The 55,041-nt window shown below is 36.3% G+C and overlaps 6 protein-coding genes across 10 annotated transcripts; 4 read left to right on the forward strand and 2 right to left on the reverse strand.

Annotated features, from left to right (window-relative positions):
- The first annotated feature begins 900 nt into the window (after window positions 1-900).
- LOC103848547 (60S ribosomal protein L3-1) lies at window positions 901-5,742 on the forward strand. Of its 3 annotated transcripts, none has more exons than XM_009125429.3 (5): window positions 3,563-3,804; window positions 3,884-3,981; window positions 4,376-4,486; window positions 4,564-5,278; window positions 5,353-5,742. In XM_009125429.3, the coding sequence occupies exons 2-5, from the start codon at window positions 3,897-3,899 to the stop codon at window positions 5,615-5,617; spliced, it is 1,176 nt and encodes a 391-aa protein (XP_009123677.2). In that variant the 5' UTR covers window positions 3,563-3,804; window positions 3,884-3,896; the 3' UTR covers window positions 5,618-5,742. The 3 variants fall into 3 exon arrangements, 2 of the variants coding, with proteins under 2 accessions (XP_009123677.2, XP_033141271.1); XM_033285380.1 differs by having other exon boundaries at window positions 3,604-3,804; window positions 3,890-3,981; XR_004455432.1 differs by lacking the exons at window positions 4,564-5,278; window positions 5,353-5,742 and having other exon boundaries at window positions 901-3,804; window positions 4,376-4,492.
- A 1,281-nt stretch (window positions 5,743-7,023) lies between these two features.
- Window positions 7,024-8,747, forward strand: LOC103848548 (probable polygalacturonase). The gene is given in 4 exon segments (XM_009125430.3): window positions 7,024-7,677; window positions 7,755-8,086; window positions 8,146-8,624; window positions 8,626-8,747. Coding segments are annotated over 4 exon segments (1,506 nt in total). The 5' UTR covers window positions 7,024-7,069; the 3' UTR covers window positions 8,713-8,747.
- Window positions 8,748-9,854: 1,107 nt separating this feature from the next.
- On the forward strand, window positions 9,855-19,504 carry LOC103848549 (pentatricopeptide repeat-containing protein At5g42450, mitochondrial). The gene has a single exon (XM_033285381.1). The coding sequence runs from the start codon at window positions 12,518-12,520 to the stop codon at window positions 14,057-14,059; it is 1,542 nt and encodes a 513-aa protein (XP_033141272.1). The 5' UTR covers window positions 9,855-12,517; the 3' UTR covers window positions 14,060-19,504.
- Window positions 15,888-19,223, reverse strand: LOC103848582 (DNA polymerase delta small subunit). Its single transcript, XM_009125462.1, has 8 exons — window positions 19,128-19,223; window positions 18,849-18,967; window positions 16,869-16,926; window positions 16,662-16,753; window positions 16,444-16,571; window positions 16,219-16,313; window positions 16,096-16,104; window positions 15,888-15,944 (listed from the first exon to the last, which is right to left on the reverse strand). Exons 1-8 carry the CDS (start codon window positions 19,221-19,223, stop codon window positions 15,888-15,890), a joined length of 654 nt encoding a protein of 217 aa, XP_009123710.1.
- Window positions 19,505-19,561: 57 nt separating the features above from the next.
- Window positions 19,562-32,419, reverse strand: LOC103848550 (kinesin-like protein KIN-7J). 3 transcript variants are annotated; one of them, XM_009125433.3, is made up of 13 exons: window positions 28,527-32,419; window positions 23,822-28,110; window positions 23,654-23,743; window positions 23,474-23,574; window positions 23,166-23,279; window positions 23,017-23,098; window positions 22,868-22,935; window positions 22,725-22,787; window positions 22,508-22,632; window positions 22,077-22,419; window positions 20,601-22,004; window positions 20,241-20,506; window positions 19,562-20,160 (listed from the first exon to the last, which is right to left on the reverse strand). In XM_009125433.3, the coding sequence occupies exons 2-13, from the start codon at window positions 23,997-23,999 to the stop codon at window positions 19,812-19,814; spliced, it is 3,183 nt and encodes a 1,060-aa protein (XP_009123681.1). In that variant the 5' UTR covers window positions 24,000-28,110; window positions 28,527-32,419; the 3' UTR covers window positions 19,562-19,811. The 3 variants fall into 3 exon arrangements, with proteins under 3 accessions (XP_009123681.1, XP_033141270.1, XP_009123682.1); XM_033285379.1 differs by having other exon boundaries at window positions 23,654-28,110; XM_009125434.3 differs by lacking the exons at window positions 19,562-20,160; window positions 20,241-20,506; window positions 20,601-22,004; ... (6 more) ...; window positions 23,474-23,574; window positions 23,654-23,743 and having other exon boundaries at window positions 27,564-28,110; window positions 28,527-28,905.
- A 16,375-nt stretch (window positions 32,420-48,794) lies between these two features.
- On the forward strand, window positions 48,795-50,089 carry LOC108870433. Its single transcript, XM_018655906.1, has 2 exons — window positions 48,795-49,628; window positions 49,829-50,089. Exons 1-2 carry the CDS (start codon window positions 48,795-48,797, stop codon window positions 50,087-50,089), a joined length of 1,095 nt encoding a protein of 364 aa, XP_018511422.1.
- Window positions 50,090-55,041: the final 4,952 nt, after the last annotated feature.

Here is a 55,041-nt window from a genome sequence, read left to right on the forward strand (position 1 = left end):
TTTTATTTTTAAACATGATTTTGTGGTTTAACTTCATGCCCCCATCATTTTTGTTTACGTAGGTAAGCTCATTACCCTTCTTTAGTAAATCAAATATAAATACCACATTGGTTGATCAAAAAAAAATACCACATTTTGTTATGTTTTGATTGGGGCCTCGAGATATTTTGGAACGGTTGTAACTGATACGGTCGAGATTAATAGCAAAAGAAAGAATGATCAAGTGGGTCCCGTTTATTATGGAGGTGGTTACAAAATATATAGAATATAAATGTAGTTTTTATATGTAATTAGATATTTTTAAGTTGGACACAACTATTATCAATAGGACATGTTCCTGTTTTAATAGTATTGATGTATGATATATGGACAATATGTAGACTAGCTTAATGATAACAAATTCCGTTTCAATTACACTAAGCCGAAGAAAATTTTTCAAGTTAAAATTCATAGCAAATTTTTTTTCAAAGTTAAAATTCATAGCAATCATATTGATTGGAAAAATGGCTAAAAGGTAAATGAGTTGGAAAGAATAATTATTTTGAGGAATAATGTATCGCTTTTGGAGGAAGAGTTGAAGAGGCAGTTAGCGCAGAGATCAAGAACATTTTGGGGATTAACAACGAGGGAGGAACAAGCAAATATCTAGGTCTACCTGAATGTTTCTCAGGCTCTAAAGTGGAGATGCTCTCATACATTAAAGATAAATCTCAAGCAAGACTTAACAGCTGGTACCTGCAACATCTATCTCAAGGAGGGAAGGAGGTCCTACTCAAGTCTTCTGTGGGAGGAATACCTGTGTTCGCTATGTGTGTGTTCCGATTCCCAAAGACACTAATAACAAGTTTATCAAGTGTGATGGCAGATTTTTGGTGGGGCGCGGACAGCATAAGAAAAAGGTACATTGGGTCGCTTGGGAGAAGTTATGTTTGCCAAAGAATCTAGGGGGTATGGGGTTCAGAGACCTTGAGTGTTTCAACCAAGCTCTATTAGCCAAACAAGTTTGGAAAATCTTAACCCATCCACAATCCTTGCTGGCAAGATTTTTAAAGAGCAGGTACTTTAAGGGAGGAGAGTTTATTGCGGCTTCATTGGGTGAGAAACCCTCCTTTGCGTGGAGGAGTCTTATGTTTGGTAAGGAGCTACTTCTTAAAGGACTGAGGCAAAGGGTGGGAGATGGCAAAACCACAAGAGTCTGGATAGATAAATGGATAGATGATCCGGAGGAAGGATTAAGAGCGCCGTGGATTAAGAATGTAGTCTTCAATGTTAACTTGATGGCAAGCTCACTGATTGATATAGAGACAAAGATGTGGAATGAACGCAAACTAGCAGAGGTCTTTGTGCAAGGAGATGTTGAGATGATTATGAAGAATCAACCAGTGGTCAAGAGACAGGATTTTTTCACATGGAAGTTCAACAAAAGTGGGGAAATGACGGTGAAGTCAGCCTACTGGATTGCATCATCGTTAAAAATTAAGGATCAGATCCCAGAAGCCCTGTCGCTCCCCTCCACGAATGAGCTTAAGGAGAAAGTGTGGAAAGTCAAAACTCTACCAAAGATAAGAGTATTCCTCTGGAAAGCTCTGAGCTCAGCGCTTCCGACGGCTGATCTAATCTGCGCAAGAGGAATGAAGATAGATCAGAGATGTCAAACCTGTGGAAGAGAACCAGAATCGATCAATCATACTCTGTTTGAATACACCTTCGCTAGACTAGTATGGGCCGTCTCAACAGTTCCTAATGGCAGCTTGGATGAGGGTTCAGTGTTCACAAACATGAACTTTCTTCTAAAGCTAGATGATCTCAAAGGTTTGCCAGAGAAAGATAGAAGAGCTTGGCCCTGGATTTTGTGGAATATCTGGAAAAAAAGAAATGAGATGTTCTTTGAAGGAAGATGTCTTAATGCGTTGGAATTGGTACAGAAAGCAATCCAGGAGGCTAACGAGTGGTACGCAGCACAACAGGCCGAGGTAGAGTGGGCTAAAGCTGAATCAATGTCCTCTACATCTTCACAGCGAAAATGGATTCCACCAGAACCTGATTGGGTGATGTGTAATGTCGGAATGGAGTATTCAAAAAGTAAAGAATGCGCAGGAGGAGCGTGGGTCCTAAGAAATGATAGAGGAGTGGTACTTTGTCATAGTCGAAGAGCATTCTCTGGAATTAAAAGTCGAGATGAGGCTAAGCTAGTGGTTGTTTTATGGGCGTTTGAGAGTATGAGAAGCCAAAGACAATCCAATGTCATCTTTGCGGGTGAATTTGGGGATTTATTTGGTGCACTTCAACGACCACAAGCCGGGCCCTCCTTCCATTATCAAAGATCCCTAATGGAAAAGGAACTGGAGGGAATATTCAATTGGAAATTGAAGGTGGTGACCAGAGAAGCAAATAGGGGAGGCTTTTTCATTGCTCAAAGTGTCATCAAGTATGGACTGGTAAATTCTTATGTGGCTAGAGGCCATCCATCTTGGTTGTTTGAGTTCTTTGTTAATGAAAGCCGATCTCTCTGAATGTTGTCTCGGTGGAAAAAGAAATCGGAAGGGATAACCTCGTTGTGGAGTGTAGTAGTGAGTTGAGAATAGTAGGGTGTGACCCCTATTTTATATTGCTCTGTTTTGTAATATTCTCTCCTCTGGTTTGTCGCATAACAAGGTAACTGAAGTTTTTTGTGCGAGTTGTTATGTGGGTTATGGTGTCAGTGCCATTTATTATATTAATGAAACACCTTGACAAAAAAAAAGTATTTTCATATACTTTTTTGAATATTTATATTTTTATTTAATATTGAATTCTTTTATATATTCCAGTTTTTTTTAATACTCAGCCAGCCAATTTTGAAGTCATATATCTTAAAATAGATTTCCAATGGGCAAGTTAGAGCATCTCCAATGTATGTCTCTATATTTTCCTCTAAAATAGAGATCTCTATTATAGAGGTGGTTTTGCTCTAATGTATACCTCTATAATAGAGTTCCTCTATTTTAGAGGAAAATATAGAGGAATCCTACTTTTTACCTCTATATTTAAAGATGAAAATAACAAATCTCTATATTTTCCCCTATAAATAGAGGAACTCTAATTTATAGAGGCATACATTGGAGCAAATCCACCTCTATAATAGAGTTTCTCTATTTTAGAGGAAAATATAGAGATAAAAATAGAGGTGGGTTGGAGATGGTCTTATTGATCTTAGTTATAAGAAAGAGATAATACTAACTTTAAGAAGATAAACTATTCAGTACAACGTTGTTGTATATCGACATCAATAAAAGTTAAGATATATACATAGATGGTGAAAGTTTACAGCACCAACGCAGGGTTCTCCGCATCTAATTGTTGAAAATATGTTTGTTCACTCGGTTAATCATAATCCAATTTAATCTGAACCTAGAAAAAACGATTTAACCAAATAATAAAAAAAACAAAAAAAAGTAATAATGAAAGAGTCAGAAATCTCGTGTGGAAAAAAACGACGCTCATCACATCTATAAGATGCTTGCTTTCGTTATAGTTTGGATTTCATCATTCTCCTAAAAAAAAATTGTTTCAAAAAAACCCAAGAAAACTGAGTTATATAACTATGAAGCAATAGATTAGAACAGAATCGATGCGAGGAGAAGAAGACTGCGTTGATATATAGAAGATAAACGATTCGCCCTAGTTGTGGTGATATTGGGCTTTTAGGGCCCATTTAGGGAAACTAGGTTACACATTAGCGCTTAGGGGTTATATATAAAAAGGGTTTTTATTATTTTGCTTACTTCACTTTGTCAGCAGCCGCAGGACACATCGAAGCTTAAGGTTTTTCCATCTTCCCTTATCTCTCCGTTGATTCGTTTTGTTCGTCGTTAACATTTACAAATCTACGATTTGTATATAGGAGTAGGGGAAGAATGTCTCACAGGAAGTTTGAGCACCCAAGACACGGATCACTTGGTTTCCTACCAAGGAAGAGAGCTAACCGTCACAGAGGAAAAGGTCCGAGTCTTCCTTCTTGTTCAAATGCTTATATAGAGATTCGTTTGAAATGCGTTTTAATACATATTTAGTGGTTCTTAGACACTTTGGGTTACTTTGTGTATGTTAAAAATGGCCACGCACTGTCATTTTTGAAATTAAATTTCAGTGTCCTTAAATTTAGCATCAGTGTTACCGAAATGCTTACTTGATAACTGCTTCTGTTTTATTGTTGCGATTGAGAGTTCTTCAGATTTAGATATCTATCTTAAGATATTATTTGTATTTCTATTTGATATACTTTTCTGCTTCTCTTGTGAATGAAAGCTTTACTCTTATTTTTGTACTTACGATTGAATTTTCTCTTGCTTTTTTTTTTTTGTTAATTAACACAAATGTTGTATTTGAACAACAGTGAAGGCCTTCCCTAAGGATGACCAAACCAAGCCTTGCAAGTTCACAGCCTTCATGGGATACAAGGCTGGTATGACCCACATCGTTAGAGATGTCGAGAAGCCCGGATCCAGTAAGTGCTTTTACTTTTATTTATTTTCGTATTCACAGATTGATGAATCTAATGATTATCGATCTTTGCTTGTGTAGAGCTTCACAAGAAGGAGACATGTGAGGCTGTTACCATCATTGAGACACCGGCTATGGTTGTTGTTGGAGTTGTTGCCTACGTCAAGACTCCCCGTGGCCTGAGGTCTTTGAACACTGTCTGGGCACAGCACTTGAGTGAAGAGGTGAGGAGAAGGTTCTACAAGAACTGGGCCAAGTCCAAGAAGAAGGCTTTCACCGGGTACGCCAAGCAGTATGAAACTGAGGAAGGCAAGAAGAGCATCCAGTCCCAGCTCGAGAAGATGAAGAAGTACGGAACAGTCATCCGTGTCTTGGCCCACACTCAGATCAGGAAGATGAAGGGGTTGAAGCAGAAGAAGGCTCACATGATGGAGATCCAGATCAACGGTGGCACCATCGCACAGAAGGTCGACTTCGCCTACAGCTTCTTCGAGAAGCAGATTCCCATCGACGCTGTATTCCAGAAGGATGAGATGATTGATGTGATTGGTGTGACCAAGGGTAAGGGGTACGAAGGTGTTGTTACCCGTTGGGGTGTGACTAGGCTTCCACGTAAGACTCACAGGGGTCTGCGTAAGGTTGCTTGTATCGGTGCGTGGCATCCTGCTAGAGTCTCTTACACCGTAGCCAGAGCTGGTCAGAACGGTTACCATCACCGTACCGAGCTGAACAAGAAGATTTACAGGTTGGGCAAGGTTGGTCAAGAGACGCACACAGCCATGACTGAATACGATAGGTGAGTAGATTTGTCTCTTTTACTCCTGTTCAAGTTATTATGTAACTGATGATGGGAATGTTTACTAATAATAGGACTGAGAAAGATGTGACCCCGATGGGAGGATTTGCACACTATGGTGTGGTGAAGGATGACTACTTGATGATTAAGGGATGCTGCATGGGTCCAAAGAAGAGGGTTGTGACTCTGAGACAGTCACTGCTTACTCAGACTTCCCGTCTTGCCATGGAGCAGATCAATCTCAAGTTCATCGACACTTCCTCAAAGATGGGTCATGGTAAATTCCAGACTACCCAGGAGAAGAACAAGTTTTACGGCCGTGCCGCTACCAAGGCTTAAATAAGTTTGTTTCTCTCGTATTAGCTCTTTCCCCAAAAAGTGTTGAAAAATACTCTTTTGAACGATTCTCTGCAATTTTGGATTTTAGTTATTTGGAGATTAAGACCATTATTATTCTTCGCCTCTTCTAATCGTCTCATTTTATTATTCTGATAGAAAATTTTAGGCAAATTGGTCTTTTTTTAAATTTGGAAAATCGGTATTAACCATACTAAATCATAGAACTAAGTGATGCTCTGATATATGCAAACTGAATTAGTAAATATGTTGTCCAAAAGAAGATCCGTGTTGAGACAAATGAACACCAAACAAAAGGAGTATACTAAACCCCCAACTTTTAAATTTTGTGCAAATTAAATTCTAGATGTCATTTTCTTCAAATCCCAGCGTTTTGAATCTGCAACTCGAAACAAACAGTTGAAATTAAAAAAAAAAAAAAAAAACAGTTGAATCTTGAAATCTGAAATATTATAGCCACAATTATTTTTTTTATAAATCTTGTTAATGTTCTTTTCAGACGATTTAGGAGATGAAGAGAAATAATTGAAATGAATGTTTTATCCTCGATCTATGAACAAGATACAATTTTTTATAGTAGATGTGCTTATGGTTCAATTTCTTTATATTGTTACTAGATTTTGATAGATGCTTTCTTATTTTTTAAATTATATTATAATACAATTTAAATTAGAATAGCATCTTCTTTTTAACGATTTCGATTTTTGGAATAACATTTTCAACTTCTTTATATACAGCATCTTCAATCCACTTGAATAAATGTCTCTAATTCATGATCAAATTAGATGTTTTATTGTCTAAATAACATAAAGAACATCTCATAAGCTGTTTAAATAATGCAAACATCTAAGAAGTTTTCATCTTTTTTGGTTATGCAACAGTAGAAAGGTCTTTCCGAATTCTCTTGTGTCTTTGATAAGTAAAGTTTTACATGTAAACCACACTCACATTTCACTGAGAATCCACGAATTTCTTCCCCATGTTTTTTTTTATCTCTGAAGATGAACTGATCATCAAATCGAGACAAAAATGTAAAAAAAAGCCGTTTATGAGATTAGAGATTTAGGGATTTTGATTTGGGAATATATTGATTGGGGGTTTTCTAATTTTAAAACGACGTCGTTTGGTGTTTAACAGAGATAGTACCCATTTAATCCCTTTGTTAATCGAACTAATGACAAATTAAAATTGGCATCGTCAAACTTAGTTGTAAACTTAAATTGTTAGTCATGTTAAATTGATGATTTAAATGATCCAAAGTAAAGTTCATGATTTTTTTTGATCAAAATAGAAAGTTCATGATATAAATAAATGACCATTATCCCTTTTTATTTTATTTTATTTCGGTGAGATCATATTATTATTTTTTTTTTCAAATACTGTGAATTGTGATAAAGTCCATTAGGATAAGATCGCAAGACCCAAAATTTCGCAATGGACTTCCCACTACTGTTGCGAAGCATATTATTGCCCCTGTGCCTATTATTCTCCGTAATCCAATCACGTCCGTACACGTCATCACAAAAGATCCAACTTCCCGGCGATTCCTTGGCCCTCTCCGTCGCCGATTTCGGCGCCACCGGCGATGGTATCCACTACGATACCTCCGCGATACAGTCCGCCATCAACGCCTGCAATCATCACTACACCTCATCTTCCTCCATCTGCCGCGTCAAGTTTCCTCTCGGCACCTACCTGACCGCCAAGCTCCATCTCCGATCCGGCGTCCTGCTCGATGTGACGGAGAACGCGGTGCTTCTCGGGGGACCGAGGATTGAAGATTATCCGGCGGAGACTTCGTCGGAATGGTACGTGGTGGTGGCGAACAACGCGACGGATGTTGGAATCACCGGCGGAGGAGCAATCGACGGACAGGGATCTAAATTCGTGGTGAGATTCGATGAGAGGAAGAACGTGATGGTGAGCTGGAATCAGACTGGGGCTTGCTTGGGTGATGAGTGTAGACCTAGGCTTGTTGGATTCGTTGACTCCACCAATGTTCACATCTGGAACATCACGCTTCGTGATCCTGCGTATTGGTGGTCAGTACTATCTCTCACTTGTTCCGTGTTCAGCCAAGATCAAGAACTAATGTAGATCTCTGGTTTTGGATTTGCAGTTTGCATATCGTGAGGTGCGAGAACACTTCTGTCCACGACGTATCAATCTTAGGCGATTTCAACACGCCAAATAACGATGGCATCGACATAGAAGATTCAAACAATACTTTCATAACTCGGTGTCACATCGATACAGGAGATGACGCGATCTGCCCCAAGACTTATGTTGCTCCGCTTTACAACTTAACCGTTACAGACTGCTGGATCCGCACCAAATCCTCCGCCATTAAACTTGGTAGTGCGAGCTGGTTTGAATTCAAAAGTCTCGTCTTTGATAACATCACCATTTCTGAATCACACAGAGGCCTTGGCATGCAAATACGCGATGGAGGTAAACAGTTTCCTTCTTTCGCTGCATAAACTACTCATGTAAGTGGCCTTTTTTTGCAGGAAATGTGAATGGCATTACGTTTTCAAACATGAACATCAGTACAAGATACTATGATCCGTCCTGGTGGGGAAGAGCAGAACCAATCTATATAACAACTTGCCCGCGCGATTCATCTTCAAAGGAAGGCTCAATCTCGAATCTCCTTTTCGTTAACATAACAATCGTTTCTGAAAACGGAGTCTTTTTATCTGGCTCTCCAAACGGATTACTCACAGACATAAAGTTCAAGAACATGAACATTACTTTGAGAAGATGGAGTAATTACACTTCAGGGCTCGTCGATTATAGACCTGGATGTCAAGGTCTAATGAACCATAGCGCCACAGCTGGGATCATTATGGAACACGTGAATGGGTTCAGCGTTGAGAATGTTGACTTGAAATGGTCAGATGATAATCTGAATGCTTGGAATGTTCCTCTAGAATTTAGACCTTCAACTGTGAATAATGTTTCCTTTGTTGGTTTCAGTTCTGGTCTTTTACACGAAATTGTTTGAGTTTGATTGTGTTATTGTTGGTGAACACAAGATTCTTGAGTCATTTATGTTTGGTTTAATGGAGACTTGATTCTGATTTATTTGACGTTCTAGATTTAAACCAAACTGATCCTTTATATATTAACTAGGTATTTGGCCCGCAGATGCGGGCATAAATATTTTATAGCTACTGATTAATACATTCATTACTAAATAAAAACTATAATACATATTATAATTTATATTTTCATCTAAATATTATTTTGTCTTATAATATTTTGTAATTTTCTTTGTATATTACAGTATATTTAGGAAATATCTTCTTTTTCTAAACACTTCATCTTTTCAATAAAAAAATTAAGAATTTACTTGATGAATATTTAATTATGTGTTTTCTGTTTATTTAATTTTTAGCTTTTATTAAAATGTTTTTTCAGATAACAACACAATATATATATGAGTTATCTTTTTATTTTAAAATATATTTTTGATTTTGGATAATTCTTATCATTATTAATTTTAATCAATTATCTAAAATAATTAAAATTCTTTTTTTATTTTGTGGTTATTTTATATATTAAAATTATTTAGGTATTTTGCCCGCGAGCGGGGTTAAACATTTTCATAAATTTTGAAAAGTTTTTTGTACACTATATTTATTATACTAAAATAAATATTAAATAACTTAATATTATATTTTTAATTATATAATTAAAAAATATTATTTGATTAATATTTAATTATATAATTTATATTTTAACTATTTACTAAAATACATTTTCAGATAACAATACAATATATATATATATATATAGAAATTATCTTTTTTAATTATATTTTTAGATTTTGGATAATTCAATATTCTATTTTTAATTATATAATTAATAATTTTATTTGATTAGTATTTAGTATATAATTTATGTTTTTAACTTTTTGCTAAAAGACTTTTTCAGATAACAATACAATATATACATAAATTATCTCTTTTTAAAATTATATTTTCAGATTTTGGATAATTCTTTCTATTATTAATTTTAATCAATTATCTAATTAAATAAATTAAATTGAATTTATTTTTATTTTTTTTTAATTTAGCTATACATTTTATTCATTAATGATATAGACAATATTAACCACTCTAACTTTTAACGTGAAAGCTCGATTCCAAAAGTTTACTTTGCAAATAATAGTATAGATTGAGAAGCATTACAATATTTTTTTGTACCCACGTGTCATCACTAGAATAATTCCTAGAATCCTTAGAAAAATAAGTTGGTCCATCTAAATATATAATAAATTTTTTATTAAACTAACCATAAATACATTATTAATGTGCTTCATTATTTCCTTAAATAAAATTACGGAATTGTCAACTCGATTGTCACACATGCTTTTAGAGAAAATTGATGCATGCTTGCAATGCTCATTATCAACTCGATTGTCACACATGCAGGATTTGCCCTTCTGGCTGCTATGGAGATTATGGAAGAGTAGAAACACTTTAATATTCCAGCAAAAGGAAATTGACTGGAGAAGTTTATTGAGATATGCACGGGAGGATGCAACAGAATGGAAACAACGGGATAGTAAGGTTGAAGAGATTCATACAAGACGAAGATCATGCATGATTTCTGTGACAAACATCATGCGTGAGTAGATCCACCTGCTAGGTTTAGGAATTTCTAGGTTTTGAATGAATTTCTGAATTATATGATTGTTAGGATATCTAAAGATCTATACATCAGGATAGCTTGTAATACTACGATCTAGAGTAGTTGGAAAACCACGAGAGTGTGACTAATTGCTTGAACCTAGAATCATAGGACAATTGAGAGGCACGAGAGTGCAATCAATTAACAGAATCCGAATCCTGCTGGATTAGATACGTAGGCGCATACGAGAGTTGGTCTAGGAATCTAGTTGAACATAATCGATATGTTCGATAATGCTTGCCTAAGGCAGTGTCGGTCGACGCTTATACCATTGCATCGATCAACACTCAATCCGTAGCATCAATCGACGTCCATATCGTAGCATCGATCGACGCTCATATCATAGCATCGGTCGATGCTCGATTTGTGTTGACATGCGAGAACTGAAATACTGAACTTATTCAATAGATTAGACTCACAGCGAGAGCTGGTTGTCTTTTGCATTAGATATTGAGTTCTAGAATCAATAGCATCTATAGTTTAGAGTTCTAATAACCTGAATGAAACCCTAAGTATAGTAACCATCCTTCCATCAAACAACTCTTTGGCAACCTGAACAATTGTCTTGTTCAACTTGTTTACTGTTTACTGCTTTGCATATCTCTATTTAATGCTTTAAACATACTAGCCTAGCTTAATCAAACTGATTAGATTTAATTGGTTCCCTAGCTCCCTGTGAATTCGATCGCTAAGTACTACAACTCGACCTATTATTTGAGAGCGTATAAATCACTCATTCGGATAATTTGAGTGATATCACAAGAATATTGAAAAAATAGAGCTGTCATGATGTTTAGTCCTGGCGCCTTCTCTGGGTGCATCATAAATAAAGCCTATCTAACCTCATTCTCAGTTGCTATTCTTAACAATCGTTGATTCCTCTGAGGAGTGATACCCGGTGTTACCTCTGTGAGGAAGCTATCAAATTCTGATGGTGAAGTGGTACTAAACAAGTCTTCAAAATAGTCTACTGCGACATTTTCCACCCCAGTATCCTCTGTAATCCAATTTCTTGCAGCATCATGTAACCCGACTATCCTATGACGAACCCTTCTTTGCTTGGTTAAAGCGTGATAGAATTTCGTGTTAAGATCCAGATGAATACCACATATTCTTACTTTTCTAATGCCAGTAATCCTCTTCATCCTTATATGCATCTTGTTGCTTCCTAAATACCTTCAGAATATCCTCCTCAGATCTAGTGTTATATGTTTGTACCTCTTCGAGAGCTTTCTGTAACTCATTTATTTTTTTCCTTTCCATAAGGTGGATTATTTTTCCGCCATTTAGCAACTTCGTGACGACAATTCTTAATTTTTTCCACTATACCATCTTCCATTCCTCCACTATAATCTAACCAATCCATTATAATTGATTCTATAAGACTCTTTTGTCCAATCCATTTCTTATCAAAACAGAATTGTCCTTTCCTTCTGACAACTTTATCCTCCAAGTAGGCCACTATTGGGCGATTGTCAGATGCCATCATCTCTAAATATTCTGTGTAATTGAATTCACTAGTAAAACTAATTGAATTCTGTAAAATTTTGTTATTTATTTATTATATATATATAAGAGTATAAAAGTCTTTTATTTTTTACTGAAAAAAATATTTTTGAAAATATTCATTTACTAGTGGTAAATATGAATAATTATATCACCAAAGTGGTAAAATTGAAAATTCCCCAATATTTAATCTAAAAATCTGAATGATGTGATGTTTTATCCATATTATTGAAAAAAAAAGAACCAATTTGAAACTAAACTGGATTAATTTTTTCAAATATTAACAGTTTTCAATTTCGATATATGAATCGAACAAAAAAATCAAAAGTATTGAAGCAAAACTAATTGAATTCTGTAAAAACCGGAAAGTTTCTAAATCTATAGAATCAAAAACAGAAAAATCTAAACCGAAACTTTAAACTCTAAATTTTAAACTCTAAACTCTAAACCAGACATAGTGGGTCTAGGTAAATACAAGAAAAAGCAACAGAGGATCAGATGCCTGCGACAGAAATGACATCTAACTCTTGAAGTGATTACATTAACAAAGATTGTTTGAACTCGTGAGTTTTTTTTTTTTTTTTTGGTAAAATAACTCGTGAGTTGTGTGGTTCTTCAACTTCGTTTACTTGTTTCTTTCCGTGGGGAAGACAGGAGGATAGTTGATAGGCTGTATCTATGGTTTCATCTCAAAGACTATATCTCTCGCGAATCGTTACAAGGAAATCTCACTCTTTGGCAAGTGCCCTTGTTACCAAATCACAAGAGTCGGTCCCCAAGTCAGTTGGATTCTCGGATTCGGGTTCGACCTGTGAGGCACACCAACTGTTCGACGAAATTCGAGACTTGAATGTCATTTCTGGTACAGCCGTGATTGGCCGCTTTGTGAAACAAAACAGGCATGTAGAGGCAATCCATGCTTTCAAAAGGTTGCTGTATCTGGGAATCAGACCAAACGAGTTCACCTTCGGCACCGTCATTGGGTCCTCTTCATCTTCGAGAGATGTCAAATTAGGCAAGCAGCTACATGGTTTTGCGTTAAAAATTGGACTTGCGTCGAATGTGTTTGTGGGCAGTGCGGTTTTGAACTGTTACGTGAAGCTGAGCACGTTGATGGATGCTCGTAGAAGCTTTGATGATACTAGAGATCCAAACGTTATTTCTTTTACCAATTTGATAAGTGGGTACCTAAAGAAACATGAATTTGAGGAAGCCCTTTCCTTGTTTAGAACAATGCCAGAGAGAAGTGTTGTTACTTGGAACGCAGTGATTGGTGGGTTTAGTCAGACGGGACGGAATGAAGAAGCTGTGCGTACTTTTGTGGATATGTTAAGGGAAGGTGTGGTGATGCCTAATGAATCAACCTTCCCTTGTACGATAACAGCCATATCCAATATAGCTTCTCATGGTGGTGGTAAAAGTATCCACGCCTGTGCTATCAAGTTCTTGGGTCAGCAATATAATGTCTTTGTTTGGAATTCTCTCATTAGTTTTTACTCCAAGTGTGGAAACATGGAGGATAGTGTTTTGGCTTTCAACAAGCTCCATGAACAAGAAAGGAACATCGTCTCTTGGAACTCTATGATATGGGGTTATGCGCACAACGGAAGAGGAGAAGAAGCTATAGCCATGTTTGAAAAGATGATCAAAGACACAAACCTGAAACCAAACAGTGTGACACTTCTTGGAGTGTTATTTGCGTGTAACCACAGGGGCCTAATCCATGAAGGGTACTCATATTTCAACAAAGCAGTGAATGATTATGATAATCCAAACCTGCTACAACCTGAGCACTATGCATGTATGGTGGATATGCTCTCTAGGTCAGGTCATTTCGAAGAAGCAGAGAAGCTTATTAAAAGTCTGCCTCTTGATCCGGGAATCGGGTTTTGGAAAGCATTGCTTGGGGGATGCAAGATTCACTCAAACAAGCGTTTGGCTGAATTAGCGGCGTCGAAGATCTTAGAGATGGAACCCAGAGATGTTTCGTCATACGTTATGCTTTCAAATGCTTACTCTGCTGTGGAGAAGTGGCAGAATGTGTCGGAGATACGGAGGAAGATTAAGGAAACGGGTTTCAAGCGTATCTCGGGATGTAGTTGGATTGAAGTTAGAGGCCAAGGTTGTGTCTTTGTCAATGCTGACAAAAGCAACAAACAGAAGGATGAAGTCTATAGGGTGTTGTCACTTATTACGCAACATCTTATAGAAGACTTGTGAAGACTTCAAAAAGTCAACTGTCTAATGTTTAATGTAACATAGAATAACAATCCCTTTAGGACTCCTACCCCAATCTCGCATTGTTGTGTTAGAATTGCAGCAATTAAACAATATCAAACGACACCGCCACTAGGAGATTCTCGTATCTGAATTGCGTCGTAGTACAACAGGTTAACTACTCACATTCACCAATGTAAGTTAAATAAAATTTTCCGACAAAGCATTTTATATTTTGAGAAGTTGCAAATTCTAAACTTCTGTTCGTGTGCATTGGAGTCAAAATAAGTTATACTGAGATCAACTGTCAAAATTGTTAGTATATTATCAAACAGTTCTTAAAAGTTTACAAGCCATAAATGTCGAGATACTAATAAGGGCATCTCCAACCTTACTCCATTTTCTGTTCCAAACATCATTTTGGAGTAAAATCTTCTCCAACCCCACTTCATTTTCAACTCCAAAATGGAGTAATGGCTAGAGTTACTCCATTTAGTGTTGAACTTTTTTTATTTGTGAATTGGTCCTTTAAATCTTTAATGTTTTTATTTCTTACTTAAATAATATTTTAAAATGATACAATAACATAAACAAACAAGATATTCCATTATTTAATAATTTTACATAAAAATATATACTATAATAAAAAAATAATAATATAAAATAAAGATAACATAAAAGGATCTATAGTTGCGTTTCGCTATTGTGAAAGGGCATGTTCAGTTTTGGAAAAAAATGTGTTACATGACATCAAGACTACATATATAATTCTACATAACATGATAATTAAGGATGAGCGTGAATTTGATGCACCAACTGAACTTGGAAGAGAAGCTATACCTCCATATATCAAAATTACATAAGATGAAAATGTCTGATTTTAAAATTTTCTTGTTCGATTTAGGAATATCAAAGATAAAGAAGCTTATGTTTCATTACGAAATGTATTAGTTGATCATTGTGAGAAAAATATTCTAATGCCACTATTAAACCAACTTATATATTGTCTTTTATTTTATTTTTATGATTTCTTGTACTTTTTAATAATAACTGTTTAATTTAAATAATTTTTTTAAGGAATTTTTGTAAACATAAAATAGTTGGGGTTGATTAGTAATTTTTTTATAAATATAAAGTAATATTAACAATTATTAATAAAATATATTATTTTTGGAGTAGAAAATGGAGTAATACATTGGAGTAAAACTTTACTCCATTTTGGTGTTGCACCATTTTGGAGTAAAATATGGAGTAATACATTGGAGATGCTCTAAATCCACATATGCCGCATCCAAACTAGAAAATTACACGAAACATTATGACGAAATTATCCGAAACACGATCCTTTTCAAGAAAAACCTAAGAGTTTATTCGTGAATAAAAGTCATCCAACAAAACATACTTACAACAAAGAATATAGCAAAGCCGTTTCAATTGATGTTTAAATGAAGAAACTTTTGTATAGTAAAAATAAGTGACCTAATATAACAACCTTCGTAAAACAATACGAAATCAGCGTTTACGAAATAATCTTTGGACGGTTGTCTAGAATCATACAAAACGATTTTCGGAGAAGTACATATATAGAACACCTCGCCTTCATCTCTCCTCCTTCCCCTATCTCTCTCCTCAGTCCTCTCCTCGCCCATGTCTCTCTCTATCTCCTCTCCTCGCCCCATCCTCTCTTTTCTCCTCACGCTTCTCTCTCTAGTCCTAGCTCACACATCTCTTGCTGGGCCCAATAATAAACATCAAAAGCCCGAGCATTGGCATTAATTTCCCAATACTAAAAGATGATATGGCGCAAGGAAAAAAGAGAAAAACAACTTTATTAGTATAGATAGATGTCAAAGCTACGAGTGTAACACTCCAGATTCCTTAGGTTCATCTGCCAAAGAAAAACAACAACAACAGATTTTTGAGATATGAAAGAAAAATTGAATTCCAGTGAGGATGATCTATGATCAAAGTTCAATTCACTACAACAGCAATACCGGTCTCACAAAATTTAGGAATGAAGATCAACCTTCCCGGCTGACCTTCTGACCCTGCAAAATTAATATATTACCCAACACACTTAGAGCACTGTTTGACCCAAGAAACAAAAAATACCTACTATGTACTTATATAATAATATTTATGCAAGGATATTGTTCCTTTACCGAACGGTTGTCATATTTATCTTGACTCCCAATGAAGAAGACATGAGGGCAAGTTGCAATCATGAAAAGGTCACAATCGGTGAAAGGATAACAACCTGCAAAGAAGTGAATCAAACCAATAGACTCCAAATTCTTCTTTTTTGATTAAAAAAAACCAATAGACTCCAAAATGGAACTTTGTTCGAAATATATATTTTGCAAGGCAGGGGGGAGGTGAATTCTCACTGAGTGTATTAGGTGCAGTGGGAGCAAGATGACTCCACTTCAGTGTTCTTTCGAAAAAATCAAGATTGCTTTTAGCTTCTGAGTACTTGTCAAGGTCATTGATGTTCTTACCATAAGTTCCAAGAAATCTTCAAAAGTGTTAAAACTTCCTAAGAGGTTTTAGCTAAAATAATGAACTATAGTTAAGAGATTGTGTCCTTTATGTACAATAATCATACCTGATATTGTCCACATCAAAGGAGTGAGGATTTCTACATGATCTGAAGGTGTTATAAAGGGTTGATCGAGGGAAAAGGCAAGTGATCGGTGGCTGTACAAAAGAAAACAGCCTTAAGATAATTTGTCCATAGTAATATTGTTTTTTTTCCAGTAGTGTTTGTTATGTATTTGCAAAGTGCAAACCTGCTGAGGTAATACAAAGTTACCGGATCATTTACGCTTGAAATTATAGCTTCTGAAACTCCTGCATGTATCTTAAACAGTCTACAAACAAAACAAAAATTCAAACTTTCCTCAATAGAATTTGATAAGACACAGGTGGATCTGGTTTTAACTCACTTGGTTTAACATGATATCAAGCTCTTTGATGGGCTCATACAGAATTGACTAATCTTTGGAGGACATGTTGTGCAGAAATCAACCAATAACGATCATAAAAACCGGATAACTGAAGATGTATACCCACAGGAAAAGTTATCAGTTATGAGTTTATGGGGAAATTCAACAAAGTTGCAGCAATTACCACCCATTGGTAAAGCTCGTCATTGAGAAAGTTGATCTTCTCTGATTGTATAGGGGTGAGGAGATCCATCGTAGTCTTGGAGAAAATATATAGTCGGAACTTTTATCGGTTACCTTCGACTATGATGATGAGGATTTAATGCATAAGAAATTGATAGGAGTGGGGTGAACCACATAAATGGTTGCTTTAATACGACAGAAGACATAAAACTGTAGCCGTTATAGTGTCAACGATATTGGTAGCGATGAGGATTCAAATCGCCACGTCATCTTTAGTACGAAGATGGTCCGGTGAGTCGGATAAATCCCTAAAAAGTAATGACTCTAGAAAAATTCAGAAGGGTCTTATGGGTTAACCAAAAACTAAAATAATGGGCCAAAAAACAAAACAAAATCAAAACACAATTTAGAAAAGTTTTTATGTGGATGAGTACATGTGTCATGATTAGGAATGGGTATAGGCAGCCAAAAAATTTTAGGTGGGTCAATTTCATAACAAACATATATTACATGGATCAGTTGTCTATTTTTTGTTATATTTTCTGATTTGTATTAAATACAAGTAAAAATACAGATTTCACTTGGGTCAGTTGACCCATATCCCAAACCCTGGCTCCACCACTGAATCAGACATGTAGACTTGTTCATTGATGTTTTTATAAATAAATAAAATGATACATGTCATAAGGTGGAATTATGATTTTTACTATTTTTGTAAATTATGCTATTTTATAATTTATAGTAGTTTAAAATAGGAATACATGGAATGAGTCATTACGTTTGATTCCAAAATAAAACTACCAGTTACATGGAATTACAAAATGATCACATTCCAATAATTCATGTGGAATAAATGGAAACAAATAAAATGCAGTGATAAATCATTTAGAAGAAAAAAGTTACGTGAATGTAGTGGAATGAAATAAAATTAGATATTTTTAATTATGTTTAGATAATAATTATTTATTTGTAGTCATATGGCAGATTTGTTAAGATTTTAAATTTGAAAATTCTGGTTAAGTCTATGATTTGTTACAACCTTAAACTAAAATATAGCAACATATTTTCTTATTTAAACACTCTGTAGTGATATCAAACTTACAAATCATCCGAAGAATGTTTAGTATCAAACTAAAGTTAAATAAATATGTTTACTTCTTTTTATCATTGTTTATTAATTTTAATGAAAATTATTTTACTGTTAAATACAATTAAGTAGTACAATTAAATAGTATAATTAAGTAGGTTATTTTTCCAGGTTTGTTTGCATGTTCACATACTTTGTTACTGATGGGTACTTTTTGTTTTACTTTTCTTATTTTTCTCCCCAAAAAGCCCTTGTGTTTGACAAGATTCTTTTGCCTTACTTTTCATATTTCTCTCGACCAGACTAGGTGTGGTCATGAAACCAATTTCAAATTATGGACGATTCATAACCACCTCTTTCACCACCACTGCTGTATCCCTCTTTGCACTGCCATAACTACCTCATTCACCATCACTACTTTCATAACCATCCACCGATGGTGTGGTTGTGGACATGGTTATCCGCCTCCGACCACAATAATATGCATCCAACCAACACCACAAGACCCTCCATGCGTCAATGACCCCCGACCACTTATTTCATCACCACAATTTTCATATCCACCTGCACAAGCTACATTTCCGCCATTAGCTCCTCCACCGTCACCTCGTACTTACCTTCCGCCTTCTGATCCACCACCACGGCTCCACCTCCAGCTCTTCCTCTTTCATCACCACCATAAGACCATACCTCTCCCTGTCTCAAAAGTCTATAAGCTTGAGAAAGCGTTCTTTCATGACTTAAGATTTAAATCATGGTCATCGTCATAATCTTTGTGTACGAAGCTGCCGGAATCAAAAGGATTTAATTCGTTAAGTGTTGACACCAATCGTCAGTGAGATTAATGCAGGATCACCTCTATGAGCTCCACCTCCACATGCGGCTCCTCTTCCTTCACCGTTTCGGTAAGCACCACCACCATAAGATCCTCCACTTGCTGATCCTCAACCATCTCACCAGGTCCACTTTTTAATCACTAGTATGTGCCACCACCATAAGTCAATCCTCCACCGCCTCTGTTATTGCTTCCGCTTCTGTCTCCGTCTCCGAACCATATGTGACAGGATGAAGATTTTAGGTTAGAGAAAGTGTGAGGTTTAAATTAGAAGGGGTTTTTGGTCAATTTACTCAACAAAAGTACTTGGCAAGTAGAAAGTATGTGTAAATGTTAATGGACCATGGAAAAGTATGTCCCATGTTATTTTTTTTTATAAAAATGTTTTCTTGCGATTACTCATTTTTATTCCATAAGTGGTATCATTCCAACTTTGACATTCCATTTTTTTTAATTCCTTTCGTTCATAGCATTCATTAAATCTATTTCCAGTTACAGCCTATGTTGTAATTGTGGGACTCACCAATCGAGCAATTAAATTTGATTAAGAAATTTAAGAGGATAAAAAAATTCTAAGTTAGAATCACAAAAAAAAAAAAAAAAATTCAAAGATTAATTTTCTTGCGGTTTGACGTCTAGAAATTTAGTTATTTTACATACAATCCTTCCACAATTTTATGAGCAGGAACTGTGTATGTGCCCTTTTTATGATCCGGTCAAGCGCATACTGGAGAAAGATTTGGTAAATCTCCAGCCAGATGATTTTACGTTCTCGGTTCCCGGTAACAAGCTGAGGCCAAACATTTCCTTCGGCATTCGACTAGCCTCAACAAATCCAAGCAGCTTTGCCACAAGAGAAGCACTCTCTTTTATGTGTTCCGTGTCTTGTGTGTTGGTCCACACTTTGCACGCCACCTGCAGACTTCTCTGCTTTGAGTTCACCTCCACGCCCCATTTTCGGTAGAGTTCTATTCTCTGGTTCCATGGGAATTTCTTTGGTATTTGTTTTGAAAGCCATTCCTTCTCGCGTGTGAGTGCCTTCACCGTTTGTGTCCTGATTAGATAACATATATAGGAAGTGGTTAGCATAATACTTAATTGGTGGGTCACTGAAGCAGGTTGTTCAAAAAAGACCTTGATGTTTCCGTGTCATTATTTATCGTCTGCTTCAGAAAAGATAGCCTTCTGAGTTCAACTTCCATATAAACATAGTCAGATGGATCACCTTTGAAGAGCAAGAAGAAGTAGGTTCTGTGAACCAGTGGTACATTGCATACCGCCCAAAGCTCAATTATTTGCCGTTGCTGTCTCTCAAAGTCTGATAAGTTGCTTGTATATTGTCCTTTATCTGGGAAAGTCTCTGTGGAGGAATCTGTTTCCTTAGGTACTGCGTCTTCTACCTGCAATTGGTGATCATCTAAACTTTTAAGAAAGGATGCAATCTTTTATCTTCCCAACAAAAAGAGTTCAAAGGAAAGAAAAGATTTCACTCACCAAATCATCACCCTGCTCTCTCTCTAATTGATCATTTGGCAATGCATTTGCAGGGCTTTCCGGCTTGATCTCAATTCCATAATCTAGCCCAGGTGTCGAGTCAAGTGAGTGCTGCCTTGCCATTTCTTGGAGACCTGCTACAAATTCTTGGAAGCTATTGTCCGTTTGCGGATCACAGTCTTTCAGGCTTTGCGCATCAATGGGTGTAGAACTCATAGAGCTCCCTGAATCAAAGGAAATGCTGGTAGTCTTGTTCATGGGTCGTCCAGGAGATGCATTTAACTCCCTAGCCCTCCAGGAAGGTGAGGCATTGTTACTAGCTTCCAAGTTATCAAACCATAGAGGAGATCTAACACACAAGAGATTCTCTCTGCAACTTCGGCTTCTTTTTGTAGTGAAAAGTTCCGGACTCTTGTAGTCTCTTCTGAAGCAGGGTGACTGTTGTTGTTCTGCTGTGTGCATACTCATAAGGTATTCAATTTTCTTCTGCATCTCCTTTACCTTTTCTTTCAAAGCCTCGTATGTACTGTTGTCAACATCATCTGACATGTAGACAGATGATTCGCTATAATATTTATCATCCTCATCTAGCTTAGCACCATCAGGTACTAATTCCACTTCGACTGTCTCTTCACATTGCTTCTTTGTAGGGAGTGAATTTTGCTGCTCTGGCTGAGCAACTTCTTCTTCTTCTTTATTTGAGCATTCTTCAGCTTGCTTTGTTGATGAACTTGTCATCCTTTCTTCTTTCTTTTCCTCTTCGTCTTCCTTCACAAATTTCTGTGTTTCTTGTACTTCAACTGATGATCTCATCTCCAAATCCGAGGTCTCAGGCTTAGCATTTGGAGACGATAAGTCAACGTTTTCCTTTTCGGCAGGAGTGCTAATCTCCACCTCTTCTTGCTCATTATTACCCATTAACGAGCTATCGCTTGGTTGGTATTCCGGAGATGATACAGTTTCTTCTTTTCTGGGTGAGAGAACCTCAGACACAGCTTTCTTATCAACAATGTCGTCATGGCTTTCCACTGGTTCTGCTTGGACACAACTCTGCTCACCTTCCACTTTTTGGTTGTTGGTTGTTTGAACAATCTCCTCCCAGCCATTGTACAGATTGTACCTCGAAAACTGAGGAATATTGTCTTCCACCAAGAAATCATCTTCTTCAGGGTTTTCGAAAAGCTCAAAGTTCCTCTCGGTGAAGTTATTAACGGTACTAGGCTCACCAATATCTATTGAATCATAGCTTCTTCTTCGAAGATCTGCATCAAAATCCATGGAGCTTAACATTGAATGTTCATCCATCCGAGAAGACCGCTCTTCTGCTGTTGCTTTAAGCAAAGTCTCCACCCGAGATTGCGCTACATCACGCTGCCATTTTAGTTCTTTCATTTGTTCCTCCATCTGCAGTTTTAATAGTTAGAAAAATAAGAAGAATGTACTAAGAAGAGAGAGAGAGAGAGAGAGATGAATCACTTGTGAAATGACTTCCTCTTTCTGTTTCAGCAATGAATAGAACTCAGAGCCTGCAGAAGAAGAAGATCCTATGTTCTTCAACTCATTCTCCATTCGAGCAAGTTCCTGTTGCAGTTGCTTCACCAAAGCCTTCTCTGACACAACTAGATTGACCTGAGCGTTTGTCGTCACCTCTTTAGCACATGTTGCAAAGAGAAGTGTGTTTCTTGACTGTTCAACATGACTACGTGCAGGGCTCATTGTACATATGATAGCTGTTCTCGCATTTCCTCCCAAAGAGTTCTGAAGGATTCGAGTTAGCTTCGAGTCTCGATATGGTATATGCCCGCCGTTTCTACCTTTACTGTGTTTCAAAATGAATGAGACTGCCTGTTTATAATACACACATGTCTTTGGTAGAAGAGGATCTTAATAAGTAACGAAAACCGAACCTTAGTTTGCGGATGACGGTTCCAAGAGTAAGTAAACTCCGGTTTATATGACAACCTTCTTTCAATCTTGCACCAGCAGATAAAGTTTGAGAAGCACGTTCACTTCCCGCCAGATCAACGAAGCACTTGATAATCCAAAGACATTTTGACATCAGAGAAAAGAAAGATGACAAAAAAAAAAAACTCATTAAATCACAAACATTGCTCATCATCATACCACGGATGCAGCAAGAGTTCTGGAGCTCTCTAGAGAAAATTCTCGACCAGAGCTTTCAATAGTCTGCACGAAATGAAAAGAATTAGCATAGCACTATAGCTTTCGAGAGAATCGAAGAAACAATATAGTTAAGTTGAGATTACCAGCCGGAGAATCTGATGTGATCTGGAGCTAGTTTCATTCAATGAGGTTTCTCCAATCTTCCTCTGAGCTGCAATGACAACATAGGTTCATAAGTTAACAACATTCATCATTAAAAAAATAATAATACAAGTCAGGGAGTGTTACTTACTCTCGCAAATTGAAAGAAGCTCCTCTAGATGGGTTCTGTCTCGGAGGGTCTCCTCAATAAGTTTCTCAACGACGGTTCCTCTCTGGTGAAGCAAACACAATATGAGAGAATGTATGGCATAATATCTGAAAGAAAGTGATATAACTAACCTCTGGATCATCTAGAAGCCTCAACTGGTTATTATCTCCACTAAGGAGATCCCTCACAGCTTCATTGTAGATCTCGATTGCAGAGAACTTGAGAGTGAATTCCCGTTCTTTATGCTGAAGGAAAACAAATAATAAGAAGAGGGTTGGTTTTGTGCTCATCAAGGAAGAAAGGAGTAAAAGGTCTTGAAATTTTTATATTATTTCTTGTTACTACATATATAAAACTTAAAAATATTAATGAATATTTACAACCTTAGTCCATAACTATTGTATCATATTCATATACAAATAGGGAGAGCATGTCAAACCTTTTGAATGTAACAAAAAATATCATTCATTGCGAATTCAGTGATGCCACTCATCGTGTACGTCTTCCCACTGCTTGTCTGTCCATACGCAAAAATGCTTGCTGCAAAAAAATGTGTCAAACCAAACTCATTGAGACAAGAACAAATCAAATCATTGGTAAGGTTAATATTCGTTGTTACAATTGATTCCCTCGAGGACACAAAGAGCAACCTCCTTGGCTCCATCTTCATAGACTTGTTTTGTGGGGCTATCAAATCCAAACACTTTGTCTGTAACAAAAAATTCAAAACTTGTTTTCTTAGCATCCTTAACTCTAAAATGGTTAAGTTTAGCTTTTAACATGTTACCAAATGTATAGGTAGATGGGAAGAGAGATCTCTCAGGCAAATTATTGTTGCAGATTATGGTTGTGTTGTTTACACATTCCCAATCGCAGATATCGTTCCTCGTCTTTTCCTTGTCGTTCCGCGGCCTTACTCTTACCGAAACCAATATCTTCTCTCCCTTTCCACCACCAGTCGTCATCTTTTTATTATTTTTAAACACAAACACACTTTTTCTTATTGATTATACAAATACATTTCCTGCATGAATCTTTTTTTTTTCTTTTTTGGTAAAAATCTTCTTATTCTTAACGCTCTTTTTCTTCAAAACATTATCATCGAAAAATAGAGAAATGTTTAGATTGTAAAGAAAAAAAAGATTAAAGAAAAGAAATGGAAGGAAGAGGACCGGATTAGAGATGGCAGCAACAAAAGAATTTATCTCTAGCTAGGAATCAGGTAAAATGCCAAAAATGGGTGAGAGGCTTTATTGGAGGGTTTATTCTTCCTCTAGCAAACATCTATATATGCTTTAAAACCTAAAATAAGAATGCTTTAAAAAAAAAAAAAAACAACTAAAATAAGAATGTTAACAGTTGTACTTTTTTACTCATCGGCTGACGGTACAAATCTATGACCTGTCTCAAGTTCTAACAAACAATGGTCAAGTAGATCAATATACACCAATTCGTTGTTTTTAGTCTGGTGGCAGTGTCGCGGTTCCTTAGAAAATGTCCCTGTTCTAAAACGCGGGCAAATCGGACATTTACTCTGCGCTTAAACGTTACTCAGCTGTGCACCTTGGCAGATTGGACCAATTTCTCCTAAAATTCAGATTTTTTCAAAAAAATAAAAATAAATAAATATTTAAAAACATTTTCAGATTATAATCATAGTTATGGTTGAAATCCCATTACAATTGAACAAAATCATAAGAAAAGAGGTTGAAATCGTGGTGAATCGTGAAAAAATGATGAGATTCGAAATTTAGGATTTGGAGGTCGAAATTGGGAAAGATGAAGAAGGATATTTTTGTAATTACGTACTCATTAAAAACAAAAATGGAAAAAATAAAGCAAAACAATCATTTTGACCCCGGTTAAATATTACGTTGGGTCTGTCACTGGTTAATGCTGTTGCTAAATACCTAGTTAAGGTGTGATTGTATCCCCATGTATCCAAAAGAGTTCTCCTTCAGATCTGAATGTATGAACAATATCTGACTTTGGTAAACTAGGTAATGATCTATCTATGGAAACGTGAAATAATCATCAACAAATCACTTATATATTAAAAGAGAACCATTCTTAATAAATGCATTCACACACAAATTAACGCGTCTGTCTCACAATAATTTCAATTTTAGAATGCTTACGTTTCAGCATTACAATCATTTAGAAATTAATGTGTGCACACACTAATTTTCTTAACTCAATCGCAAACAATTTAATGTGTTCACACCCTAATTTCTTTTAATCAGCTCATTTTTAGTTTTCATATTTTAACATTTGTATTAGTAAATTAAAGTTCTCTCCGAACAAGTACTGAATAGTATCATTGCTGAAATAAATAAATTACAAAATCATTGAGATTCACATCAACTAAAATGTCGGAATGAAAATGTTTTTAGAAATTGATAGTTTCGTATTGAAGTGATCCTGGATAGATTGATCACGTCCCTGAATGTTCTCCAACGATTGTGATGATGAAAATAAGCAGTAGAATGAGATGATACTTCTAAGAGTTGCGGAATTGGCTCTCAGACTATCGGATTTTGCTTGCAATGTAAGGATGAATCCGAAATACACTAGACAAGCTTTGATCAAACAAGATTCAGAGATAATTTTATTAGAAAAGAGTTTGATGATTTTATTGAAGAATTTCGTCCATAATATATAGAGAAGAAGACTGTACATGCACAACTTTTTGGAAACACAACGTAATTAATGAAAATAAGGACTAAAGTTCAAATTTAAAAGATAGACTTATGGATAATTCTTCATGGACGAAAAATGGGATAAGAAATGGGCATGGTTTCATCAAGAGGATCATGTGTAGTGTTGTGTCCAAGCCTCATTAAAAACCTTGTTTGGAAAATCTAGTGGGACAAAACCAAACCAAGGAAAAGAGTGCAAGTCACAACACCTCTCTCGATGAATGAGCTAGGTGGCTTGAATCACAACCAGTGTGGTTGGATCAGCACACTCTAGACTGCCCTGGATAGTGTATAGGAGTTGGTGAAGAGCTTCCTGCAACCTTGCTTGCTTAGACCGAGTCATCGGACCAAGTGGTATGTGTAAATCTTCAGAATGGCATCCACGGGGTTGCATCCACTCAGTTGTATCTACAGAATCGTATCCACTGGATTGCATCCCTTTTGCAGCATCCACCGAGTCGCATTCTTTGACTTCCCTTAGTTCTGGTACAAGCTGTTGTATCTCCTTAGTTGCATCAGTTCTTTTGCTTGCCAAGATCACATCACGTATCTTGCTGAACTTGGCCATGGTTAAAGTTTATGCATACGAAAGCAACAAATAATTGTGATTGGTTATGAATTAAGGAAATTAAAGTGAAAAACACAACACAAAATTGGATTTTTAGTTTAGCCAAATATTGTTTTTCTTTACAGAGTTTTCATATCAAACTAAAAGTTAGAAACATAATAAAATTGTTAAGAAAATCAGAAATCATAAAAGCTTTAAAAGAAAATAAAATTTGGGAAATCAATTTAAAAATAGAATTTATGTACCGAGTGAAGATATCACATTATTTTTGACGCAACTCTAACCTATTTCACTCCATTGTATAGTGTTTTATCATATTTACCAAGAATTTTTATAAGAAAGAACACGTTATTGGTTATAGACTATGTCAATTTTTTAACAAGTCCAATAATATTGACACAATGCTCAAGCATTTTTATTGGTATTTTTAAAGTGTGGTCCAATCATTATGTATGTAAAATAAGCCTAACATATTAATTTTACATTTATTATTTTTCTTTATATTTGTTCAAGAAAGTAAATCTAGGTAAAATATTTGGATCTGAAGAATCGAGCCGAACTTGATTTAATATTAATACTAAACACAAACTAAAATTGATAAAGTACTCAAATGGATCTAAAAAAAATTAATATCTGGATAACCAAATCTAAATCTGATCTTAACTGAAATATTTTGGATACCGAAAATATCTAAAACATAATTATATATTTAAATATATCAGTTATTTTAAATTTTATATCTATTAGATATTCATTAATATAAAATATATAAAATAACAAAATATGTTCAAAATACTTAAACTATATATTTTTCTCCATCTAAATATTTAAACTGGACTATTTTTATGTAAAGTTAAGTATTTAGTCTGAAATTATTTAATTTTTATATTTTATATTAATTTTGTTTTTGGATTTCGAAGATAAAGTATATTTGAATTTTTATTAAAAAAATACATAATTAAAATAGGTATCCGAACTTGAATCTAAACCAAATCTGCAATAATTCAACCCAAATCCAATCCAATTTCAAACCAAAATTTATAAATATCTGAATCATATATAAATTTCTAACTCTAAAAATCAAAATTACTAAATCTGAACGAAAATCTAAATGTCTATCACTTGAAAAAGCTATACAACAAATCTCTCGCTACAACAGCGTAAAATACATAATCTAATCAATTATATTCACTTTGTGTTGATTAATTTAGAACCTATGTGTTTACTTATGTCATTTGATTTTCTCAATTAGGATTCATAAATATACCGAATTCATGTCTACTATATATATCAAAACACACATTAAACTATTTTCAAAGATGAGAAGATGATATCATAATGCATGAACGCAAAAATCAGAAATCCAGATATCCTAAAGTTTCTTTGGGCTCTACAAAAGAAAATATTACATATTATACCATTGTATTTCTCTGTTTCACATACTCTTCTTTCCCTCTGGGCTATGGCCGATAGACTCCAACTGGTTCCTGAGATTCTGATTATCCTCAAGCAGCCTATCATACTCCATCAGAAACCCATCAGCTGATTTTCTCAGAGCCTCTGTTTCAGCTTGTGCACTTTTCAGTTCTTTGCCTTTGCTTTCACTTTCAGATTCTAATTTCTTGATCTTCGCCTTCAACACTGCGATTTCTTCTCCAAGCGCTTTAACTTCTTCCCCATTCGTGTTTTTGCCATCCTCGAAACTTCTGTTCTGTTTCTTTGCGGTCTCCATTGTCTTCCTCAGCAACCGCAACTCTCTTATGTAATGGTGTAGTCGATCAATCATTAGCGAAAGAAACAGCACAAACCCTGAAATATAAAATGTTCAGTAACAATAAAAGAAAAAAGAGAGTAGCCAGCCCCCAAGCAAATGAGATCTCATCCTCTTGAAAGCTCATGTCAACTCATATTGATCATGATATTCCACTAACTACACTCCTCAACACCCAAACAAATCCTCTGAGCACATATACTGATTGATAAAACGCTTAATAACCAAAATAAAAATAGATTGGTATGTGAATGTTAATGATTACAATACACCCATTAAAGCAGATCAATATAATTATATCAAGAAACCAATTTCAAATTGTTGAATCAGCGCCACAGAGATAGATTGTTACGTGTTCTAATCGATAAGTCAAATCAGTTCCTCTCTAATGGAGTCAACAATCGAATCTAAGAAACTAACTGTTACTGATTTTAAGAGATCGAAGTTAATTTACCCATAAGAGAAGCTTCGAGAAGATGCTTGGAGGCGAGGACCTGATCAGTAGGATTGAGAACGGCACCATCCTCGGATCGGCGCTGGATACTAAGCAAGCTGTAGACGCTGGAGATAAGAACGACGAAGACGGTGGCGCCGATGGTTTTGACGACGACGGGGCCGCGGCCGCGTTTGATGCGATCGAAGGTGAGGATGATGAGCTTTCGGAGAGGCGTCTTGAAGAGGAGAAGGAGGATCAACGCCATCTCGGCGAAGATCACCGAGTAAAGGAGCTGGATCATCGTTGTCGGTGTGAGCAAACCCTAGATCGGAGAGAAGTCAGGAGAACGTGTTGTTGTTGTTGATGAATGAAATGAGCAACAAAGACCTTTTTATGTTGGGGCTATAAATGCCACGTCCTTTCTTATTAATCTTTCTCGCTAATATTCGAGGCTTACCGGGTTGCTGATTCTAGATGTCTCGGTTTACTTTTTCTTGAACCGGTGTTTTTGCCATGTGCTGTCCACGTGGTCTTGCTTCAGTCGGTCTGACCGACTCGGTCATAATTATCTTCTTTTTGATGAACTGGTCAGCTTGAATAGCAAAATACAACGGGTCAAATCATAGTTTTTATACGGTTCTCTCCATGTTTTATGAAAGGTTGTCAAGTATCTCTTTCCATGATCAAATCCAACGTAATTCTTTTATACAGAATTATGTATTGCAAAACGAGTCTGTTACAGAGAGTAATAAATATAACTACAATGTTTTATTTATTTCATAAAGTACTACAGCAAGATATAATAAAAATTTATCTTTACATAGATAAAATGTTTTACTATCTCTCTTTTAAATTGATTAACATGTCACACTCAGACATATACACTAGTCTAACATGTTCCCAGATCAAACTAACCCAAACACCCTTCTAACTTCACCCCTAGCCTTTATGTTGTGTCTACTCTAATTCAACACCAAAACCTTTATGCTTACGGTCTTGTCTTGAGGTGGAACCTATCCCAAGACACGTCTCTATCTACTTATATTTGTAGATTTCGTGGTTTGCCCTAGCCAACTTTCCAAGGAAGAGATATTACCATATCTTCCTTTATGGAATATTTCCAAATCTTCTTCAAAGTGTTTTGGAAATCTTTCTTTGATGATTTACCTTTTTTCCAAAGTAAATCATAGCTTGCTTAGCCTCCAAGTATCTTGTATTTTAGCTCTACGTCGACTCCAAGTTCAGTCTTCATGTCAGGTACACAGCTTTACTTCAGCTTCACTTCATGTAGCACTTCATGTACGACTTCATTTAATACTTCACGACTAGTACATGGTCACTTTTAAAAGTTGTTTTTCTTCAGCTTCTAGAACTCAGTTGTCACTGCACTAACAATCTCCCCCCTGATGATTGAGTTTTAGAATACATCACTCATATACTGCTTCAGCGCCCATACACTCCTTCAGCGCTCAGACACTGCTTATGCTCAACCACCATGCTTCCTGCTGTACTCTGTCTTCAGTATTCCCTCTTGCCTTCAGGATCTTCACCAGTGACTTAAGTGACCCGCTCTGATACCACTTGAAAGTGTAAGACGAATCTGTTACAAAGAGTAATACATACAAGTACAATGCTTTTATTTATTTCACAAAGTACTACAGCAGGATATAATGAATGTTTATCTTTACATAGATAAAGTGTCTTACTAGCTCTCTTCCGAATTGACTAACATGTCACACTCAGACAGAGACACTAGCCTAACACGTTCCTAGATCAAACTAACCCAAGAACCCCTCTGATCTCCTCATGACCCCTAGCCCTTATGCTTTGTGTCTACTCTAATTCAACACCAAAGCCTTTATACTTACGGCCTTGTCTTGAGGTGGTACCTATCCCAAGGCACGTCTCTGTCTACTTATACTTGTAGATTTCGTGGCTTGCCCTAGCCAACTTCCCAAGAAAGAGATATTACAATATCTTCCTTTATGGAATATTTCCAAATCTTCTTCAAAGTCTTTTGGAAATCTTTCCTTAATGATTTACCTTTTTTCCAAGGTAAATCATAACTTGCTTAGCCTCCAAGTATCTTGTATTTTAGCTCTACGTCGGCTCCAAGTCCAGTCTTCATGTCAGATACACAGCTTCACTTCAGCTTCACTTCATGTAGCACTTCATGTACGACTTCATGTAGTACTTCACGACTGGTACATGAAAACCTTGAGAAATTGTTTTTCTTCAGCTTCTAAAACTCAGTCGTCACTGCACTAACAAATTCGTCTACTAATCAGATACATGCAATAAAACAACAAAGCACAGCAGAAAATCAGTTAAGTTAGGTTCGCTAGACTAAGACCACCTAAAACTAATTTCCTAAAAATAATCGGATGCACTTATGTAGAGAATGTGGAATCTAAGAAATCGTGAATAGAAAGACTAATTGTTCTGTCTAAACCAGTGGCGGGATAGCACAAAATTCAATGGGGTCAAAATCATATATATATATATATAAATTTATTAGAGATTTCATAAAAAACAAGGGGTTCAAACCCACAATTTATAAGCTTATATTAAACAAAATTTAAAAATTTATAGGGGTCAATTGACCCTCCTACTCCTTCATTTCCTCTGCCACTGGTCTAAACCTTTGTTTACATACTACTATCTAGGTTGGCCGTCTCCTTGTAGATTTGAACTTATCAACTTTCCATTCTTGGATTCTTTCTTTTCTCTAAGATTCACGTTTATCTTGTTCAAAAGTTTTCATTTTCTCGTTTTTATTCATTCTTCCTCTCCGAGAAAATATACCATCAATAATTTGAGTTTCGTTACAATTTTGATTATCACGGACTGTTTTTTTAAGGTCATTGCTGGCCATTTTATGATTTAGGCCATTTTATGTTTTATGTCATTTAAAAATTTTTTTTGCTGTTTTCGTTCATTCGTTCAGAACTGCGGTTTTTATGATGTTAGTTTATGTAATGACAAAAATGATTTCTTTTCGTTGAAAATATCTTTTAGTGTTAACAATTTAACTTTTTTGACTCAACGTTTGACCATTTTTTTACGGAAACAATGGGTTTCGAATACTTTTCGAAAAATGCTTTACGGCTAGTTGTTTACAAGAAAGATGAGCACATTTGTGGGAGCATGTCAAGGAGGATAAAAAGGCAAGGAGGAGAGGGTTATAATCAAGAGCAAAGAAGTAAGTGCGAGTAGATAGGGAGAGGAGATAGTCACAATGAAGGATCATCAAAGGGGCGAGGATGAGGTCTTGTAGAGATGTGGGCGCAGAGAGATAAGCAAGGGGCAAGGAAGAGGATACAAAGGGATGAGCAAGGAAATAGATGGGGAGGAAGGAGAGAAATGGAGAGGAAGGAGAGTGTAACACCCGTATTTTCCAAAATAACTTAAATAAATAAAAAATCTGAAATCTCCATTTATTACTTCTCAAAAGTCAACTCCAAAGTCATGAATCCAATAAATAGCCATAAATCCAGATAACATAATAAATTCCGAAAATACTGATAAAACCATAAAATCTGCAAGTCTGAAAAAGAAAAAAATAAAATTCCCAAAGTACCAATCCGATAGCAATCACTCCTGCTCGTCAGTCTCACCTGAAAGGGAAAGGAATAGGAGGGGTGAGTAACAGGAGAGTTACTCCGTGAGGTATGGAATGCTAAACACGCAAACCACTGACTTGAATAATAGAACTCCCACTATAGAAGTTTAGCTCTAACATGAACAAACAAGACGCCTAAAGCATCACACAAATACAACACAAACAATGCGATAATGGCATATAGCTAGTCCATACACCCCGCATCTCCTCATACGTATATATATATATATATATACATACGCTGCGTCGTTAGTACAGTCTGTCTCTCTACCTCCGCCCTCCAAATCTGCGTCGAATGCAAACGTCCCTGTACCCACGCCCCAAACAATCAGCGTCGCTAGCCCAGATGTCTCTGAGCCCCCGCCCACCAAAGCTGCGTCGCTAGTCCAGACATCTCTGGACCCCCGCCCTCTCACATAGTCCCTACTCATAACTATGTATACATACATATATATATAGCATCTCTTAACATCACACAATCAAATCAACGGTTGAATCCTCTAGATCCCTAATTCCAGTTTACAATGAATGAACTAACTAACATTCACGACTCAATTCAAACAGACGGATCATGATTCGAAATCTAGACTAACATAGGGAGAATTTTACACTGGTACGGGATTTACGGAATAGACTCTCAACTTAGCAATGTGGAAAAGTGATAGCTATGAACTCCAGCTGCTCAAACAAACTACAAATCTGAAATTTGGGGAAAAAATCAAGTTAGAACGCCCTTCGAACGGTCCAAAACAGATAACCGGCGATCTGGTCAAAAGGTCAACCCGTTGGTCAAATGTCAACCCGGTCTACTCTGACCCAAGCCGATCAACCCTTGACCAAATTGAAATTGAATTGAACCATCGGTTTTTCATAACCGGATTCGATTTCAATTGGACCAGATTAAAATTAATTTCAACTCGGTTTAATCCAAACCAAACCAATTCCCAATAACCGATCGGTTTAATCAATAATAAAATCAATTGACTAACCGAACCGGCTTGACTAGTCAACGGCTTGACTCGCTGAGTCAACTTGGCCGAGTCACCGAGTTACCGGCGTGTCGACCGACGAGTCGCCGTAGACCGGTCGCCGGCGGCGGCCAACGACGGTGGTGGCTTAACGGAAAATCACCGGCGGCAGCGGAGAAGCGGCGGCGATGCAGCGGCGGCTTCCTGGCGGCGAACGGACGGTGGCCGGCTACGGTGGCTCCGGCGAACGTCCGGCGGAGATGGTGGCGCGTGAGATTCACACACGGATCTTCCTCCTGCGCGTGTGGGCGCGTCGCGTCGGATCTCCGGCTGAAACTTCTGCCCCGGACTCGTCTCGACGTCCCGAACACACTAGTGGCCTTGAAATCGCGAGAAACCCAATGGTTAGAGAGATATCGACGATTTACTAAACGGTCAACACCTAACCAATCGGAAAAGCGGTTCACGGATTACCTAGGGCGTGAGACGGCGGCAGCGTGACAGATCTGATCTCAGTCGACGGTGGCTGAGACAGTTCCCCAATATCTCTCTCTGACGGCTCAGACTTTGCAGTGGTTCGACGCCTTAGACTTTTCTGAATAAAATAATGTGTGGGGCTAGAATTTATAAGGAAGTTCTCTGCAAATTAATTGGGCCTTGCTGGGCCTGCGGATTTGGGTCATTACAGAGAGAGATGGTGAGGAAGAAGAGAGAGGGTGAGTAAGGAAAGAGAAAGGGTGAGCGAAGTCTTCTTATTGTCTCTTTTTGTCATTCTTCATTTTCCGTTGATTATTTCGTGTAGTTCTCTTCATTTCTCCAAAGTTTATTTCTTAAAACATCAACATTTTTATGATTTTACAAAAAGTTGTCTTTGGAAAATATAGTTTTGTTTTAGGAAAGTGATTATCTAAAGCTGTCCAGCTTTGCTTTACGAAATATGGTCTGAAAACTTTATCAAAGTTATTTTGGCAGAAGTTTGTTTCGTAGACACTATTAACTTTTATGGTACAAAACAAGTTCTTTAAACATTATCAAAGTTAGTTTTTGAAAATTTTAGTTTCGGAAAATTGTTTAGTTTCTTTTCACGAACAGATGTTTAGTAAAACTTTGTCGAAGTTAGTTTTATAGAAGTTTAGTTAGTAAAAATATTGTGTTTTGTTTTATGAAAAATGTTCTATTAAACTGTGTTTGTTGGGGTCAAAATCGGTCACGATTTTATACGAAATCAAGCCCAATCGTTATAACGGTTTATCTTTGGTTACATAGGAGAAGATAAATTTCAAGTTCGGAGGATAAATGTGAAGTTTCCGAAGATAAAAACAAAGATCAAAGAAAAATGGAATATTTCCGCAAAGTGATAAACTCGACCGAGGACAGAAATGGAAAGAGAAAACCGCCTCTAAAGGAGTATATAAGGATGTCGAGGTCGAAGATGCAGAGGGACACAATTTTTCTACTCAGAGCAAAACTTAGCACTTAGAACAATTTAGGCAATTTTCCGTTTTTGATATCAAGCTGCGACTCAACTAGGTTTTACAGGTCTTAGGTGGTTAGAACTAGGATCTCGCCGAAAGCTCTTACGGCCGAGGCCTTACATGTTGTAAATGCTTATACGCAAATTCGGAATAAGATCTTCTTTGCTCTCTTTTCGTTTCGTCAATTTCATTCTTAGTCTGTTCCACGTGTTCTTATTGCTTGGTGTGTGGTTTAGCAGATATCTGTGACCTCTGGGAAACTTAGGGTTTCCTATCTTTCCTAAATCAACAGAAATCGACAATCCGAATTTCGGTTCCCACAGTGTTGATAGTTAATGATGTTTTCATTAAATCCTTACTAGAGAATGTTTTCGTAACGACCCAGTTCTCTAAACCAATTGGTTTGGTTTAATTGTTTTGAATTATTAATAATTTTATTTAATATTCCTCCAACCTAAATGTGTATGCACATCTATATATCTATCTATAATAATAAAGTAAACTTTGCTCTCTCCTTAGAGTGCCATATAACAAGGAAGGAAGGGAAAATGAGGACACGTGCATATTCACCAATTAAGCGTCTTTTTATTTCATTTATGGGCCGTGTTCATGAAAGGGCCCAATTAAAAAAAAATGATCCCCTTATCTTCGTGTCCTTGCTTACCCTAGCAACCATCGGATGAACTATCATTGTAAGGTGATCAATTCCTCTTTCTAATTAAGATTAACATTCTCCATTTACGACCCAAACCTAACCTCCCACTACTTAACATTAATTACTCCAACTCCTGCTCTTTCACTTTTCTCTATTTTGTTCATATAAATAGGAATCTAGGCATCGAGAAAATATCATCCCCCAGACCACATCTTAAGAAGAAGTGGGTATCACTGAAGTCGAGGTACATGAACAAAAAACTGATGACATCTTTTTTATTGATCCGAATAACCGTCAAATATGAAGATATTCCAAATGATATTACTGATGAAGCAGGTGAAGACGAGTTTGATGCAAGTGGTGATTATCATTCTATTGATATTGATGAAAACTCGAATGATTCAGAATGATATAATGTATATTTGAAATATTTTTATAATATATAAATCAGTTAAAGACTTAATGCATGTGTATGTTGTTTGATTATAATACATATTCCTTTGAGTTTAGGTTTAAGGGAAAATATGATATAGGAGATGATAGGGTAAAAGAGATATGATGTTATAAATAAGTGACTTTGTGGTTTAGGGATTTGATTTTCAGGCATTTATATATAGTCCTAGTAAATTCGTCGTAAAAAAAAAACAGGCTTGGTAGATTCCTCGTAATACACGTTTCCTTGTAAATTTGTCGTAATGGCTAAAACACTCGGCCTTGGTAGATTCGTGATACACGTGTCCTAGTAAATTCGACGTAATGCATTCCTTGTAAATGCCCGTAAAGCTAAAAACGCAGTAACACTTTTAGTGTTTGAATAGGATAATCAGAGTTTAGAAGAGAATAGAGAAAAGATTAAGAGAGAATAAGAAAGAGTTGTGAGATTAAGAGACTAATGGAGAATCATTGTGAAATGTATCAAGAGTATAATTGTTTAGAACTGTCTAATATTTTATTAATGAGAGAGTTTACAATATATAGGATTGAGATATAATGGTTTTTTTAAAAATCTAATAAGATCCTAGGATAGGAATGATAGAACATGGACGATCCTTGCAAAAGTGAATCAAACACTCAAACTTTCCAAGGCTTGTGGAATGAAGTGGAACACAAGAGGGATGGTTTGATCTCTTGATACTCCAAGGTTTCTTATCCAGATATCCCTTATATACTAAAACACAAGTCAATTTACCAATAAAATTCGGACACATGGCATAATTTTATTTTAAGAAGAACAAACAAATGAAATAGAAAAAACCAGCCGAATGAAAAATAAAATTTCTCCATCCCTTATTTTTCTGCAATATCAACCAAAGTTCCTAAATTTCCTCAAAATTTTCATCCCACGTTTCTTTGTCAAACTGTTTTTTTTTTCTTTATATAACTTGCCTTCTTCTCTATATTTTCCAGAGTCTCAAGTTTCAAATATGGTGGCTGTGAAACAATTAAAATAGTAACCAATTTCTCAAACTTTTTTATTGCTCTTCCATTTTGTCTATTTCTCACAGTTTCTTCAAAAGCTCAAACTCCATGGTATTTGCAATATGTAAATTGACTCAATTCAGACTAAAATGGCATTTGAATATATTTCTGTATCAGAGCTTCTAAAACATTGGGAAATAAAAATTTATCAGCATCTCTTTTGTAAGGAAATAAAGTATTTATCTAATCTTTTTTACTCATAAACTGATTTTCATATTTGTTTTGTAACTTCTCTTTAAGAAAATTATGTTATCTATTTACTACAAAGAGAAAAAATGCAAACACTTAAAAATAACAGGAAATCAGTATTTTTTTCAAAAAAAATATTATGCTTGAGTTTGCAGTAATACTTTAAAATAATAGAAAATCAGTATTTTAAAAAATACTATCCGGATTCATTTAAAATACTTTAAATAGAATTTGCAAATAGATTTTTTTCTTCAAAGCTCCAAGTAAATGTTTGCTAATTTAATAATAAGAAATAGAACAATGAAAAAAAAATGTAGCCATAAAATATATACATGGATTTTTGGAGATGGGATGATGATGAACTTAAATCTGTTTATTGTAGCATTTAAATATGGATATTCTTTTCATAACTTTTTTTTTCTATTGGGCCTCACTCTTTATATTAGGTATAAAATATAAAAAAACAAGTATATTTTCAATTATATTTTTTTATAATCTATAATAACTTTTTTTGTATTTAAAATAAAAATGTATAACTTAAATGGAAAATTTTGCAAAAAAACAAAGAAAAAATAGTGAATTAAATATAGTACATTAAACTATATTTTTATTTGTTGGAATATATCTCAAATTTTAAACATAAAATACTTTCAACAAATATCTATTTTAAAACAACATCAGAAATATTATTTTGCCGTTTACAAATCTTTGCTTGAATGCAACTATTTTATATGAAATTGTTATTCCATATTTATTCCATATTTTATTAATATAATTATTTTATTTTGATTGATAATTCTGAAAATACAGTTTTAACATCAAATGATTTAAAATACAGTTACTTTGATTCGTGCATAACATGAGGGTAATACTAGTTTATATACAAAAGCACAAGTCACTTCACCAATAATATCTTGACATATGGAAAATGCTTTTAAGAAATTGAATTAAAAATGATTAAAATCTGATTAAAATAATTTTCTCATCAACTCCTAAATTTCAGCAACTTCATCCTAATTTTTCTCAAAATTTGACATACACGTTTAAAATTAATAATCATCATTTTAAACTGTTTTTTTCTCTTATATAAGTTTTTATCTACTGGCTAATTTACTTTCTGCTTTGATCCCTTATTTCTATCATCTCCATTATCAATTTTGATATCTACTACTATTCCTCATTTTCAGCAACTCAAAGCTTTTTATCATTTAGCGCATGGATTGATATTTAAAAATCCATTATCGGTAAGATTTTAGATTCATAAAGTGGACTTATGAGAAGATACTGGTACATTGATTTTGAAGAGATTCTATTTTAGATCATTGTAATATAGCTAACTTTAAAACTTCATCTATATATTGATTTGCGTACAGATCCTGGAAATTATAGTTTGGAGAGGTGCAATGGAGCATAAGCAAAATTAATCTCTTGGAAAGCCCATAACTACAATCACACACACACTGAATTTCCAGTCGAGTCAAAGGGGACAAACAGGACAAGCATCACGTTTTGGCCTGACAAAAAAAGGATTACCTATTTTCCACTCTTTAATATTTTTCTTTGATTTGTTGATTAATGATTTGTTGAATCAGTTATCTATTTATGATTCAGTAAGCACAACTGCAATTGAATTCGACCATAAAACTATTGATGGACGTATCATGGAGCTTTTGCATCTGAATCCAAAGGTGAATTTACTTTGACCAATATTTTTTGTAACTGGAATTTGATTAATTATTTTTGGACAATTCATTATAGCTTAATAAAAATTAAATAAAAAGTTGTAATTTTTTTAATATTATCAATTCAACAAACTATCAAAATAAAAATTGTGGGTTAATTAAGTTCGAATGTGTGCTTTATAAAAAGATGTTAGATAAACTAGATCCTTTCTCCGTGCTACGCGCGGATAATATATTTAAATTTGTTACATTTATCATTTTTATTTGTATGTGAAGTTTTGCATATTAAATTATATATAACTAATTTTTAAATTTGATTTTTTTAGTTTGAAGTAAGTATTTCTATTATATGTAGCACAATTAATTAATAAAATATAAAAAATCAAGTCCGAGATTTTAGAGTTATGTAAAAAACAAATAATTATGTATAGAACATAAATTATCTATGTTTAAAAGATCAGAATCTCATCTCGAATAAATTTACGAAAAGAAAATTATTCCAATAACCTACTTAAAATATAAAATCCCCTTTTAAAAAAAAAGCGTTCTTAATAATATATTTTTTACGTGTAATAGTTGAAAACTGACAATTGAATATCGATCTAGAATATTATTTTAATATATCTAATGGTAAAATATTAATTGTAATAAAATGTTTTTGAATTTTAATATATCTAATGGTAAAATCTATTTTATTAACATAATATATTTTTATTCATTTATTATTTTGACGTTACAAAATATTGCTTTTGTTTTATTTGTATATTATTTTTTTAATAATTTAGTTTCTTTTTAAGTAAATTTAAAATTATCAAGAATATAATATATTTAAAATTATTAATTTAAATATATCAAAATATGATGTCTCATTTTTATGTGTGTTTGCGTTAAGCATATTTAATTTGTAGTTTATATATTTAATAACACGTTGTTGCATGCCGTACTATGATTTTAATAAATGTGTTGTCATTTCATTTTTATTACTACTAACATGATTTTTTACTGATCAGTGATAATGTATTTTTAATGGTTATGCATTATATTTTATCGTATATTTTCTAACTCTTCATGCTGACACTTTTTTTAGAATCATTTTAATTAGATAATAGGTTTAAAGATGTAAATAAAATTGTGTATATTGTAAATTTAAAATTTTTAGTGTAACTGAGCACTATCAATTATGAAAATTATATTATGATTTTATTTTACTAAATCTTTATTTATGTGTATATTTTTTGTTTTATTTTGTATTTTTACAAATTTATTGTCTTATTCTTTAATTGGAGAGAATTGTTATTTCTAATTTTTGTTTCATATACCTTAAAAGTCTTCGGGTGATTTTTGTTTGTTTTGTTTCTCCAATTACAATGTACAGTTCGACCGTTTTTTTTTTTTTGGGATCAAACTACTAATATCATCAGATAGAAAAGCTTAAACTCCAAGAATGTAGTGAGTATTTGTGTTAGAGAAAACTGATTTAGCCACTAATATAGTGAGATATTATAATATTAGAAGGTATGAAAACTCTTCTGTGTTGTCCTATGCTGGACATAATTAAATTGTTGTCAATTGTTTTTTTATTTGTGATAACTGAAAATACATCTTTATGTCTTCCTTACATCATCCTTAATTGGTTTACGGTTCGACAATTTCTAATATACCGAGAGTAACATAATTTTAGATGTTGATTATCTCCTTCCAATTAGGAATGCACATAATGAGAGAAATTCAAAGTGAGACCAATTTACAATTTTGTCGTCATATCTATATAGAGTTAGTATATAGATTACTCTATATGTTTCAAAATGTAATAAGTTTTAATTAAAATCTATAATATTTAAAAGTTATTACTTTAGAAAAAATTTATTTAACATATAAATTTAATCAATTACACAGTAATTTAAATAATTTAATTGACCACACAATATTCAATAAATATAAAGTTACATTGAAATATAAAAACAATTTATATAGTGAAACAAAAAATACTTTTAAACCATTATATTACAAAACAAATGGAATATTCAAATTATATTGAAACATTAGAATAGTTAGAATCAGAAAAGATGAAATTTCAACGTCGATCATTTACGTCGGCCATGCCTTAGACCATCTCCAATGTATTCTTTTATTTTTTTTTCTAAAATAGAGGAATTTCATAATAGAGATGGATTTGTCTCCGGTGTATTTTCTATTTTCTCTCCTAAAAAAGAATATTCTTGATATATTTTTTTCTAAGTTTACCAATAATATTTTTTATTTGTGAAAGTTGAAAACAACCTAATTTATTTTAGTATTTTATAAAATTATGATATTATTTACACTAAATATTTCTTTACAAAATATTATGTAAAAAAAAGATATATTTATATAAATAATATATTTCAAAAAAAAAATATTTTTGTTATAATTGTTTAAGTAAAAAATTAAAGGATCATTTTGTAAAAATAAATAGAGGAGGTGACATGGCAAAAATAGAGTTTCTCATTGGTCGATTATTTTTGCCTACGTAGACACTCTATCTGAGGCTTATATCCTCCACTTTTAATTAAACTCTGTAATATTTAAAAGTTATTACTTTAGAAAACTGTCATTTAATATATAAATTTAATCAATTACACAGTAATTTACATAATTTAATTGGCCACACAATATCTAATAAATATAAAGTTACATTGAAATATAAAAACAATTTATATTGTGAAACAAAAAATACTTTTAAACCATTATATTTTAGAGCAGATGGAATATTCAAATTATATTAAAACATTAGAACAGTAAGAATCAGAAAAGCTGAAATCTCAACGTCGATCAATTACGTCGGCCATGCCTTAGACCATCTCCAATGTATTCCTCTATTTTTTTCTCTAAAATAGAGAAATTTCATAATACAGATGGATTTGTCTCTGATGTATTTTCTATTTTCTCTCGTGAAACAGAATATTCTTGATATATTTTTTTCTAAGTTTACAAATAATACTTTTTATTTGTGAAATTTAAAAACCAACCCAATTTATTTTAGTATTTTATAAAATTATAATATTATTTACACTAAATATTTCTTTACAAACTATTATGTAAATAAAAAATATAATTTTATTTATATAGATAATATATTTCACTAAAAAAATATTTTCGGTTATAGTTGTTTAAGTAAAAAGTTAAAGGATTATTTTATAAAAACAAATAAAGGAAGTGATATGACAAAAAAATAGTTTCTCATTGGCCGATTATTTTCGCCTACGTGGACACTCTATCTAAGGATTATATCCTTCTTTTATTACAACACTTTTAACTGTTCATTTAAAAAAATTAGATATTTGTATAATTATTATAAATCGTTAAAATAAAATTTATTTTTTCCACCGGATTTCTGAAAGAATTTTGAAAATCTAAACTCCAAACGTAATTTAAAACTCTAAATTCTAAGAAAATTTAATAATTAAACTCAAATCTTAAAAGTATACCTTAAACCCTATACTACAAACACCAAAACCCAAATTTTAAAATAAGTTATATTTATTATATACAATTCTTAACACAAATTTTAAACTTTAAACCCTGAATATTAAACAAACTCTTAATATTTAAACTATAAACTTAACCATAAACTTTATTCTCCATGAAAATACTTTTATAATTTAAATTTATAAAGAACAAAATTTTAACCTTAGACTTTATATTTAAATATAAAAAATTTAAATCCAAATATAATAACAAATAATAGTCATAATACAAATAAATAAAAACTGTTTTCTCTTTGGTTGATAACAAATAGAATGTATCATAGTAAGTGTTATATTTCATGCTTTGCGTGATAATTTTAATGCACAATTCATATTTAAAAAAATTGTTTAATATTAATAAGGCTCAAAGGAATTTATTATGTTTTGCTAATCCATTCTGTATCAATCTAGATGCTAGACTAAAGCTGAGTTGAAACACATGACGAATCCTAATATTTGGAAAAAGAAAGAAGACGCACAGAACAATATTCATTAAGTTTCAGAGCAACTTAATATATGCAAGCCCACAGAAGCCCATTAAAAACACAACGTAAATTAACTTTTTTCGTGAAGAGTATGACACGTGGCAGTACTTCATTGGCCGATTTTTTTTTGAGGATGTGGCAGCTTCACCATTGAGTATATGCCCCTTTTAGTATAGTATAGATTAACATAAAATGTCAATGAATTGTTTCAAAATGTAATTAAAAGAGAGTAAATTAGATGAAAGTATTTATTATTCAATAAGAAATCATCAAATAAATTAATCTCTCAAATAAAGTATTTTTAACTATATTATATTTATTTTTGAAAATTACAACAAACATGTATCAATTTTATAATAATATGTTATTGGTTTGCCACTTTAACCGCTTTGTTTCAATACAGACACTTCTAATTTATGTGCCACAGTTTATACTATATTTTTTAAATGATACTTATTCTGATTGCAAATTATGACAGTGATCAAATATTAAAAAAAACAATAAATTAATCCATGCATAGGATGGGCAGTAATACTAGTTACACACTAAATCAGAAAACTCAAAGCAGCATATTACACATCAGCATGCTTCTAGATTTTGATAGATAAAGAAGAAATGAACAAGTTTTTTTTTGACGAAAATGATTAATGATTGATAGATTAGAGCATCTCCAACCCTACTCCATTTTCTACTCTAAACACTATTTTGGAGTAAAATCTTCTCCAACCCAATTCCATTTTCAACTCCAAAATGGAGTAATGGCTAGGGTTACTCCATTTATGGAGTAATCTTATCCATTACTCCATTTTGGTGTTGAACTTTTTTTATTTGTGAAATGGTCCTTTAAATCTTTGATGTTTTTATTTCTTACTTAAATAATATTTTAAAATGATACAATAACATAAATTAATAAGACATTCCATTATTTAATAATTTTACATAAAAATATATACTAGAACTAAAATATAATAATAACATAAAATAAAGATAACATAAAAAGATCTACAGTTGTGTTTTGCTATTGTGAAAAGACATGTTCGGTTTTGAAAAAAAAAAGTGTTACATGACGCAATGACTATATGTATAATTTTACATAACATGATAATTGAGGATGAGTGTGAATTCGATGCACCAACTGAATTTGGAAGAAAAGCTCCACCTCCAGATACCGAAATTGTAGAAGATGAAAATGTCTGATTTCAAAAAAAAAAATTCGATTTAGGAATATCAAAGATACATAAGCTTATGTTTCATTACGAAATGCATTAGTTGATCATTTGTTAGAAAAAAATTCTAATGTCATTATTAGAAAGAGGGTTCTGGTTACAATACAACGCAAGAAACTGTCTTTAGAAACATAAATACGTAACCCTTTTGTCCCCCATGCCTAAAGACAACCCAAAAAAAGTTTTTAAAATAAAACATAACATAAAAAAATACTTAAAATGTCATAGAACTTAGATAACTAAAATGGACCAACAATTAGCATATGGTAAGGGCAGTTGTGGCATCGTTAAAAACCTAATTTGGAAAATCCAGTGGGTCAAAACCAAGCTAGGGAAAAAAGAGCACACACAACAGCCTTTGCTAAATTGTTGATCAGCTGGTTGGAGAGAACTCAATAAAGGTGAAGGCTTCGTAATTAGAAACTTGGCCAAGGCATTTTTCTTGATCTTGAATAGACTTAAGCATTCCAGTGACAACTTCCATGAGCTTCTTTGATCTAGCACGAGTCATTGGAACTTCTGGAATGGCTAAAATATCTTCGTTGTTGATCTTTTCTTGAACATGTTTATGTTGCATTCCTATGATCACATCATCCACTCCCGCTTGAAAAGGATTTGTCCTCAAATCTGGATCATCTGCAACAAAAAGAGCCAAGTCAGAAAGATTGAAACTATCACTAACATCATATTTACCTTGAAGGTCAAGTTTATAGGCATTGTTGCTGATTCTGTGTGTTACTGTGAAGGGACCATCAATTCTTGGCATCATCTTTGATTTCTTTTCATTTGGAAATCTCTCCTTCCTCAAATGCACCCAGACTTGATCACCCACATCAAAGACCATCTCACGCTTGCCCTTATTTGCTTGTCCAGCATATTGCTTAGTCTTTTCCTCCAAATTCCTTCTAGCTTCAGCATGAATCTGTTTCACCATCTCTGCTTTCTTTTTCCCATCAACACTAACTATTTCACTTAAAGGTAAAAGTATTAGATCCAAAGGTGAGATGGGATTGAACCCATAAAGAATCTCAAATGGTGAAAACTTAGAAGCATAATGCATGGCATGATTATAAGCAAATTCATCATGTGGCAAACACTCTTCCCAAGATTTCAAGTTATTTTTAATGAATGCACGCAGGAGTGTCCCTAGAGTTCTATTTACTATCTCAGTTTGACCATCAGTCTGTAGATGACATGTAGTGGAGAATAGCAGTTTAGGTCCAAGTTTAGACCATAGAGTTTTCGAGAAATGACTAAGAAACTTAGCATCTCTATCTGACACTATAGTCCTAGGCAATCCAAGCAAACAAACTACTTCTTTAAAGAACAAATTAGCTACATGTAATGCATCATCAGTTTTGTGACATGCTATGAAATGAGCCATTTTTGAAAACCTGTCAACAACCACAAATTTAGAATCTTTTCCTGCTCTGGTCCTGGGCAATCCGACAATGAAGTCCATTGTCGGATGAGTAGGAATAGGTAAGGGAGTGTACAAACCATAAGGCTGAACCTTTGACTTAGCTTGTTTGCAAGTGACACACTTCCCAGAGACCCTCTCCACGTGTCTCTTCATGTGTGGCCAGTAAAAATGATCCTACAAAAATTTAAGAGTCTTCGCAATTCCAAAATGCCCCATCAAGCCTCCTCCATGAGTTTCTCTAGCAAACAAATCTCTCAAAACGCAGTTAGGCACACATAATCGATTTACATAAAAGAGATACCCATCCTCTTGGGAAAAAATATCCCGGTATCATTTCCTCCAGCCTCCAGGCATGATCCAGACCCTCGGGTCCCCGATAAAGGAACTTTCCAGGTCCCCGCTAGAAGGAACCCCAAGTTTGGTCCCTAGAACCGAGCTCCCTTCCAAGTAATGGAAAACTTCCGATAAAGGAGAACCTTCCATATTTCCGAATATGAAAGAGTTTAACCTAATGGAAACGACTCCTAGACGACTATATAAGAGCTACTAAAACCCTAATGCAAAGGATCGACCTCTCCAAGGCTTAGAGACTAGGACTAGACGGCTAGAATTAGGGTTCTTACCAAATACCTTGTAACCTCGCTTATTCTTGCTTGTTCTACCTAATAAAAGTCTCTTCAAGCCCATATTCTTATTATTCCTTCAAATCCTTATGAAATACATACAAACTCATCTGGTTTACCAGCTTGTCCATTGTTCTGTAGTACTCACAAAGAGCCTCCACAAAAATCCCCTAACAGTTTGGCGCTAGAAGGAGGGGAGTAATCTAACTACGTGATGGTGGCGGTGGATGAGCACGGCGAACCAACTGAAGCGTCTCAAACGGCAGCTGAGTTTCAAAAGCAAATAGACGGCCTGCAAGGCCAAATCGCCGACATGCATCGAGCTCGGGAGACTACCGGAGAAAATCCAGACCTCTCTTCAAAAGTTCAAGGTCTGAAGGAGAAACTTGACGAGCACTCCAAACAGCTGGAGCAAAGCGCCGAGAAGCTAAGCCAGCTTCAGTCGGCGAACACTGTCTTCTGGGACCAGAACCAAGCCCTCAACGCGGTAGACAACAAGAAGCGTCGTTTCAACACCCGGGTCTAGCCTATGGGAAATCTGAACACGCTTAGCACCGGAGGAGGTACTACCGATACGCCTCCTGCATCTGGAGTAGCTGGGACAACTCGGGAAGGGACCAAGAATCCTTAAATCCATGACCTAGAAGAGAGTGATTCCGAGCCGGAATCCGAGAAAAAATCACCTGAGAGGGCTGCAGCAATAGAGTCCTCCATAACCACCTACCTGGAGCAGATTTTTTCTAAGAGATTCGACACCATGTAGTCCATGGTGGAACGCCTACCAGGAGTAGCTCCCCCAATCCGGAGGAGCAAATCAGATTCCTACGCCGATACCCCCTTCGTGGAGGAAATCGCCTCAGTCGAGATGCCCAGAAAGTTCTCCTTCCCCAGCATCAAGATGTATGACGGTACTGGTGACCCCGACGATCACATCGCGCAATACAAGTAAAGGATGTTGGCGGTTGCACTCTCTAGAGAGTCCCACGAAGCCACGATGTGCAAAGGTTTCGGCTCCACTCAGATCGGACCTGCCTTGAAATGGTACATTAATCTCCCTACCGGATCCATATCTTCCTTCGCAAGCCTCAGCGACAAATTTGTGGAGCAATTCACAAGCAGTAGGAGCCTGGAGAAGACTTCAGATGGTCTCTACAAGATCCTCCAGCATCGAGTGGAACCCCTGCGAGACTACATAGCCCGTTTCAACCAGGAGAAAGTGGCGGTCCCCGAATGCAGTATCTCTACCGCGATCTCTGCCTTCAAGAGAGGTCTACTTCCAGATGGGGGGCTATACAAAGAGTTGACCATGTATCCTTGCAAAACCATGGAAGATGTGTTATCCCGAGCCTGGGTGCAGGTGAAGTGGGAGGAAGATGTTGCTAGCCGTGTGATACCACTCAAATTACCCTAAGGAGATGTTACTCTCATCAAAAGAGGTTCAGATGTAGTACTTAGAGATCGAATCCACAAGGAGCTAGGGAACAATTAAATCTAGTGTTTATTAATTCTAAGAGTTATAAATGTTTAAATGAAATTGCAATAGTAACAAGCGAAGTAAATAGTAAATGTAACTTGGTTGGAAATGATATTAGATGCAGGGCCACTATTCAAGTGTTGGAGATTATAATATATATAGATGCCTATTTGTTGCATGCATGATATGTTAAAGCTCAACCGCTTAACTCAGCGATCAGCTGTCGCATGTTTCACTGGTTAACAAGCTAGATCTCGTGTCTCAACGGTTAGTATGTTGACAACAAAAGAGTGTCGACCGATGGTCCTATAGGGACGTCGACCGATACACCTTTACCTACGTTGACCGATAGTCAGTTGAGGACATCGATCGACAGGTTCTAGCCAGGCCTATGCGCGAGTATGATATGCTCTATTAAGATACTAAATTGGTGGTTAGCCCTCTCTAGCAGTCCTAATATGATAGATAGATGTCAGGATGGGATAACAAGGGTGTTTGAGTATGCAATCCTATGATCAAGTTCTAGCTAGCAGGGCTAAAACAAGCAATGAATACAAATCTATCATGAATATCACAGCAAGGCAGATCTATAGTTTGGGCCTAATCCCACAAACCTATATGAACCTTGGATCTAATAAATGAACTACTCAGACATAGCAAAGCAATTCATGACAATGAAGAAATGGATGAAAAGAAACGAAAAGAAACGAAAACAAGGAGTTCCAATCACAAGTGATATTCTCTCCAAAACTCCCTCTCTCTCTCAAAGTAAAACTGTAACAAAAAGCTCTCTCTGCCGTCAAAACACTTAGGCAGTATATAATCTACTAGGTTAAAAACTCATCAGGGTATTTTCGTAATATGGCTTGGACTTGGGCTTCAAGTCCGCTGGATCCAAATTATCACATGTCCAATGTCTCGACATCGATCGATGGTACTTGTGTACATCGATCGATATTAATCTTCATTTGTCGAGGCATCTCATGGTGTCGATCGACAGCACTGGATGTGCATCGATCGATTGTTCTTCCTCTCGTCGACCTCTACATGGTCAGCTCGGGTGAAATGTCCTTTAAGCTCTAAAATGCTCCAAAGTCATAGCTTTACTCCGAAATGCACCTGAACATGAAAACATACCTAGAAGAGTAGAAAACATATATATATATATATATATATATATATATATAGTAAAACACCTATATACCATGGATGAAAACAGGTCAAATCCAAGGTATATCACCGTGCCAAGGCTCAGCCAAAGCAGGACCAAAGGTCAGCCCGATCAGATCGAGGAGACCGAGAGGAAAGATCCTCCCATAAAGGGTCCAAAGACTCTGGCAGTAGGAACATGGGCATGTTCCAGTACCGGCCTCAAGAGAAGGAAGAAGGGATGTCGGTATCTCCTTGGCCCGATATCTCCCACCTCTCGATATCAACACCAGAGCTAGTCAACGCACTAAGACAGATGGGCCTCCAAAGATGAAAGCACCTGACTCGTTCCGGAACCCGGAACTCTGGTGCAACTTCCACCGCGATCATGGTCATAAAACCGAAGACTGCATCGCCCTAAGGATCAAGGTCAATGATCTACTCCAAAAGGGGCATCTTCGAGAATTCCTCTCAGAGAAAGCCAAGGCCCACCTCAGCAAAGAAACAGCAGGAAGATCCAAAGGAGCTGCACCAACCTCGCCACCTCGCCAAGATCGGGTGATCAATGTCATATCCGGAGGCTCGGAAGTAAGCGGAGTGAGCCACGCTGCCGCAAAGAAAAGCACCCGAAACACCAAGCATGGTCTGGAAACGACCCAACCGAAGTGCCTACTTGTAGGCACCGACGAGATAAGCTTCACAGCTAAGGAGCAAGAGAAAATCCTAGCTCCCCACCATGATGCTCTAGTTATCTCTCTCACCGTAGCAAGCTGCTTGGTAAAAAGAGTACTAGTAGATAACGGAAGCTCCAACAACATTATCTTCCAGATGGCATACCAAGATCTAGGGCTGGAGGAAAGCGCCCTAACGCGAAAGATAACCCCACTCATCGGATTCAGAGGTGAGGTCAAGCAAACCGCCGGAGAGGCTATCCTCCCAGTATACGCTGAAGGGGTCAACATGTCTACCAAATTCCTGGTCGTAGATTGTCAATCAGCATATAACATGATTTTGGGACGACCCTGGATTCACGACATGGAATCAGTCCCTTCAACCCTTCATCAGATGGTGAAGTTCCTTACTCCCTGTTGCATCAGAGTAATCAGGGGGGACCAGGAGAACTCTCGATCATACTACCAGACCACCCCGAAGGGGAAAACCAAGGTCTTATAGCAATTACAGAGAAGACCTCGAACCCCGCGAACCCAGGGATCAGAGGTCAATGATACAAATAGTTGGGGTCGTTTCGAAGAAGGCGGATCCTCAACCCGAGGAATCCTCAGAGAACCTACGTCGACCGCTCCGCATGGTCTCCCCTGAAGCCCTTCAAAGTTGCATCTGCTTGTAAGACCTGGTCCTCGCAGGACCCTCGCCTCCTACCTTACAGATGCAGGATGGAGACACTTAGCCAGGCAGGAAACCTCCGAGCCTGCTCGCTCCAGTGGATGAATGTGACTACACGTTTCGTAGAAGTGCTGAGGATCTTCATCACCAGGAGACAGTGGTTCCCGAACACTAAAGGCCGGAGCATGAAACGAGTCTCGACCACAGTCTCTACCCCCAAGAAAGAGACAGAACCCTGCAGAAGAAGGAGGAACCCTCCAGAAAAGACGCTTGTCCCCTAAACAAGTCAAACCCTGCGGATCACCTAGCAACAAGAGGTAAAACATGGCCTAACCACCGGGGTACCTCGCAAGCTGATATCTTGCACGGTCTCCGGACCATGATTTCTATTAATTATTTTTATCTATTATTTAAGCATTATGTTTTTCTACTCCTATGTACGCTGAAACGTCTCCGGACAAAGCGTATATAATAGAATAGTTCCGACTATTAAAGAGTAGTAGGAATGCCATAATACTTAAAGGGGTAAATGAGCTGGATCAGGTCCAAAAAACCTTCAATCCTGGCCAACCCTTTATGACAAAGTGACACGACCACGAAAAAACAAAACGGGTATGAGACATAAGGTAGGAATGGGTCTGCGCAAGCCCGAGTATGCCGTCAATACTACCTAAAACCCCTGTATAGCCTCAAGCATATCGGGGTCCCAAACAAAAATACCAAAAATGTGAAAGTACCTGTATTAAAACGCTACGTGCTAGAATAATACAGGGGACACGAGGTATAATTGCCCTAGAGCAAGTGCAAAATTCCGGGAGCACCACATAATATACTACTTCTTCAGACGTGAAAAGTAGCAAAGCCTGGCACTTGGGTTTTCACCCACACCAGCACCCTCTAAGTCTGACAGTGGCTTTCTACAGAAAGCAGAATGCAGTACGGGAACTCGATAGTGACCAGCTTCCGAGCGGTAGAATGCAATACTCCAACAGGTACAGAGAGTGGCCTCACCTAGGGTGGCAGAATTTGGTCCCTTTAAAACCTTAATTTCGGGTTCTCAGAAAGAACTCTGGACTCATACAGGCCTCAGGGCCAAAAACTTATTGGTTCCCTAAAGATATTTCAGGATCCAAATACCATGTGTCTAAATACAAGACCTCAGGGTCCAGAACCCTTAGGTCCCCCAAAAACGACCTCCGGGTCCTAACCTTATCAAAACTCTCCAAACGACTCCAGGGTCCCAGAGGAGATCCAATTATGCGAGATCCATAGGTCCTCCAACGATCATGACATTTAGAGCCCATGCGGCCCAGGTCCTATAAGAGACCCTCGAGCCATTAACGCTTATCTCTACAATTCTTCGACTACGATTCATGTGTCAAGTTTCAAGACCCCGAGGTCATCCTGCAACCTGCATTCTTTCGAAAGAGAAGCAATAAGAGTATCATCTACGAAAGCCAAAGACCCCAAAGACGAAGGACAAGCAAGCAATCAAAAGATGCAAATCTGAATAACATAAAGCCACAACATGGCCATGGTTCAGTTCAACAAAACATGCGCAAAGGCCTGGTTCAAAGTTCTTAACCCTTATCAAGGGAAACTACAAAATGAAACCTCTTCACGGGGGTAAGAATCTTGGAACAAGAAGGTCAGTCGGAAGGAGGACCGTCAGCAGGTTCCGGCGCACCATCCCTCTCATGAACCTGCGGCTCATCATCAAAGCAATGAGCATGGAGACCAAGAAGCTCAGCCTAAGTAATCTTCACGGTCTTGTATCGCTCCAGGGCTGCTGAAAGCTCCCAGCTGTCAGTCTGATGACGAAGCCATTCCCGCATCATCTCCCAACGGACCACAACCTTGGCACCATTTACGGCCATTGCCTTCTCAGCATCGAATACCTCTGCGGCGTATCCGAACTCGCATATGTCCTCCTCCTTGCCCTCCAACTGCTTCTGTAGAGAAGCATTCTTCATTGCCACACGCTCCATCGCCTGTTCCTGACTCTGCACTTTGAGCTTCAAGGCCATAATTTCTTTCTCTTTGGCCAAAGCGGCACCTTTCCCCTTACGGAGCTGAGCGGTCAATGAATCCACCTCGGCCTTGGCAGTAGTCTTATCTTCCATCCTCTCCCGAAGGTGGAATAGTTGAGACGCCGCCTGCATCAACATAATCCAACCTATAAAGAAATATGTTGCGAAAGCAAGACAAAGAACACGATACGCTACCTGGAGTAGATCACCCTGAAGAGAACGGATGGCCGAGTCCCCATCCAACGACTGACGAGCAGGAACCAAAGGGAACACCTTCGCATTCAAATTGGACGATACTGCAGACCAGTCAAAAGAAGCAGGAGAAGGGGTTTTGGGAACAGAGCCGGAAACCCTGGACTTTTTCTTGGAGGAAGAAGGAGCTACAGCAGCAGTCGCCCGACGCCTGCTACTACCAGCAAACTGGACCTCTTCATCTTCAACAGGAGCAATTCGCTTGACTGCGGCTTTCCTTGCAGACATTGCCTCAAGAGCTTTCTGATATTCCGCCAAGGCCTCATCACCTCTAGAACCCCACATCACACCTGAAAGACAGAGCCAACCTTGCTTGAATTCGTAGAAGGAAAACAGGAGAAACTAAGATAGAAAAGCTTACCTCTAATGCTACACCGATCTAGAGCTTTGTCGCTTACAAGGAAAGACACTTCACGGCGTTCGAGGGGAAGCTCCAACAGCTGCTCGACCATATCCCTTTCTGAAGGATAATCCGAGAGGGATATGACTGCATAAGAAAACAAAAAAAAAAACACATCAGCATCAGACAGGTAAAGAGAATCTATGACCCATCAGCTGCACACAAAGTGGGAGAGAATCCGGGAAAAGGCATAAAAGCAAACTTCGAAGTCCAACGCCCCTCGAAGATGGGGCAACGTTTTCTCTCAGCCTTCAAAAGCTCCCACACAGGAAGCGCTTTTCCACGAGGACGCAAATGATATCTAAACTCCCCACCGCTCAGAGGAGAGATAGAATACCAATCTAGAACCTCAGCGACTCAACGGTAAAACCCTAAAGATCACCAAGATTCTTCATAGCTATCAAGGTCCTCCAAGAAGGAGGATTCGGCTGCCAAGGGGAAATCTTCACTGTCTTCGAGATCTCGGCCACCAAAGAAGGAATCTGGTCTCGGAAACCCGATTCGAAGAAACCTTCGTACACAGGGATCTCACCCAGCTCAAAATCCGAAACTCTATCAAAAGGACCAGGGATCCGGATGGTATCATCTTCGGGAAGACGAAACTTCCTTCTCCAGTTTGCAACCTCTTCTACTCCTATTACCGATAGAAGACCCACCAGCAAAAATCCGTCTCCTCCCGGAGGCGGCAGAGCCACTCCAGTAGAAGAATCCCTGAGTTCCTCTATTTCGGTGGACAGATCTAGAGAAGAGTCTGAGGAATCCATGGACTCACAGGCCTCGTTTCCAACCCTGCGTCTTGAATGAACCCTAGGACCTATTGAAGAAAAGCCGAGGGCGAGATCGGATCCGTTTGTCATCCTAAAAGGTTCAGAATAAAGGATGGGAAGAAAGAGAGTATTACTTGAGAGAATGAAGACCTAGGCCTGAGTAACGGAGATCGTGCGAGATTTTGGTGAGAGAGAAAAGGAAACCGAAAAGTCCCAGCAGCAAAAACGGGGAAACAAAATCAAAAACCCTAAGATGGATTTACACGCGTCAAAAAATGAGACTGCGCGGGAAAAATGAGTCTCGAAGCATGATAAGGGAACCTATCCCTCAGTCCTAGGGATCCGAAAAATTAAGAGGACCTTGTGGAACCCATTACCAGCATCATCTCTCCGACTTTCCACAGCCTGTACGCAGCTTAATTTCAGAGCTTCAGCCTCGTCATCTCCAGAAGATAAGAGAAACTACTACTAGACTCCAGTCAAATATGAAGGAACCGATCCTCACCTGGGTTCAGAATGAGTTCCGGCTTAAGTGGAACCCAGGAGAGCAGGATTAATGGAACGAGGTCCTGCCTAATGGATGCCTGCTGAGAATGGCAACCCCGGTTGTCTTGAGTGCACAGGTTATTCCCCGACTTCGATGGCAAAATCGAGAAATAAGCGGCAAACTGTTGGGGAAAAATATTCCGGTATCATTTCCTCCAGCCTCCAGGCAGGACCCAGACCCTCGGGTCCCCGATAAGGGAAAGCTCCAGGTCCCCGCTAGAAGGAACCCCAAGTTTGGTCCCTAGAACCGAGCTCCCTTCCAAGAAATGTAAAACTTCCGATAAAGGAGAACTTTCCATATTTCCGAATATAGAAGAGTTTAACCTAATGGAACCGACTCCTAGACGACTATATAAGAGCTACTAAAGCCCTAATGCAAAGGATAAACCTCTCCAAGGCTTAGAGACTAGGACTAGATGGCTAGAATTAGGGTTCTTACCAAATACCTTGTAACCTTGCTTATTCTTGCTTGTTCTATCTAATAAAAGTCTCTTCAAGCCCATATTCTTATTATTCCTTCAAATCCTTACGAAATACATACAAACTCATCCGGTTTACCAGCTTGTCCATTGTTCCGTAGTACTCACAAAGAGCCTACACAAAAATCCCCTAACACATCCTGCCTAAAATAATGACCAGTAGTTTCATACATTTCCTTAAGCTGTTCAAATCCAAGCAGTTTAGCATCAAGAGAATTCAAGAGAACATACCTTATGGATAGTGCATCAACAACTATGTTTTCTTTGTCTTGTTTGTATTTGATCACATATGGGAATGTCTCATTGAATTCAACCCATCTGGCATGCCTTTTACTGAGCTTGTTTTGTCTCTTTAGGTACTTGAGAGACTCATGATCAGTGTGTATGATGATATACCATAGATTTTACACACTTTTAGACATGGTATATAGGTGTTTTCAAATATATTATAGTTGTTTTGGTGTCTTTTTAGTACGTTTTCAGGTTTAGGTACGTTTTGGAGAAAAGTAGTGATATTGGGGCCTTTTGGAAAGATATAATAAGGAAAGATAGAAACCTTAAATTTTCCAGAGATCCCGGATTATCTGCGTAAACCACGAAAAACGAAAGAGACAAAGATAACAGAATATCGAAAGTAAATTGCACAGCGGCGTATTATTGATTGATAATAGAACAAGGTTACATGATTTTCCAAAGATAAGACGGACAGAGTTTTGCTAGCCAAGTTAATCTTAGAACAAGAACAAAAAGAGTCTAAGT

This window comes from Brassica rapa, chromosome A02 (genome assembly GCF_000309985.2).
Source record: "Brassica rapa cultivar Chiifu-401-42 chromosome A02, CAAS_Brap_v3.01, whole genome shotgun sequence".
Classification (NCBI taxonomy): domain Eukaryota; kingdom Viridiplantae; phylum Streptophyta; class Magnoliopsida; order Brassicales; family Brassicaceae; genus Brassica; species Brassica rapa.

Coding starts and splice junctions, on each gene's coding strand:
- LOC103848547 (XM_009125429.3), top strand. CDS start 3,897: ATGTCTCACAGGAAGTTTGAGCACCCAAGACACGGATCACTTGGTTTC. Junction 3,982..4,375: donor TAACCGTCACAGAGGAAAAG/GTCCGAGTCTTC, acceptor TTTGAACAACAG/TGAAGGCCTTCCCTAAGGAT. Junction 5,279..5,352: donor GCCATGACTGAATACGATAG/GTGAGTAGATTT, acceptor TACTAATAATAG/GACTGAGAAAGATGTGACCC.
- LOC103848549 (XM_033285381.1), top strand. CDS start 12,518: ATGGTTTCATCTCAAAGACTATATCTCTCGCGAATCGTTACAAGGAAA.
- LOC103848582 (XM_009125462.1), bottom strand. CDS start 19,223: ATGGTTGAGGATCAGCAAGTGGAGGATCTTATGGTGGTGGTGCTTACC. Junction 16,754..16,868: donor TTTCAAGCGTAAATGATCCG/GTAACTTTGTAT, acceptor TCTTTTGTACAG/CCACCGATCACTTGCCTTTT. Junction 16,572..16,661: donor TTTGATGTGGACAATATCAG/GTATGATTATTG, acceptor ACACTTTTGAAG/ATTTCTTGGAACTTATGGTA.
- LOC103848550 (XM_033285379.1), bottom strand. CDS start 23,999: ATGACGACTGGTGGTGGAAAGGGAGAGAAGATATTGGTTTCGGTAAGA. Junction 23,099..23,165: donor GGCTTCTAGATGATCCAGAG/GTTAGTTATATC, acceptor TTGCTTCACCAG/AGAGGAACCGTCGTTGAGAA. Junction 20,507..20,600: donor GAGAGCAGGGTGATGATTTG/GTGAGTGAAATC, acceptor CACCAATTGCAG/GTAGAAGACGCAGTACCTAA.
- LOC108870433 (XM_018655906.1), top strand. CDS start 48,795: ATGAAAGCACCTGACTCGTTCCGGAACCCGGAACTCTGGTGCAACTTC. Junction 49,629..49,828: donor CCCCGAAGGGGAAAACCAAG/GTCTTATAGCAA, acceptor TGGTCCTCGCAG/GACCCTCGCCTCCTACCTTA.